Genomic DNA, 72089 nt, shown 5'->3' with positions numbered 1-72089 from the left:
GACATCGCATTCTTAGAAACTAAAAAAAGAATGCCATAGCAAAACAAAAAAACAGCCCTTTTCAGGGCTACCCAATACTCTAGAAAAGAAATAACGATCGATTTGCCAATGTGTGTAGGTAGAGTAGTGTGAAAATAAACACTAACTCTTTCTTAAAAAATGTGAGGGTATGTGTTTGTGTTTGTAAGTGATAAAGTAGGTTGGTGTGGATAGTGGATTAAAATGATGTTTTTTGGGTTTTTCAGGTGTATATTTGGAGTTAGATTGGACTGTTTTGCTTATGTGGATAGTCTATTGAAGTGATTTATAAAAATTTTACAATAGTGATGGGTAGCATAAAAAAGTGAGTGAGTGTTTCTTTTAGGTCCGCGCATTGTTTTTTTGGTCATGATCTAGGTAAGATCAATTTCATGTTATTAGGGGATGTTTTCCTTCACGTCCGCGCTTTCACTATAAATTGAAACTCGTTCGGCAGTCCAGCTACCCTTGTTGATTGATCAACACCAAAAATGAACACGAGACTTGAGAAACTGTTGGAGCTTCATGTGCATCTGGAATATGCCAGGCGCATCTTAAATGAACTGGCCGCGGAAGCCATTGTCGAGGAGGGAAGGATAAGAGAGGAGGAAAGAAGAAACAAAGAAGAGGAGGAGAGAAGATATAAAGAAGAAGAAGAAAGAAGATATAAAGAGGAAAGAAGAAACAAAGAAGAGGAGGAGGAAAAGGAGAGAAGAAATTTCAAAATCCCAGAGAGCGAAAATTGGGATTCTGAAGCGACATATCCTGCCTCTGCTCTCTCCCCCCAAAAGGTAAAAAGTAACTGGGGGATAAGATGCGTATGTGGCGCCAGGCCTGGAAGGTGCCACCATTAACCAGGTGCCCATGAAGTTCCAAACAAAACAGCCCTTTTCAGGGCTACCCAATACTCTAGAAAAGAAATAACGATCAATTTGCCAATGTATGTAGGTAGAGTAGTGTGAATATAAACACTAACTCTTTTTTATAAAAATGTGAGGGTATGTGTTTGTGTGATTGTGTGTTTGTGTTTGTAAGTGATAAAGTAGGTTGGTGTGGATAGTAGATTATGGGTTTCTTAGAGTATGTGAAGAGTATAGTTGGGGTTATATTATATGAAATGAAAAAGTAGGGGGATGTTTTCCTTCACGTACGCGCGTTGATGGGTCATGATCTAGGTAAGATTAATTTTATGTTTTTAGGGGATGTTTTCCATCACGTCCGCGCTTTCACTATAATAACCCACAGTATTCGTCGTTCAAACCATTCTGCAAAGAATAAAAAGAAGATGGCGTCAAACCAAATGGACAAAATACAAACCTTGCAAGACGTTTTAGACAACTTAGGAATAATGGAACAGATGCTATTAAGACTGGTTGAAGACCATTATTCCTATAGTCCCCATCGTGTGAAGATGGAAATTAATAACTTAAGGAAAGCAAAGGACAAGATTAGTGGTGTAATGAAAGAGATCAAGGAGGAGAAGGAGGATGAAGAGGAAAGAATAAGAATACGCAATTGGAACGAAAAAATTGAAAAAGAAGAAGAAAATGAAAAGAGGAAGAAAGAAGAGGAGGAAGAGAAGAAGAAAGAAGAGGAGGAGGAGAAGAAAAAAAAGAAAGAGAAGAAGAGTGTAGGAGATAAAATAAGAACTTGGTGGAGGAAAAGAAGAAATTAGAAGAAGAAAACCCAAAGGCCCTTTTCAGGGCCAGCCATATTTCTCGAAAAGAGATAGTCTTTGAATTGCCTACCCCTTTTTAAAAAAAATTTAAAAAAAAAAATCCCATGTTAAATTCCCCTTGTCCGTAGAGTGACCCACGATTTATCGCCATGTTAAATTCCCCTTGTCCGTAAAGTGGCCCACGATTTATTCCCATGTTAATTCCCCTTGTCCGTAGATTTGCCCACGATTTTTCTCCATGTTAAATTTCCATTGTCCGTAGATTTGCCCAAGGGGTTTTGTAATGCTAATTCCCATTGTCCGTAGGGTGCCCCCCTTCACTACTTTAGTGAAACAGATTTTATTCAGACGAACATGGCATAATATGGTTTACACATGAACTGCATACCACAGAGGATATTTTGACTTCATGATTATATATATATATATATATATATATATATATATATATATATATATATATATATATATATATATATATATAGGGAGACACACACACATACATACACACACATACATACATACATCTAAGTTTTTAACTGTTTTATTGTCTTTTTCTTTTCTTTTTTCAAACAGGCTGGATTTATATATTATATCCTGTAGATGCTATGCAATTGTACTTTGCACTGGACACATAATTTTTCCCATATGTTTTTCTTTATAGCAGTTTTTGTAATATCTAAGTGGGAGATTTCATGTTGTTTCCTTTATATTATGTAACATGATGTTCTCGAAACCTGTGCTTTTTGGCAAGCATTCCTGGCATCCTTCTTTTCAGTTCTTGAAGCAAATCCATTATTATGTAGAGCTGGGTACCACGAACATTGAAAGACATTGTACTGACATTAGTGAGCTTGTTGATAAAAGCAGGAGGTGTTGACACTGAAGCCTACATTTTACAAACTATACTAGCCAAGGAAACTTTGAGTGGGATGGCAGCACCCGGATAATCGTCAGAGGGTAATTAAACATAAAACACACTTACTAAGAAAATATTTAGTGCACTTCAGAAATTACGTAAAATTCAACACAGAAATTATCTGCTCTCCTGAAAATCTAAGGACGATTCGAAGTAATATAAATGAAGACATGTACCTAACATATTAACATATGCTTGTAAAAGGTCAACAATTTTTAAAAGGGTCTGTTAAAATTGCAATGAACAGTACGGTGTTCGGAAAGTCAAATGTTATATTTACTTACATCCGAACTTTTTCCAAAAGTTGGATTTTGCCCGAATATCTTTTACCACACTCAACTTGGTAACCACCTTGGCATACGTGACGCGTGTCAAATGTTTAATTAAATAATAATAATAATGTGTGTGTGTGTGTGTGTGTGTGTGTGTGTGATTTGGATTTTTAACGTAGCTTTAAAAACTGTCAGTCATATCGCTACGATGTCTGCAGTGTGGCAGTTTATAGTTATGTCTAGCACTGGGGCATCATGCCGCAGACATGTAGCATGATGTCCCACTCAGTCACATTATCCTGACACCAGATCGACCAGTCTTAACACTAACCTCTTAATGCTGAGCGCCAAGCGAGGCAGCTGTTAGTACCATTTTTGTAAGTCATTGGTATGACTCGGCCGGGGATCGAACCCACGACCTCCCGCATCCCAGGCAAACACTCCAATAATAATAATAATAATAATAATAATAATAATAACAATGATGATGGTAATAATAATAATAATAATAATTTTTTGAATTGTTTTATCATGAAAATTGAAACGTTCTTGTGATATCATTCTTTTTGTAATAAGGTTAATGTGGAATTTCCGTACATTCCTTGCTGATGGAAACTACCGATGTAGAGTACTTTAGAAAAGAAAGTAACGGTAACCAATATGCCAGTAATACCGCACCTTTTAGAACTAGTCAGTGCCGGATTTAGACACAGCGAGGCCCTAAGCTATGGGAACCTGTAGAGGCCCTAATTTGTATAAAATAAATTTGAGAGGCCCGTTCAGACTGAGAGGCCCTAAGCTGTAGCTTGTTTAGCTTATGCCTAAATCCCGCACTGGAACTAGTTAATATTTTTCATTCTTTTAATTCATTTGTCATGTATAATATCTCAATATAGCCATTTGCAAATGAATGATATTTATTTGCCAACTAATTATGAAAAATAATTTTTACTGATTAGCATATATTTAAGAATTTGCTTTACTAAATACTTCTTGTCTTAGCGTTGAAAGTCCCATGTTTGTAAGATGATTTGAAATCTAGCTAACTTTTCTTCACAATTAAACAATTTGCACAATCATTAAACTTGAATTCGTTAACAGCTGACTTCGTCACACTTCTAAAAAATATCTGCCTGAAATATTCACCGTAACACATACATATATCTTACTCCTAAGAGCTACAAATGCTTCGATAATTGCACCAGAGTTATGTTGTACAGAAAAATTTGATTGCACTTAATGTGCTTAGGATAGTCGGATGTATTGAAATTATTTATCATTGCATTCATGTCTTTCTAAAACTTATGTTATTTTTTCACACGGTGTAAAACGAGTGAATCCGTATCAGTGTACATCTGTTTCATATTATTCGTGTATTTAGGTTTTAAAACATCGTAATCAAATTGGTACAATAGAAGTTTGCTTAGTTTATAGGAGATTTAATTTATATGTTTATTTGGAAATACCAAAAGAGTTGTTTGGCTATTTCAAAGAATATACTCTTGTATTTAACTACAATAATCTTAAATCTACACTAACCTTAAATACTGTGTGAGAATAGGTGTAAAGAAAAATCAACAGAGGTATCTTATTCCTTCAAAAATATTGGATGGTTAAATAGTTGTAGTTGTTGTACGGTTTAACGCCATTTTTCAGCACACCATAGGCTATACATGGCGGCCAGTATTACTGGTGGAGGAAGAACCCTGGAAAGAACCACAGACCCACGAGAAGCTACTGGCAAGCTTTTTCACATACCCACATTAGCCGAATCCGAGACTCGAACCCACGCAGACAGAGGTGAGATGGCAGTGATCCGTAATGGAGAGCGCTTTAGACCACTCGTCCACTCGGGGCCCCGATGGAGAAATACATAGCCTTGAACATTCATGAGATTTAAAATAAATTATATATAAATAAAGACTAACGATTTTTAAAAAGATCTATTAAAACATCATGAACAATGCGGTAACATTATTTTTCTCTAATTTCTCGAATTATAAAATATTCTCAAGAAGCCTGACTTATCTTATTTTCGACATTGCCCATCTTCTTATCAACTTCGCATTGTTCATTAATTTTAATAGATCCTCTAAAAAACGTACACCTTACTGATACAGTATTTGAGATTCTTGTAGTTAATTACATAAATTGTCTTGTCATAAGAGAAACACATAGTTAGTTTACTTTTTTATAGCTTTCATTTTCCATCTTCATTTAGTTTCTTTTTAAGTTCTGATATTTTCAGGCTCAACTAGTCATACAACTCTTTTGGTATTTATAAATAAACATTTAAATTAAATCCCTATTTACAGTTATAAGTCCTTCTTTTAATGTTCGGATCAACTTATTTTTCTTTTCTTTTCTTTTCTTATGTTTTAGCCGTCGTATGCCTCCGTACCTGATATAGCCTTTTTATAAAGGTCATACAGCCTTTAATATTCAATTTTCTTTAGTCTGATCATAATTCTCCAATTACTGGTTACTAACTTTCAGTTTTTCAAGCACACCGTATTAATACCTCCTTGATTCCGCTTTCGATGGTCTCATCACATGTTTTTTACTCGTCATTTTTAAACAGGTGGACATAGAACACAATTAATTTTACTCTATGTTCTCTACATTTGTTTCTCAATACTGACCTTTCCACTTTGTGACAATACAAATCATATGTTAATCTAAAATACCTTCAAAGATGACTTCACGGTGAAGTTCTTGTCAAGGGTTGACCTGCATTTTTTTGAGAGGCTGGACTGTCAACAGAGCAGCATGTAAACATAACACATATTTCACTTCCAGATCATCACCAAGGCCTTATTACTCACTGTGCACTGTCGCCGAAATACACATGGAACACCACACCCTGAGCTCATATTATCAAGAATAAACAATTACCTTTAAATCCCTACAAAAAAATGCATAAATATATCTCTTCTATCACCACCAAAATGAGAGGAAAAAAGGTTCTAAAAATAGATTAGAACTACATTCGTGGGTACTGAACTGGAAGTACTAATTGTGGCCTAATTCCAGGTACGTTTAACCGGAGATTGCGCGATAATAGTGCGATGTAACTTGCATTTATCCATAGCTGATGACCTAAAGACATATCGCATACTAATAGAGTGTCCTTCATCACCTAGAAAATGTGAAGGTCATCTTTTATCTTTAGTACATTCTCACGTGCTGAAAATCTTCATCTGAGATATTGTTTATATTCAAAGACAAATAAATTTCTTCAACCATTGATAAGCTGGCTGGTTTCCTTAAGCTTGTCCAGCCTATATATATATACTCACATGGGTATATTTTTTCCTTTAGTACTTTTCTTTCATACCATTTAAATGTTTTAACATTTCATGAAACCTGCCAATAGCTAAGTTGGTTAATGCTTCTAGAAATAAGTTCAAAAATGTCCAGCTGTCTACATAAATCTCAATCTTGTTTCATCTGTAGCGGCTACAGTTATGTTTAGTGAAATGTATGCATCAGCTGATGATGGAATTATGCTAACCTCCACCTCTGGATCGACTTTGTTGTTTCTTTCTGAACATGGTTCTATCTATTTTTCGATAGGCTGGGAAAAAAAAAACATCAAGATAAATGCCTGGAAAAAAAACATCAAGATAAATGCCTGCTCTGCTTTCTATAGGCTTTGTCATTGCCATTTTGCTTTCGTAAAACTAAAGCTAATTGCACTTTTGGCTAATTCCTTACACCTCTCAAGGAAAACATGTATCCAGTCCTCGCCTCTATATACCACAGAACGACCAATAAACAGATCAGAACTATTGATAACTAATTTTACATGAAAACAATCCTGATGGAATATGTTTCCTTTTTGACAGTAAAACTTTTTATGTACGACTTGTTTGGTATGTAAAATGAATGCTTCATAATTAGTATAGACTACAAAATTTAATATTATCCTCTATAGATTTTGCACAAATTTAATCGTCTCTATTTTGTTAGTATGCTAATTGTATCCATCACAATGAACAATATTTAATCCGTTTTATATACGTCAAACTAAAGAAAATGTTTTAACATTTATCACAGATACGCTTTACCTCCTGTGTGAGATGCCACGTGATTACCTGTAAATTCTTGCATACATTTGAAACCAGCATAATAAGAGTTTGAAACTTCAAAATGATCAATATTTAAAATTCTTAGTATTTTCACATTCTGGTCCCTATATCTTTAAATGTTTTTTATTTTTCTGATCATGAGTTTAATATCCAGATCTTCAAAGTTCTCCACAGTTTCATAAATGTTAATCAATACTTCTTATTGATCTTCATGTTTTATTAAACTAGAATATTTACTTATTGGACACTTATCAAAGCAATAGTTATATTTCTCTCAATCGTATTTTGTTGGCATGTCCACATGAGCGCTAGGTGTATTTAACACGGATTCAGTTGCATAAAAAAGAAGATATCATTTTTATAAGTTTTACATTTATGCATGCCTCCTTTATATTTCAATCAACTTGTGAAGCTCGAAAAATTTACAAGAAATTCTTCGAACTTTAAACATGCTCATCCCTAACTATGAAATTCTACATGTCTGCAACCCTGTAGGCTTCCCTGTCCATGGTTCAACTTTACTGATTATTTCATTCAACATATCATCAAATTTGATCTCTATGTATCTCCTCTGTTATATCGAATCATTAGTATCAATATAAAATTTTGAAATCTCTAACACAATCACCGCAATAAAACACTTCCCTATGTATTATCTTTCTAGTGGTTCATCTTCTCTTCTCTGATAATCACAGAATCAGTCAATATAACCTTCAGCACAAATGATCTCAGATGTGTCAAACTTGAAACTGTCCTAGTGTTCGATTTTGTTATTCCGTCTTTTTTGCTCTCGAGACAAATGTATACGTCTATCTCATGTCCGTGAGCTGGAACTGGGTGCTTAAGTCCCCCCCCCCCACAAACGATTCACTTAAAAATGTTGACATTATCTATGAGAAATATCCTTTTCTGTCGTTTTCTCTCCTTTCTTCTATATGATGGTTACGCTTCGAAAAATTCCATGACCAATGTCTTTGTATCTGCAAAGGAGAGATGCAACATCAGTGCAACTTCGTTTGTTGTACGTTTGTCGAATATTCTCTGAAACCATGTTAATATCCTGACGTGAATGACTTTTGTGGTAGTAGGTAATGTTAACTTAACAAATGAGCATTTTAAACCTTTTTATGGTATTTTTCAAAATGTTTTGCTAACAAATTGTAATTTTCGACTGTTTTTAAAAAAAAATTATCTCTTCAACCTCAGAACTTTTTTTCCTTCTCACCTTCACATATCTTTCTAACACCACTCATGACTAATATTTGTGCTATCTTTCTTAAACAATGTAAAGTACAGGACCAGCTGTGATGTTCTGTTCTTTTTTTTTATGCTCTGTTAATCTATAGCTTCCTTATCTGGGTCTGTATTTACTGGATTTTTACACCCAGGTTTGGTACACTATTATACATTTACAGTTTTGATTTAATTGCTAAAATTCAATGATTTAAATATGTAAAAATTTTAAATGCAGAACTCACGACACTCTAGAAAACCTGTTGGATTTCGTGTTATATTCATCCATCCATTGATTATTTTTTTCAGACTTATGCGTCTTGTTTTACAGGAGGTATACTTTATTTTTAAAATGTCAACCATTTTTATGTGAACTTTGTTCACCTACGTCTCTGCGTTCTCTGACTGCATGGTTCTCATGGCAAAATCATAACAAAAAGTGTAGTTCGTTTCTGAGTACGCTATTTATTTAACATCCCTGGCATAGCGCATGTCTCTGACATGGTTACCGTTGTAAACTATTATTATTATTATTTATATATTTATTTCTAGTTTCAGAACATAATGATAGCGATGAAATTCAAAGAATTGAAGGCCAGTGAGGATTCTCATGTTCCATGCATCACCTGTACTAAGTGTACATTGTCAGCTACATGCACTAATTGGTCAAATACTAAACGGTAGAGATTACAAAATAAAAATTTAAGAGCAAAGAATTAATGGGGGGGGGGAACATTAGAGAAATGATGTACTGAGTATCCTCTAGCATAGCGGGTGTCTCACATTATTAACGTCGTTAACTATTAGTTTTTTCTTTCTTTTTTCCTTTGTCGTTTCAGAACATAACATAGATGAAGTGCACGTTTGCTACAACAGGCGATTCGTTCTGGACAACTTTTGCCATCCTTCCGCCTACTTCTGTCCTATCCGCCTATCCAGAAAATTTAAACGGGGGGGGGGGGGGGATGTATTTCCATCTAATTCCAGACAGCCCAGTGGGCCTAAGCCCCCCCCCCCACCCCCGCATGGTTTTTGGGCCTGTAAGTCCGGTCACATGGGGTTTATCAAAGAATTGAATGAGCTGTATCGTCTAACTGCACCTCAGTTTAATACTGTGCCAGTTACCGACAGTTCTATCCAGCCGTCCGGCTCACGATCCGTACCGTTCAGTGAGGGCATGGCTTCCAAGGAATACCGTACCACCCCTTATGAAGCAGAACCGCGCAACGTGGCATTTGTCTGGTTTCTTATTGATTGATCCGTCCGTTCATCTATTATTACTACTTCACCGGTTAAGCTGCTGTCTACACTATCGGCTGTACGACCGACTTCAGTACAGATTTTGATTTAGACAAACCGTCCATACCAGTCCGACTACATCCTACTGAATTAACGGCTAGAATATACAAATTAATTAATATGCAATATACAAAGCGAATGCTTTGACGGCTTACACTAACCTGGATCTTATGCGACGTGACACATGCATACGCTTGAACTCGCTCAAGCCTCATTACGCACCGATCATCCAAACCACTCACTTCGGATAGCATTTACTGATCGGAGACAGAAACTGCCCTCCAGCTCTCTATACAATGATCACATTGTAAATCATCTCCCACTAAGACGGGATGACAGGAAATTATAGGACATTCGCTTCTCAACACCAAAAAATACCATACAAAAAAACCCAATCCCAAACCCCTCCCCCTCACACACCCCCAAAAAACAAAACACCAACAAAACAAATAACAGCTGCAATCCCTACCCACGGAGATAATCTGCTGATCAGTCTCGGAGACATCATCAAGTGGGACTAGGAAACCAAGTTTCTCTACCCCAAAGCTTCTAATCTCTCGCTGCTGACTTTTGTGCCAGACAGCTTGCAGAAAACTGTCAGGTAGGTGCCAGACTCTAGTTTTTCCATATGTAATCCACATCGCCTCTGATTGTGCTGCCCACAATTGGCAGAGTAGGTTAACCTTCATATGGAGAATCCAGTATTCCTCCTTCAGAGATTGCCAGGAATATAGGTTGGATGCTCAACATTCCCTCCGCCGATTACCTATTCTCCTAATGTTAAAATATTTGGGGAACGTATTTGAAGGAGAAAGCAAAGTTTTTAGCAAATTATGTTTCTTCTAGAATACTTAACCAATCACATTAATTAGATACCCTCCCAGCCTCCCCACAATGCGAGCATCCTGCTTCATGCTGTTCCACTCAGCTTTAAACTAGCGCTACCCATAATCAGCAAGACGAGGTAATGGGCAAGAGTTATTACCCTTTGTCAATATAGACAAAAAGACGAATTTTCATCTTTGGCAGGATAGATTCAGGGGGTAGAAGGGCTTATATTCCAAATGTGAATGTGATCGGGTAAGTGCTCTAAAAGAAAATTGACCAAAACATTTGCTTTATCCATATTTACATTTTGCGAATTTATTTCCTCTAGGTATTTGAATATTTCTGTTCTATTCTGCTTTCTGTTTATTTGTACATGCATTCCACATCATCCAGTCATCATTTCTTTTCTTGAATTCATTTACAATTTCAAGTAATTGTACTCCTTGCAAATTGATTTAGGCATTTCACACAACGGCTTTTTTTCTCAACTACCATTTTAACTGATTGATGTTTAATTAGAAATTCTTCATATATGTATTTTTCTTACTAAATTTAGTGACTTTCAGTTAGTACTTATTAGTAACTTTTAGTATCAATTAGTGATAATGTATTAGTAACATTTATTTCCTCTTTGTGACTGCCTAAAAGTGCCCATTAGAGACTTTCTGTATCTATTAGTGACGTTAAGTGTCTACCTACCTTTATTACCTACCTAAATTACTTTCAGTGACTCCCTACTTGCCCCTTTGCACCTAAGTGACTTTTTGTATCTCCCAAAGTAACTTTTACTTTTCCCTACTTGAACATGGAGGCCAAGCAATGACCTTTTCATCAAGGGACATGTGGAATGTTAGCAAACATCCTAACAAGATAGATTCAAGGTACAAAAATCAAAGGAATTAAACAGAGGAAAGACAAAATATTCAGCTGGAGCTAATAAATATTGTATTGCTTACGCAAATAAGAAAATTTCAACAGAAGAGACCTTAAATTGTTTTTCAAATGAATTATAAAGTCAATGAGAAAATTAGAAAATTTTGTCAACAAACTAAAAGAAATTGAGGAAAATTTAAATAGTTTAAATATGTTACACCAAAAATGAATTAGAAGAGATAATGCAATAAATAAAATATGAATCCTTTGGCTTTGGATTAGGTCATATTCAAATCAGTTAAAATACTTAATTTACCTTTGCATGTCAGCATTAGCTGTATCATTTACAAAGTGGAGATATGGCCAAAGTTGAAGCTCTCAAACAGAGGATACAAACTACAACAGCCAACTGGACAAAGTGTAATTCAGTTAAATAAATCTGTACAGCCAACAGAATGCAGTCATTGCAACTATTATAAACATAAAGTGTTATAGAATGTCTTAGACAAAGAACATCATGACTTACTGAGCAATGTTAGAAGCAGGACTGATAGTCAGCAATAGTATAGTGTTTGAAAATTATTGTTCTCCCCTGTCTATCTAGGAGATACTAAAATTACTTTTATCAATCACTAAAGTTGTCAGTATTAATTATTAAATACATTTTAATACCTGGTATTATATTTTCCTAGACACATGCAGTGTAAGGGTTTTTGTTCCTGTATGCCATGTTACAAGGCCTACAGTGTTGATGCATAGCAAGACATCCATGATTTGTTGCATTTCCTTTTTCAGTCTACCTAAGTTTGAATTAAATTCTTCTATGAGTCATATAAATGGCTTTGTGAAATCTATCTAAAAAGTATCTTTTGCAATTTTTAGGTGTTATTTAAAACAGGAGAGTCAAATGCAAATGATTTCTATTTTGCTTTTGTTATTTTTAAATACATTTTAAAAATTGAAGATTTGTTGTTTTAAGAATTTATTTTCATATTTTACAGTATTCATTAAGTCCTGAAGCTTGCGAATCAATTACACAGTCCATGAACTGCCATACTGAAGTGAAGTCTGTTCATGTGTGCTGTGTGATTGATTTTCGAACTTCTAGCCTTCCAAAATCCTGTTAGATACAAAGTATAATGTTTTTATAATAACAATTAGTTGTAAAAGAACAAAACTAAAGAAAAAATGTTTAGCTATAGTTTAACCTGTGTTCTCAAATATTATCAACACACAAAAGAAGGGTTGTATGAAAATGTGGTTTCTTTCTGGTGTTATGAACCAACTAAATTGCATCAACACATGATGTGATTTTAACCTAAATACGTGTTTCAAAGGCTTTGGAAAAATATGACATTTTCCCCCCCAGTAGCAAATTATGTGCGAATGATTTATTAAATTTTTTCATAAACATTATTTGTACAATTTTTGTAAATGATTGTACTCTTGTTGTCATTTTGGTCTTAACTAGTTTGTTGAGGTGATTCTAAATTTTAGAAACATATTATTCTCTTTAAAATACATTATGGATTAATTCAGTTTACGAAATTAAACTTTTAATATTTGTTTTACTATTGTCCATAAAAGTCAAGTGACTTGGGAGGCTTTTTATTTTAATATTTACTTGTTTAGCAATGCCCATCCTCATAATGCTTCCATGGTAAATATCTTTGCTTAGTCATTTGTCCATTCAACCATGTAACAAAGTTTGACATATTTTATGAATGTTTTATTTTTTTTTACTTTATACATTTTGCAGAACATTAACATTTATATTTTATACTTTATTCTGCACTTTATGTATAAATTTATTTGCTTCCTAAATTATATGGCACTTCATGTATACACTTGTTTCCAATATTTCTGTGCAATCCATTTTTACACTTTTCAAACTTTACCTTAAGTTGGCATGCTACAGCAACTTTTGTGCTTAGGTGTTGTAGAATGCTGCCCCTCCCAACCCACACACATGTACTACCAGATCTAAAACATTTAATCATTAAACACACACTCTAAGTTTAATCATTTGCTCCTTATCCACTGAAGCATTGATCACCTGATGAATACAGAAGATATTGCCTTAAAATTTTGGAAAAGAAAACTTAACCAAATGTTGACAGAGGATGAAAGGACAACTGAATCAACAACTCACAATCTTAACACTTCTACTGTGGCAGCAAGGCAAAAACCTATATCTGACCGCTAACTATTTCAGGTGAGGCAAATATGCCATCAATTACATAACATCCATGTATAATGGCCATTCAGGGCACCCATCTTGAAGTGATTTTCATGAACATGGGGCAAGATAAAAGTTACTGAATGATGTATAAAGGGGCTTATGTAACCATGCCTTTATACACAGGCGACCCTTGTATGCAGGTGGTTGCTATTGCAGATTTATTTTAATTATGATGTTATGATGCATCAATAATTCAACAGTGTCAGTACAACATTACAATATGGCTAATACCTGCATTATATACATTACACTTTAAGTTCAGTAATCTGATTTTCATTCTTTATACAATGCCAAGACAGGTATTATTTAATGCAAGTCAAATAAAGTCATATCCATTTATCCCTTCAAGATAATCTTTTGTTTTTCATGGAAGCAATGTGGTAGGTAAACAAGACTAGGCTGTAAAAACTAGTACATATATAAAAATTTAAATGTTTTTTCTATCTCTGATACTAACACAGACAGCCCTGTTAAATGTACAGTATTAGTCATATTGCTTGTTACATGGCAAAAGGGTAGATTATAGTTAGTCAATAACCCATGACTAATCCAAAGGGTTAGCAGTGTACACCATGAACCAATTAAAAGTCTAAGTTTTATAACTTTTTACAATCATTTTAACACTTTTTGGTCAAAAGTACTTTTGGAAAAATGAGACAAAACAATAGCTCATGAATAAATCTTTAATGATGTTCTTAAGTGCAGAAATTCTAAAAATTATAATTCAGTAACGCCATTTTGGGGATTCTGAGAGGGAGATTTTCACATGCCTTAACATTCTGATTACTCTGTTTGATCTGTATTTCATGTCAATATTTAACAAGTGAAAATCCTTGTTATCAACTCTGACTTGGAAGGGATACCAAATAAAGACAAAACAAACTAAAAATACGTCAACAACTTCTGCTACTAGACAACCAAAATATATTTTGTGATTTACATATTTAATATTGTATTATTACTGAAACTCCAAATTATCATCTTTGTTGGATCTATTTTGTAAAATGAAAACAACACGTATGATGTAATGAAACATTTCATAATCTTCATTATGAACTGACAAGGTGCAGTATTCATTATGCGATATGTGTGTCAATAAAATGCAAGTTTCTGTTCTAGTTGTACTATTTATCAATTTACACCATAAAATACAAATATCAATGATGGACATGGAGACAGGCATAAAATATGTGACATCTGAGAAATAATAAGTGAAATTTAACAATCAAGATAATGAATGTAGAATAAAATAACTTCATTATAATGACATGAGCTTCCATGTTCATAGCAAAACAGTGCTCATAACAATGTCTTTAATTTTCACACATGTTTCATATCTTCATAATTCTGAACGAATGTAACAGTGGTTACTACATATTTTGCTACACTTAAAAGTCTAAACATGTTTTGTGTTTCAAACATGAAAGAAATTGATTACATTTTTAAATGTAAAAGAGCTTTTCACTACATGCATTTACAAAAAAGGAAACATATCCTTCAATGCTACACATTATTATTTGCAGCCATGTTTTTCTTTCATGTCATTAATAAAATGAACACTCTTCAAAGAAGGACTTTGTTGTTGTAGGTTTTAACGCCATTTTTCTGCACAAGATAGGCTATACATGGCAGCCAGTATAACTGGTGGAGGAAGAACCCCAGAAACCCCTTGGGAAGAACCACTGACCCACAAGAAGCTACTGGCAAGCTTTCTCACATACCCACGTTAGCTGAGCCTGAGACTCTAACACATGCAGAGAGAGGTGAGATGGCAGTCATCTGGAGCGGTCATTGCTTTAGACCACTCAACTACTCTGGGCCCCTTCAAAGGAGGAAGAAATTTTGAGAAAGTAAACTTATCAACTGGAGGAAAAATATATCTTTTAAGATTTATATTTAAAACTAAAAGCCTACAGCAAGACAGCGTTTCTCCCTACTTTTCTAAGTTACATTATTCATTCACTTTCCCCCCTCCCTTCCCCTTCCATACTATAACCATCTTACATGATCTGGAGGGGTGGTTAAGAATTCTGAAAATATGCATACATCAAAGAATAATTCCAGTGAATGCTGTATCTTGCCTTTTCCAGTGTGGCAGAATCCAAGAACAGACAAGTTATTCGAATATGAATTATGGGTTACTTTGATATCCTTTTAACAATGGTGATATAAGTTATGGAAAACATCATCAATGGAGCATGCAATGTAGGTCATAGAGACTTCCTTTTAGGCATGATATAAGTAGTGCCCTCCAAGACAAACAGAATCAATTTCATGACTACATACAACAGTATCAATGAAATTTAGCTAATTGCAAAAACCCTCAAAGATGAAAAAATCAAGTTCCAGGACTACATACATGTCTGAAGAAAGGAACTAAACTCTGAATACACAACTTTAACTCACAATCATAACACAGCTGCTGCTATCACAGCTGGCTGCAAAACAAAATCTGCCTCACCATTAATAAATGCAGGTGAAACAAAAATGCCAGTTTCCAAACATGGATCATATATTTTTCAATTTAGAACCGATATCAAATTATGTTAGGTAAATGTGCTATATGCAAGATATCAAATTATGTCATGCACATAAATATGCTATATACAAGATATCAAATTATGTCAGACAGGTCAATTTGATATATGCAAGATATCAAATTGTGCTGTCATGCATATAAATGTGATATATGCAAGATAACAAATTATGTCAGACAGGTCAATGTGCTATATGCAAGATATCAAATTATGATGTCATGCAGATAAATGTGCTATATGCAAGATATCCAAATACGTTCTAAAGCAGAGTACACTTTATTCATGACATCATATTGTGTAACGTGATCAGCTTATTTTAAATTTTAGTTCATTTTCTGTAAAATGTATAAAGATTATGGAATTACAATTTTGCTCCTCATTGCTTGCAAAGTACATAATTTATTCCACCTGTTTTACATAGTTGTTATAAAAGGAACACCAATATATAAATATATTTTAACTTTAAATTTAAGGGTGGTTTTGACTTGACAGTATGTTACTGTATCAAATTTCCAATTGCATTCTAAGAACATAACACTTGGGTCACATAACCTGATCAAAAACATGAGTTTTTCAAGGCTGTACCCTTGTGCCTTTTAGCATGGTAACATTTATAAGTGTACATTGAGATCACTGCAACACATCATAAAAGGTGCACAGAAAATAACTATATCATTTGCAAGCTTGTGCACTACATGCAGACTATTAGGCAAGTCCACTATATCATCAAGAGGCTTGACTATAAGACTTGTACCATACAGCAAGGTTCTCATTATCAACTTGCCTCTAGTTTTAGGTCTCCTGAGTGAATCAAAAGGAAATAAAAGCATTACACTTTGTCATGTAAAATACTTAGATTAATGAAGGTGACAATGACTGATGGTCTACAATGGAGGGCATTGCTTCAGCATCTGATAACTATACTGGGAGTGATAACTTTGCCATTCAAAAAATAAAGAATGCATAAGAAAACACTGCTAACAGTCCCAAATAAATAAGGTTGGCTAAAAAACAATTTTAAAAAAATGACACACACCAATTCCATTTATTTCTAACAGTACAGCAAGCTGAACAATCCACAATAGAGTTATGTGTAGGCACTAAGTTATTTCAATTCTTATCTGTAAACATTTTTATCTTGAATATGAGAAAATGCTCGAATTTAGCATGCAAGAAAAAGGCTAGTACGAAATAATGCAGTACTTAAATGGAATATAATATTAATATAGAATTGTGAAGTAAGAATCAATATTCTCAGTAAATACAGACAGGGTACCCTGAAAATGAAAATGATCCCATGAATTCAGTGGGGAGGGGGGGGGGGCGGATGGGGAAGACGTAAGGGCCCCTTTTCTTGGAAAGTGGAGAAAACAATGGAACATGGTTCCCATTTGCTTGCAAAACTGCCAAGCATGTGATATGAACAAGATTCCTAGATTTTAGAAAAATTCAGACCAATCTTCAACCAACTTTTTTCCAATCTTTTTTTATATCATTAACAAAAATGTACCATTTGTGTTTTTAAAAGAAACTGATGACATTCAATGGCAAAGTGGATATTAAAGAATTATGTATTTGGGGTTTTGTATTCAACTGTATGGTTGTTTTGCAATACTCATGCACTTGACAATAATACAGTCCATGAATCCGAAGCAGCCTAAATAATTATGCCAATCTACCAAACTGATTTTTATTTACTCCAGACCTGCCAACCCTAAGAACAGCTTCCTGATAAGATAATCAATATTTTTCAATAAGTTAGATCAATTTTCAGTAAAGTGCAACAACAAATCAAGTACTGGCAACAAGTTTTAACAATTGTTACAGTTCATCTCTTTACTTTATCTTTTAACAATCGTAACAGTTCATTTCCTTATTTTATCTTTTAACAATCGTTACAGTTCGTTTCCTTATTTTATCTTTTTACAATCGCTACAGTTCATCTCCATATTTTATCTTTTAACAATCATTACAGTTCATTCGTTTCATTATTTTATCTTTTAACAATCGTTAATGTTCATCTCCTTATTTTATCTTTTAACAATCATAACAGTTCGTTTCCTTATTTTATCTTTCAACAATAGTTACAGTTCATTTTACTTATTTTATCTTACACAATAAAGCTACAGTATGTGACACTCTTGCACTTTCTGAGAAACTTCTAGCAAACTTCGTTAAAGTAGTCCAATCTCTACATTCACTTTTTGTCACTAAGATTGCATCCATGGGATCAACTGACATGGTTGATCTAGGTTCTGAGTGTTTTTATTTATTTTTTGGAACAAATGGGATCACACTATAATCTGCATCTGAGTGGAATAACAAGGACAACAATTTGCTGTTCAAATGGCCAATTGGTTTCTTGACTTTAATGATAAGATCAAATTGTTTGTGAACTCCTTCAATGTCAAGATCTATGGATTCAGTTCAACCACTTGGTAATTCCAAAAACTGTTTCCATGTTATCTTGCCATTTGGTTTCCATGCATGCAAATCTTTGGGAAGTACATTCATTAACTCAAATCACTCATCATTCGGTTGACACATTAGCCACTTCACTGTTTGAGAAATTCATTATTGAAGGGAAACCTCTTCACTGCATCGTTATAGGATTCACCCAGGCTACTGCATATAACTTACTTTTGGCTACGTATTTTCTTATTTCTTAACATACCTTATGTGTATCATCTGACTTGTATTTTAACAATCAAGATAATCAAGTAAAATACATGGCTTCTGAAATTTATGTGGTTTTACAAATCTGACCAGTAATAACCTGAATAATTTAAGCATGTTTTATCTAAGTTTACAGATCATAGGCCCTTCCTGTTGCAGAATTAGGTTATGTTTGTTAAAAAATGGAATAATGTGGTCTAGAAATAAGCAATACAGCTTCACCCTCTGAGACTCTGCAACTGATTACTAAGGGGTTAGTCTTGTCATTTTCAACAAATAATTTCTTACATGAATTCTTGACAATCTCTACTGATTTCTGGGATTTCACTCTCAAAGCATCTTCTTTGGGTTTTATTTTCTATGTCTTACCTGCTGTAACATACTTGGGGATAGTACTACTGGTAGTTTGATTGTCAGAACTCCCAAAATGTTAGTGGAAGTACTTGCATTATCACAATCTTTTTTCTTCTTGTTACTGGACACATGATAATGTTTTTCCTTTTTACTAGACCATGCAGTTTTACACTTCCTTGCAGACTTGTTACTTTGTTCCTGGTTTATGGGCTCTGTCTGAAAATACATCTGTAGAGGTCACCATTGTACCAGCAGTCTCCATATATGTTCACCAAGAGACAACCATTTTGTTACACTGTTTTCATATTTATTTCTGTTCTTTTCCACACAGACTCTGAATATCTTTCAGCTTCACTTGTCTGTTCACTTTAATCCAAAATAATTTGTCTACTGGCAAGTCATCAGTACTCACAGGCAGTTTAATCACCCCCATGTGTATCATCAAATGGTATATGCAGTCACAGAACACCAAGGGATTTTCCCTAATTGTATTTGCAAACACATTTTAACTGCAACCCGTCATCACTGAATAAACATTAAGATTCAAATGTAATGCAGTTATCCTAGTTCATTCCTCTTTTTCAAACCATTATGTAATAATCAGAAAATATTTTCTGCAGTAGAGGTTCCATCACATGTTGGAGTTGATTTATAAGCTTCAGTTTTCGGAATCATTGCTATCATCAGCTGCTATACGTCTTCCTGAATTGACTTATATTGTTATAATACAATCAGAAAAATATTTGTTCTATCACACTGATAGTTCTTTGCTACTGCTGAATTGCAAAACATGCATCTGAAAATGTCAGAAGCCTGGTCTGATACTGTCAAAGCATCAATGTGTCCAAGTTTAAAATGGGCACGTTGGCCTTAATGTCCTCCAGTTTACACTTTGAAAACTGCAGTTCCAAACCCCCTACAGGTTAACATTAACCTAGATCTCAATGCAATTGAATCTTTTTGTCTTTTTAAATTCACATCACGGTGTCAATCATCTGCCACCATGGGTAGTACTAAAACTGATATGACATAATATGCAAAAAATGTAATTGTTGTGTTTCTAGCTTTTTATTCCCAAGTATCTGAATATTCTTTGTTCATACATTTCTTCCAATTATTTGGACTTCTTACAAGACTGATTGTCCATTTCACCTTCAATGAGCTTTTGTTTTGACAATGATAAAATATGAAAACAAAATCTGAATCATGTGGGCATTCTGCATGAACACCATGGGTAGATTAGTGTCCAAGGTACCCTCTACATTGTCCTAACCATCTCCACTGAGTCTGATGTGAAAGTCTGTATGTGGACCGTACAATTCAGTTTCTAGATTTGACCATAACTATCATATTTAAAAAATTTTTTACTCATGTAACAAACAGATACATAAAACAGAAATTTCTAGGTCGAAATAATTGGCTATTCTGAACAAATTTTTAAAAATCAAGATGTATCCATCACAGAGCATTTAAAATATTCTTCAAGTTGATTACTGATGGCTCAATGGCTCTCAAGAAGAAAATACATGTTAATGTGAACGAATAATTTTCTAAGACACTGTAAGTAAATGTTATTTATTTCAATTTATGTCACATCAAATTAACAAGAATAAACAATGCCTCTGAACACCTGCTAGTGACATAAACAAGGATTACAAACAGCACAGTAAGAATGTTTTACATTTCAACATCCATTCTTCTAATAAAAACAACCATTAGCAATTCTATTCTGGCACAAAAAAATTCTCTCACACACTGCATTACATGTAAGTTCAAAGTTTTACATAGACTAAATTTTCTGTAGATGTAGAAAGGGAAGTCTAAGAACACATTTCTTAAAAAAACTGAGAATCTCGTATCAAGAAAACTATAGACCCAATGTTGAACATTGCAAGTTCAGGACCAGAAATTGGAAGCACAGACATTTTCCTACTAAGAGCAGCCTATCAAATAAATTTGTTGGCGAGGGTTCCTACACAATGAAAATTTAATATCACATGCTCTTGCCTACAACTTGAGTCCAACTGCAAACAAAATAAACACTGATGTGCCATCACATAATTGTACCAGCAGATCTGGGTCTATATGCTTTATTCTACTTACTGTTAATAAAAAATTGCATAGACCCATATTTGTTGGCACATTATGGAATGGCAGATCTGGGTCTGTACAGTTTGCAGTTGGAATTGACTTACAAGCGATTATATACAGTCAGCTCAAAAAGAGTGTGAAATACAAAGACCTTACTATTTAAATAAACCCCAACCAAAAAAGGATTCACAATATTTCACAGACTTGATGGTGCATCATGCCAACTTGAAAAATTAAAAGAATACTGTCTTGTCTTAAAGATGCTAAAGACAGAGAGCCAATGCAAAAATAAACTGATTACAGAAGGCTTTTGATAATTTCAATCATAAGCACTAATCAAATATGAACATACATTAACATTTAAAAGCCTAAACAATCCACTGTTTACACAGATGTAAAATGTATACATAAAGTAGATCTATGTAAATACAATATAAATTTAAAGCAACTAGATAACTATGGTGATACACAAGCAGGATATTTTCAAATTACAACATTCAAATTTTTTTGACAAAGTGTTTTTTTCCCTAGTTATTATTTTAATGAAGCAAGCTTTCAATGATTTTTTTAAATTAATCTCTGACATACTGTTGGTAAAGGTTTGTTATTTTTAGAACAAGGATCATTTAGATTCAGAGGCATTATGACCTGCATGGGATACGGGAAAAGCATTTGCTTGGCATGTCTTTTGTTTTAGTTACAATCCCTTATATAATTATGCATGATTATGTCTGTCTATCTACTAATCTAATGTTTTAAAATGCAATCTAAACAATTAGTCAATGCACCAACTTTGCCTTTGAAGACATCTAGCATAGGACATGTGTATACCCGTTATGCACAATTAAAGAAATAAGGTAAACTTTTAGCAAAAGACATTGAAGAACAGAAAATGATTCTGTTGTCACTTTAGCAGCTCTCAAATTCTAATGTCAGTCTTGATTAGTACTTGTCTGAAAGCATTTTCTGCAAACTGGATCTTCATGTTTTAAACCTTTCAAAGTGTAAATGACTGGTCATGAACAAGCAAAAAATCTAGCTTCAGTGATATCTGAAGCATAAATCCAATCATGCTACATACCCATTTGTTAGATTTGCCTCTTAATATCACAAGTCTATATATGCGCATTTCGAATCTCCCTCACTCACAATGACATCTGCACAATGCCATGGAAGATGATGAATTCAATCTAATTGTAAATGTCCAATCAAATTACATATTTATGAATGCTCACAAAATCAGTCATGCCTTCAAACTTCCCTCTGTTGACAATCATAAAATATCATATTTTCTTCATTATTTTTATGCACTGTACTAGTTATCATGATTTTCTAGTTTATGTACTGTGCCAGCCATCGGAAGCCTTCTCCATACCCCTGACGTTTCAGCACACTACACATGAAGAGTTCCATTGGCCTGCCAGGTAGTTCACTTCTAGGTACATTACCCTGAATAGAAAATAACAAGACAAATACATTTTTTAATACCAGCGTGAGGAAATTAATTACATATAGACTCGAGTAAACCACCAAGTACAAAACTGCAGAAAATAAATACAAATAAAGGATCAGACAAATGCAAGTGTAAAGACGCACAGAACAAGAACAGATCTGTCAGAAGATATGAAGACAAAAACACCCCCCCCAAAAAAAACAAAAAAACCCCCCAAAAAACAGATCAGTCAGAAGTTGTCAAGAATAGAGAACAAGAACAGATCTGTCCAAAGATGTTAAGACATACAGAACAAAAACAGATCTGTCAAAAGATGTGAAGATGCACACTATGAGAATATGTCAGAGGACATCAAAGCTTGCCAGCAATTTTGTGTGTCAATACTCATAATAATAATAGATGACAGAAGGAGGGGCTTCTCATCAAATTGCTATTTTTTCTAACTTACCATATACCTAACATCTCTGAATCATCCTGACATGTTTGTCTGCTTCAGTAGCGGTTTCCCCTTTTCCCCCATCCCATTTTAAGATTAACCCGAGCATTTCTATATGGTGCTTTTACACCAAAAGTCAACATAATTGGGAGAAATATACCTCCAACCATCTATATTCTGCTGGTAAAAAAAAACAACCGTAGGTTATCGACAGCATTTAGTTAATTTTAACCCCTGATATGTGCAAAGTACCGCAACAGCCAGCGTAACTCGGCTATGTGGAAACAATTTCAATAACCTTCAAGGCATAATTATATATGCATGCATATTAACCAATTTCACATGATGTGAGTTGTTGTTGTTGTTGTGGAGGTTAACGCCAGTTTTCAGCACACAATAGGCTATACATGGCGACCAGTATTATTGGTGGAGGAAGAACCCGGGAAAACCACGGAAAGAACCACCGACCCTCGAGAAGCTACTGGCAAGCTTTCTCACATACCCACATTGGCCGAATCCGAGACTTGAACCTACACAGACAGAGGTGAGATGGCAGTGATCCGTAATGGAGAGCGCTTTAGACCACTCGGCCACTCGGGGCCCCTCACATGATGTGAGATGCAGTTTACAACATCTGGACTTTATACCTTCAAATATGGCAAACAATCTAGGTTTTAAAATTTGTAGCCAAGACAAGAGGCCCAAGTGGGTCTAATACTGCTCGCGTGGATTACATAACAGATGACCATTTTATCAGGCAAACTGATGTAGTAAGAACATACCCAAGACAAACATTCTCCAAAACTTTATATAAAGCTAATTTTAATATACCCCGACAAAGCTTTGTTCTAAAAATAATAGTATAACTAATAAAAAAATTCTCTGCTCATAATCTTTATGATATAAACCCATTTATAAAGTTTTATAGAAATCAGATGAGAAATATAGTTTCTAGCTCTGGCAAGGAAGCAAGCTTTGTAGATAGATGCCAGGTATCTCATTAATATAGCCCTCATCTGAAGTCTGACCAAAATCAGAAAAAAAATTACTTTTAGAGTTACAAGCTCACCCAATCAGACGCAAAATCACTCCCTTGACATACATGAACGCTGTTCAATTTCTATATTTTCCAAACTCATGATAATATACACCATTATTCTGATGTAATAAACTCTGGATCACATTTATGGCGTATAGAGTGGAAATAAGCTCAGCTAATCAGATACAATATCACCTCATTAATATGCATGGATCTCGCATATTACTGAGATTTTGATGATACAGTCTTACCTACTAAATTGACTTCACTTATGTTGACAAACCAGAGTTGGAAGTGGCAGAACAGTCTAAAGTACTTGCTTTTACTGATCACTGCCACCTCTCCTCTGTCTGCATGGGTTTGAGTCTTGGGCTCGACCAATGAGGGTATGTGAGAAAGCCTTCCAGTAGCTTCCCATGGGTTGGTGGTTCTTCCTCCACCAGTTATACTGGCCACCATGTATAGCCTATCATGCAGTAAAATATGGTGGTAAGCCTACAACAACAATATGCTGACAAATCACCTGTCACCCCCCCCAAAAAAAACAAAGTCCTAGGCCCATGGTCTTTGGTTACTACCAAATTTGTCTTGCTCAAGTCAATGTCGAGATAAAAAAAAAATGTATTTGTTAACAGAAGTCCTAGGTCCCTACTTAAACAAATCCTTTGTTTTCTAATCACTTATGTCGTCAAGCTGCCAATTTTGATCCAAATTTTATTTCATAATAATCTGATGTTGCTACCAGGCTTTAATGTTGCCATCACAATAACAAATGGGTATCTGTTTGGTCTTCCGTAATTTGTTTTTCTTGGCGACTTAACTAACACGTGCATCTTTCATCAAAGCCAGCTGGCTACCATCTTCTATAAAAACAATGTACCCTTCATCAAAGGAAGTCATCACCAAATTTTCATAAAAGCAATGTAATCTGCACTACTGAAAGTGATCGGTGATTGGAACATATTTACTGCACCATGAACATTTCCTATTCTGCAGGAAGAATGGCAGCTACATTTATGATGACTACCATTGGTGGCATAATTAAATATCTAGCCATTAAGGAAGTTGAAGATGTTGATGTTTAGTTAAGATTTTTATTTAAAAAATGTCGTTCAATTGTTTGCAATGATTTGTCATTAAATATTTTAAATTTTTTTTAAAGAATTCATAACTTGATGACAGGTCATTATTTCCCCATGATTAGCTTCATCCCCTCGAAAACCTTATTATGGTTCCATATGGTAGACTGAAATTTTGGTCAGTTTAATCAGCAAGTAAATAACAACTATACAACAGCCACATGCTAAAATGAATATCATAGTGAACTGTTTAGTCAAAACGGCTGGTTGACAATGGGAAAGAAAATCAAACTATTTTTTTATACATCTGGTTTCTAACAGATGTGACTGATAAACGAGTTTTCTAACATGTAACCAATACTTGAATTCATTGATTTTTCATGTACATGTGCTTCATGCACTATAGATTTCATTATACAAAGGTAACAAACATGTAAGTTGTCAATATACAAGTGTATTTTATACTGGCAGTGTCTTCATGAAATCAAATTTATTTTGGTTTATTTTCTTAAAGTGCAAATCCTACTCATTGACAACAGGTCATCCCTTACAAAATGAATTTCATCTGCATGTTGGTCCAAAAGAAATTTGCTTTTAGATTTAGCTGCCATTACTTTTATTTTAAGATATGCTTATGTCAACATTACCTTGAGCCTAAGGATGTCAAGATAAATGGATACGACTGTATAAACATATTTATGAATTTTATTCAAAATCAGAAATACCACCTCCAGTGTGGTCACAAGCTGACAATCTCATGAAAAATTACCTCATTAATGTGTGGATCTTGTTAATTATTGATCCCATCCAAGATCTTGATGATGTAAGCAAATTCATCCATGGATGAATAATTGATTTTTTTTATGCCCCAGCACAAAAGTTGTTGTAGGTTGTTGTAGGGTTTAACGCCATTTTTCAGCACAAGATAGGCTATACCTGGCGTCCAGTATAAATGGTAGAGGAAGAACCTGGGAAAACCCTGGAAAGAACCACCAGCCATCGAGAAGCTACAGGTAGGCTTTCTCACGTATCATTTACCAAACCCGAGACTCGAACCCATGCAGACAGGGGTGAGATGACAGTGATCCGTAACAGTGAGCGCTTTAGGTCACCCAAGGCCTTCACAAAAGTTGTAGAGGATATAGCATTACCTTACCCCATCCATCTGTTCATCCATCAGACCTTGCATTGTATCCCCTTGTGATGCAAAACTGAGAGTAAAAAATCTCCCTTGGCATGAGAACTAGGATTCAGATAGAGTCAAAAATGAAATGTTGGTGTCAAAACTGTGGGGGGAATGGGTCAATTAAAAAATTTGGGGGTCTCTGATGCACAAATAAGGGTAAAGGGAAACAATGCCTTGGTTAAAGCTGTGCATTTAAGTCAGTTTCTTGGGTGTTGTTTGGGGACATTTATGTTCTGTGTTTATTTTATTCACTTGTGAAGAAAAGGGTATTTTTTGTTTCTTGTCATGAACATATGTACATTGGGTCATCCACGTGTCAGTTTTCATTTAAATCCAAAATAGTTTTTACCATTCATGATACAGTAGTCAAACATGGCCTGTGACTTCCCTATAGCATATAAATATGCAGTTAGGTTTTCAAAATTTCCTGCAACCCAGGGATTCCAGTGCAGGGTTAAAGATAATTAAAAAAAAGCTCATAGAATATTCTTTCTTATTTGCTCTTCATGCTTTTCATTTTCATACCTTCATAAATTATAAAATATATATCTTGTATGTAACATGTTATTAGCAGTTTGCCTTTGTTGCCCAGGAGTGGGTGGGTGGGTTGGTCAGTGTTTACATGTGGAATGAATTTTGGTCCTGTCATTTGCACCTAAGGCCCAAGGGCAAGAGTCAAAGGATCAAAATATCGCACTGAATGATATTGTTTTTCGCATAAATTGAAGGCTTTTGTTAATGCAAAAACTTGTGTACTGTCCATGACAGAGCTTTTAAGCTCTGTGACTTCTTAATAGGATGTAGGTTTGCAATAAGTTTTTCAAATCATTTTTCTTTTGGCATATTTCTTAAATAGCTCAATACATATCCAGGGCTTGAAATTCATGCTGATCTGCAAATCTAACATCAGCAGATTTGGCAGTGGATCACTTTTTTAACTCCACATGAAACGAACAAACAAATCTTACCCACGATTTATTGATAGATATTTTTAGCATATTTAATAAGGACACACACCTTTCCTGTGGTCTGACCATGAAGCCCAAACACATGTCGTATTTCATCCTCACTAGCAGCATTGGGTTTGTCTATTTTGTTACCAAGGACCAGAACTGGAGCATTGGCTACCTGTTCATCTGTCAGCAAACTCTGGAAAAGAGTAAACAGGCCTCTCTTAGAAAGAGATTAATAATAGAATTACTGCACTAAAACCAGTTTTAAAAATCTACCTGTCAAACGACAGCAAAGCTGCTGGAATACATCTAAATAGCTTTGAATTTACAGATTTTATGTAAAGCAGTGTAGTTCAGCTCAGTATGCATACACATGCATGGTTTCTTGACAGTACACGCAAGAATATGCTAAATAAGAACCTGAAATAAATTCTCATCATTGCCATTCCAATGATGTACGCAGGTAATAGCGAGTTACTTTTGGTTTAATGGTTTAGTAACAGGGTGTATAGAGGTATCAAGTATCATAACAAAAACTGAATCGAACGGCAAACACTTTGGTATTTACAAAATAAGGCCAGGATCAACTGTAATAACAATCTGGACTACTATGCCAGGCATGTGAAATAAAGTGTGGTTTGTTTTGCAGGCAAGATGTTTCTTAGATTTAAAGTTTTTGCCTGCAAATACTTCCATGACCTTGTCCTTTGAAAACCATTATGAATCTTCCAAGCCATCGTTTTAGGATCTAGTGATTCAGACTGGAAATACATATCAGCCACAATTCTATTAATTTATTGTCTTTTTTAAAACTCAAACCTGCCAGTGGCCAGCTCAATATTGCAACCATACCCTTTACAAAGGTTTGGTTCAAAAAGTCCCTTTGGTTTTTTAAGTTTGTGATATATTTTGTATAGTATTTTATGCCTAAAAAGACACTTTCTACAAGTCCCTTTATGATATTTAAAGACAGGTTTGACAAAAATTGTTTGAACTGTCAAGAGTAGATAATGTGTGTTGTTAGAACTTATTATATAATCAGCACTGGAAGTAAATAACTTGTCATTTATGCAATGGTCCAGCTAAGAATACTTTCAATCATATAAGAATATATATCTTAGAAACTCTAACCTTATGTACAAATTGTAAATAAGAATGGCCTTCAGAATCCACTATGGTCAAAGCACAAAAAACAAATTTGAATTCAACTTTTGATGGTCTTTGTCAAGTAATAATTCCAAAGCCTCAAACATAATTATTTCAGAAATGTTTTAGTATTTTGGTCCATTAAGTTGGAATATTTTTACATAATGATGCAAAAGAAGCCCCTTCACTAACTGATTTTCATCAAAGATAATGAAATGACTATATGATTAATAAGGATAATTTTTTCATACTGTCATATTTCCTTACCATTTTTTTTATTTTCTTTAGAATATTTTCAAGTCATGTTTTCTTTTAACTCTTTTTCAATTTCTATTTTTATGAAATAATATTCAAATAACTGCAGTATAATGAATCTTAATAACATTTACTTGTAAATATTTGTATATAACAGCAGTCCTCAAGAGAGATTAGTTTTGTAAACTAATTAGGTTGCTCTCTGAAAATAAAGACTTTATAATTCTAAGTATTATTAGAAATACTACAGAAAAATAGGAAACTTTAGTATGCTTTTATTTTCAACATTTCTGCATAATTGAGACTATTTAACATGCAAATTTCATTTCTTTATTTTAAATCAGAAATTTCTGAAATTTTCCCTACTAACAGTAAGTGACTTACATCTAACTCTGCCTTTGCCTCCATGAACCTTTCCCTGTCCCAGACATCTATTAGAAAGACAATGCCATCAACAGCTGGAAAGTAATCCTTCCAAACTCTTCTGGCTGCAAGGAAAAAATAACAACAATCATAATGGTATTTTATATCCTTTTACTGGAGTTTGGTGTGAATCATAATATTTTAGCACTGTCTAATTTCCATGAATTCAGTCCATTCATAATACCCAGAAGGAATAAAGAATGATGTTGCTATTACTAATGTATGTACATGAAACCAGTCAGACAAACTATAAAAGTAATTAACACTCAATTTTACAAAAATTGAGACAAAAGAAAAAGATACCAAGATACAAAACAAGAGTCCTTTAAAAGAACTGACACTCTACTGGGCTAAAAGAATTTCCTGGAATTCTAGATCATTTCTTTTAACTATAGAGTGCTGAAACCATCTCTGATACTTTTCAGTGGTCAGATTTTCAAACTGACTGCTGTATTACAAACAACAGATGTCAGACTGGCAAAATTTCATCTAGGATAAAACAGACATCATTAGACGTCTGATGAAAACCGTATGTCATAATGACCATTCATCATGGGGGTGTGAATTACTACATGATTTTTAAGACATCCACCGTGGCAGTCATACTGGATAGGTGACTGGCACCATTTTATGTTAGGACCAAACAGGAATCATGAAAAGTCTAGCGGTGAGTGTTGACATGAGCATCCTTTCATAACTGATTTTTATTTTCTATTAGGTTGTGACAAGGATGATTAATTTTAATTTTACAGTGAAAATATTGTTATTACCTTGTTCATGACCACCTAAGTCAAATGTTGTGAATTTCATTCCACCCATTGTCAGCTCTTCTGATGCTGTAACATACAAAAATGAGGTCAGAAATAAAATGTAAGTAAATGCAATGTCATGACTCATAAACATAGACTCCTTTACCAACAGAAGCACATTTAAATATACTAGAATAGAGGAAAATATCAGAGAAACTCAAGCCTGAAAATGAGGTCAATAGAACCTATTTTTGGTATGGCTGAATTATGGTCCTTCTGACGTATCCACGTATCACTATTCTTGCATAGGTATAGTAATGTCCAAGATAAAGGCAGTAATATACAACAGAACTGAAAATACCAGTCACCTGAGCAAGAAATTAGGCAATAGAAACTTAGTTTGGGTACCCTCCTTGTGATGCACATTCATGCCAAGTTTCACAAGTGCAGATGAAAATGGCTCCAAGATATTGACTGCTTAACAAACGAATAGCTTAAAATAAAATAGTTAATCAATCATGAAAATTGGGTCAAAATGACCTCTAAAGCCATACTGATGTGACTTTTTGTCGATTATGCTGATAGAGTGTATAGCCTATTATTAAAATTGCCAATACCAATTATTTCATTATTATTTGTTTTATAGCAACGACTGGATCAGAAACATAAACTTATTAGTGCAATGCAAGCAGGTATTTGCCGTGTCAGTTTTAACAAGGTTGTTTAAGCAGCAAGTGAATTTGGACTTCTATACAAAAACAAACAGAAACCAGATAAGAAGTACATTGCTATTTATAGAAAACAACGATCACACAAACATAAAACTTGAAAAACTTTAAAACTAACACTGATAAAACTTATGGTTTGCCAATTCAAGATATAAATGAATGAAAATGTATTAAGCTAGTCTTTTAACTTATGTTGAATGATGCAGGTCGCCATTACTAGATTTCAATAAACGACTAAAAAATGTTAATAACAATAGCCCAATAATAATTAAAATTAATAATATGAATGCTATAGAGCTAAAGTTAGACATCAATGTATGCTGGCTGCAACTAATACTGAAAGCCTAGTTGAGGTAGGTTGTATTTAAGCAACAGTAACATTTCTCCCTTCTTGCCAAGTAACAATCCATGACGAGCCTAAAAAATCTGACCTGTGCCACTAAACAGCTGCTTACTTTGAACGCTTGAAGCTGGTGCATACAAATAGCATCTAGCTAATTTTGCCAAGATGGGGAACTTAAACCTGTGAGCATTCCACCAGCTGTATATGTCTTCTTGTGGCAACAGAGGGCTGTCCAGATACAATTCAAGCATCGCGTCAACGACGTCATCCATGTGGGTTGTTTCATTTACGGTATGGAAAGGTTCATCACAGACACCTGACCTGACGCAACTATGATGCATTCTGCTCTAAACCATTCTTTGGATCTGGTCACAAGTAATTCTTCGCTGAATAGGCAATGTTTGAATCATGGATCTAAGATGGTGGCCAAGATATGCCTCTTGATGCTGGCAGTGTGCAGTGATGTCAACATATCATGGTGCATTGTCTGAATACCTTGATTCGCTTCTTGCCCTCCAGCCAGTAACATTCAGAGCATTTTCAGCATAGGAAGAATGATGGATACAGATGTTTGGCTATAAATTACTTCCTTGGTAATGTCTGCGAATGGGCCTAACGTGTCCACAATATTGTTAATCAAGACCCACTGTTGGGCTGTTAGACTAGGCGTCATAGAGAGTAGCGTAAGCCCCCAAGACTTGTTTTGTTATATAACAAAACCAACATATTGCATGCAGAATTTCAGCATATCTAGACATCCTGGACGAGTTCTTACGGGCAACGCCAAATTTTTCTTGCTGCTCTTAAAGCTGCTGTTGTGCCAGAACTTGCTGACTATGTATCGCGAGATCGCCAAAACATCTTTTACAGCTTGTTTCGACAGAATGCCATCACTGACAATGAGCTGCAGCATGTGCAAAACAGCTGATGCTGTCGATGTTCAGCCAGAAGAATTGCTTTTACCATGTTCGCACCTCCGTCACGCAGAAAAATATGGATACAAGTTTTGGGAATGTTGTATTCATTGCATAATTTGTCCAGGTTTATTCGCTAAATATCCTCCTGTGTGTGATTCATTGAGAGGTGTTGCTGCTAAAATCACGTTTCCGCTGAAAGTCTTCCATCAACCAGTGTGCTGTAAGACTCGACAAGGCTATAACGATGGGCGGGTCTGACCATGCATCTGAGGTCAAACTAAGGTCAGATTGGGCAGAATGTAAATCACGCATCTTATGCATGTCAGGTATCAAAGATGTGGAAAAGTACTTCCAACTTAGAATTTTATAGAGCGGTCCTGCCTTGGCCATCAAACATTGAAATCCAATGTCATCAACAATGGAAAATGGTTGCACATCTACTGCCATGAACTCTGCAATAGCTTTGTGCCAACTAATAGCTCTTGGGTCGTCAAATCCAAATGGCTGCATCCGGTCGAGCATGGCATCAACAGTCAGAGTAAGAGGAGTTGCTGAAGCTGCTGAGGTTAACTGCACAGCATTCTTTTCTTTTTTATCTGCCAGAAACAGGCCATGTTCAACGATGTGCTTGCAGTACACGTGCTGGACAAGATTTGATGTCATATAGTTTTTAGAATCCTTTCCACCTCTGGAAATGCATGGTTTGCAAAGTGTGCAATTTGCTTTGGACTCATCAATTGCATTTACTTTGAAGTATTTCCAGTATAAACTTGAGTGTTTCAAGGTCGACATTATGCATAGGCTTGGTAGTATATTTAATAGTGTACAATAGCTAGTCAGTATTAATAATCCAATCAATTCACGCTCTTGAAATAATGTTTTAAATCAAGTAAGATACTACAAAAATGTCCACGTGGCTGGATGGAAGCACGAACCACGCTGCGAGTTGCATGCTGAAGCATCTGAGGTTATGTCGCTGGCGCTGACATGCCAATATCAATGCTGCATAATATTTGTATGTCACTGTTCAGATGCTTCTGTGTGTGACTGCTATTCATTGATTAGCAGCATAGAAGGACTGGCTAAAGAAAAGATTACCTATAGTGAGTCATAGTTTCAGTGTAGTTGGAAATTTCGCTAGCTATCTGCTAATGAGCATGCTGGAAGTTCAACAGCCACGCAAGGCCTCATTGGATGGTTTGATTGGGATGAGTGCATGAATGGCATTGAAAATTTGATGTGTGCAGACAATCAGTGGTAGTTTACAGCAAGTGTGTTATAAAGTATTTACTTTTAAGAATATATCGTCTTTCAATTAACCCCCAAATCAAATTTTTATTCCTTAATTTTCACTATTTAATTCTGATTTAAAATTCAAGCCATGTCAAGATGAATGTTATGAGTGAATTTATATTTTGGAAATTTGTTTACATCGTCACCAATTATTTCTGCCAATACCAATTATTCTAATCGGCCAATTAATCGGTACAGCTTTAATGACCTCATTTTGATATGGTTGGATTACTCATCTTGCTATGCATTAACATTGCAATTTGTATACATTTAGGCAAAACAGTGTCTAAGATACTGAAGATGTACTGAACTGATAGCTAAAAATGAGAAGTGACCAAGTGTAGGTAGGGTTGAGTTAGTCTTGTTAAGATGCATAAACATACCAAATTTCATGAATGTAGGTGAAAATATGGTCTAAGATAGTTAGGGCGTAATGAATGAATTGCTGAAAATTCAAATGTTACCCAAACATGAAAATTATATCAAAATGATCTAGTTTTTATAAGGTTATGTTCTTTAAGCTACAAACACTTACAAAACTTTGTGAGTACTGGTGAAATATGATCCAAGATACTGAAGATGTAACAGAGCTGCAAATTCAAAAGTCACTCACCTCAAGTATGACAAGTGAGTGAAACTGACCTACTTTTTGGTATGGCTGAATTACTTTCCTACACATGTAACTACTATAGGAAAACCTGTCTTGAAAGACCACTGTTATGTGAGACCACCTGTCTTGAGAGACCATATTCTCAATAAACAAATTTAATGATTATATAGTCTTATGACCTGTTATGAGAGACCACCTGTCTTGAGAGACCATAATTTTATGGCAGAAGGGGTGGTCTTTCAAGACAGGCTCTACTGTAGTATCAATTTCAAGACATGGAGGGTATACATGGTACAGAAAAGATACGCAAATAAGAATAGTTTTTCCTTCAAAAATTCCAATCAAAATCTGGTACTACATATTTGTGTATCATTTATATATGAACATGTCCACTTTCAAAGCACCTCCTGAGTTACATAAACACTGAGACATCTGCTGTGATATGTAGTGTCATTCTGCAAACATACTATGCATTATACAAATTCTAAAATTGTAAAGATTATCATGGTCAAACACACCTTCTGAATTTTAAGAGCAGCACCTATTCAGAACACTCACCTGAACAAGCACAGCTTTCCACAAAAACTTTTAACAGTAAGTATGTACTCGACTGGAAATTACGAAACAAATTACTATGAAGAACCTGGTTATCAAATCTGCAGATGTTATGATTCTGTGGTCTTGAAAAAATATAACAAGTATTTCAACAAATAATTTACTTCCCTAAGTTAAAACGTAAAAGGAACTTGCAGTACTACGAATTAAATCCCAAACAATCCTAAAAAGTTTTATCATGTGTCCAAAAGTATAGTGTGTTCTGAATTTAATCTTGTGGTGTTTTGAATGTATTCCAGTCTACAATGTGCCGATATACCAACAGTCTTGAAAGTGCTGATGTACCAATAGTCTTGCTATCATAATGATATAATCCAGAATGTCTTTAAATGAATTCACAATAATTCCAAAGTAGTGTTTTAGTCCAAAATGTCAATGAGCACTTTGTAATTCCAATGAATAATTTGAATACGGTAAACAATTCCTCTAAATTTTAACTGAACACAACAAAAAATGATTCCATCACAGACTTATAGATAGGAATGAATAATTTTGACTATTAGAACATTATATATAAACCTAAGATGCAATAAGATGACAAGGACGTGGGTTATTAGTATGGTTCCAGAACTTCCTAAGGTCAAAAAGCCACGTCAACATGTTTACAAATATTATCTTCAAGTACAACCAACAGCCATGGACAAAAGTTGGCTAATTTTTTTTTACAAATGAATGTTAACTTAAACAAAACCTACAATCATGGACAAAATTTTAGCACACAATAGAGATATAAAAAAACACTGGTCATAAAATGTTACAGACATGAAAATTTGAGCAGAGCAGAAGAGCATGTGCTTGTATTGAGATGCTTTATGAAAGCAAGGCCAATCTTAGGCTATATGTGTTTCACCAGTGTTACTTGGGAAACAGTTTTGAGAATAATCCCCCTACACACACACACAATAGTTCCTCTTTGTTTCTAATTATGCAGATACAACAATGATGGTTTCTAGGAAAATAAATGGGTCAGTATTTTTGCAAAAGACTATTTTTTAAAGTGCTTTATTTTACTGTCACCTACTTTTTTATATATCACAGAATGGTTACAATAATATAGCAATATGAATGACAAGACTAATCTAAAGACAAGTCAGATGGGTGCTAATGTTGACATGATTTGATTAAAATTCTGCCTTTTGGCTTCTAATTTAACCCAAGTCAGTGGTGACAATGGGGATGAAGGTGTGTGTGGAGGATTAGCATTTACAAACCTGTACTAATGGACAATTGAAAACAGACCATCCCATAAACTCTTCTAGTATATAACCAGTAGAGCTAAAAATATGAACAAAAAGTTTCTTACTGGTGATATTTGAAACTGTTCATGAATCTGTATTGAATAATATGAAATGTGCTATTGGTCAATAAAAATAGCCAGATTTCTGCAGGCTGAAATCTTACAAATATCAAATACTGTATTTGCTGAAAAAGTTCTCTTGAGCCCTGCAATGGCTATGGCATGCATTACTTTTCAAGTCAATAAAACAGACACACCATAGTAACAATAAAGGTAAAATTACCCAACATCCAGTTAACCCCATGGTGACCTTGCTAAGAAGATCAGCTGCAGAGTTTACGGATTTATATTTAGATAGTGGGTATCTCCCCATCAATGAAAGAAATGTTCTAAGAAATGAAGAAAACAATGAATGAAGATTTCCTGTCTTTGCTAAAATAGGTGAAATAAAATGTAATTCTTGTTAAGTCTTCCTTACGACAATAGATGTACAATCCTGATTGCTACCTTTTGGTTTAGATCTACTTAGCAAGTGGCGGAATGGTGTCAGTAGACGGGATTATGTACAATTCCTAGGCACTATTATAAACTGCCAATTTGGATTTTATTGTTGTGTTAGATGTTATTGTGGATAATTTCTGCAGCAGTCATTTCACCAGTAAAATTTTATAACTGAAAATTGCATCCCATCCAAGTTGAATAGTATACTCTAAGCCAAAGAAAGAAAAGTCTGGTCATCCGATCCCCACCACAAAATCTTACTTATTTGAGTGGTGGCCTAGGAATTTTAATTTATGTCTACACAAGAAAGAAATAAAAAAATTTGAATTATCGATTTTTATCTGTATTTGAAAAAAGTCAAGAAAAAGATTTGGAATATTCCTTCATTCATACAGTATTTTAAATGTTTCAACAACAATAAGCATCTAGTGCTAACTGTGTCCACAGCAAGTACATAACACAAGATAAAGTTCTGAAAGACATTTCAGCTCCCCGACACTAAAGGAATTAAACCATAACAAACTTACTGACATATCATTTTCCTTGAAGAAAGTGTTACACTGGTTATTGTCATTATCATTTAAAAACACTTACTGACATATCATTTTCTTTGAAGAAAGTGTTACATTGGTTATTGTCATTATCATTTAAAAACACTCACATCATTTTCTTTGAAGAAAGTGTTACACTGGTTATTGTCATTATCATTTAAAAACACTTACTGACATATCATTTTCTTTCAAGAAAGTGTTACACTGGTTATTGTCATTATCATTTAAAAACACTTACTGACATATCATTTTCTTTGAAGAAAGTGTTACACTGGTTATTGTCATTATCATTTAAAAACACTTACTGACATCATTTTCTTTGAAGAAAGTGTTACACTGGTTATTGTCATTATCATTTAAAAACACTTACTGACATATCATTTTCTTTGAAGAAAGTGTTACACTGGTTATTGTCATTATCATTTAAAAACACTTACTGACATATCATTTTCTTTGAAGAATGTGTTACATTGGTTATTATCATTATCATTTAAAAACACTTACTGACGTATCATTTTCTTTGAAGAATGTGTTACATTGGTTATTGTCATTATCATTTAAAAACACTTACTGACATATCATTTTCTTTGAAGAATGTGTTACATTGGTTATTGTCATTATCATTTAAAAACACTTACTGACATATCATTTTCTTTGAAGAAAGTGTTACACTGGTTATTGTCATTATCATTTAAAAACACTCACATCATTTTCTTTGAAGAAAGTGTTACACTGGTTATTGTCATTATCATTGAAAAACACTTACTGACATATCATTTTCTTTGAAGAATGTGTTACACTGGTTATTGTTATTATCATTTAAAAACACTTACTGACATATCATTTTCTTTGAAGAATGTGTTACACTGGTTATTGTCATTATCATTTAAAAACACTTACTGACATATCATTTTCTTTGAAGAATGTGTTACACTGGTTATTGTCATTATCATTTAAAAACACTTACTGACATATCATTTTCTTTGAAGAAAGTGTTACACTGGTTATTGTCATTATCATTTAAAAACACTTACTGACATATCATTTTCTTTGAAGAATGTGTTACACTGGTTATTGTCATTATCATTTAAAAACACTTACTGACATATCATTTTCTTTGAATAAAGTGTTACACTGGTTATTGTCATTATCATTTAAAAACACTTACTGACATATCATTTTCTTTGAAGAAAGTGTTACACTGGTTATTGTCATTATCATTTAAAAACACTTACTGACATATCATTTTCTTTGAAGAAAGTGTTACATTGGTTATTGTCATTATCATTTAAAAACACTTACTGACATATCATTTTCTTTGAAGAATGTGTTACGCTGGTTATTGTCATTATCATTTAAAAACACTTACTGACGTATCATTTTCTTTGAAGAAAGTGTTACACTGGTTATTGTCATTATCATTTAAAAACACTTACTGACATATCATTTTCTTTGAAGAATGTGTTACGCTGGTTATTGTCATTATCATTTAAAAACACTTACTGATTATCATTTTCTTTGAAGAAAGTGTTACATTGGTTATTGTCATTATCATTTAAAAACACTTACTGACGTATCATTTTCTTTGAAGAAAGTGTTACATTGGTTATTGTCATTATCATTTAAAAACACTTACTGACATATCATTTTCTTTGAAGAATGTGTTACACTGGTTATTGTCATTATCATTTAAAAACACTTCATAGTCTTGACCCTTGAAGAATTTCCCATTGGAAATTCACTTAGTCTTAGCTTTATGTCTTATCTTACACCAATTAATAAACATTCTGTTTCATTTTTGTTCTAGCCGTGAATGATCCTTTTAAACAATTAACAGGATCAAGATCTGATGAACAGGCTGTCACAGAGGGTGCTCAATTACACCACTTCCTCGATAAATTGTGCCCGGATAACTCACAAATCCACTTATAATGTGGAGACAGGTATGGATCCCATTTTCTAAAAATAATGCCAAAATTTACCCTTGCTAAACATGAAGAAAATCAATAGCAAAATTAATAAATGAAACCCTGATATACCAGTACTGTTCATTTTTTATTGTCACAGACAGTACAGTTAGTGTCTGGAAATCTGAAACATGAAATTCTCAACTTATAATAAGAAAGTCCTATATTCTGTTAAATTTTCTATATAAAAAAACCCAATTCTCAGTACATAACAATCTTTGAGAGAATTCTGATCAGTGAAAATGTCACTAATGTCTACCCCTGGCTACAATTTATAAAATAATAATTAAATATGTTTTATTAAGGAAAATTTGTGTTTTAGTTGTTTATTTTAATTTGATTTTAGTGCAATCATCACAAAAGCATGATGTCCTCTGGTATTCAAATGTTAAAAATATAAATCTATTGTGACAACAATGGCCATTTCAAATGAGAACCTAATGAACTGACGACCGTGTTCTGATTTCTGATTTGGGGATATATTTGTGGTACTGTTACACTCAATTACAAGCAGACATGCTTTGTATTATAACATTATTACATTTTTTGTGTCAAATCATATAATGGGAATGGAGTAAATAGTAAATAAAAATACATGGCATGCAAATCCTACCTGTGTTTGAACTAGCAGTCATTGTCGTGTGTCAGGTCAACCCATTTCAATTAATCACTTGAACACTGTTATAAATATGATTGTGTAAGTAACAGTTTAATCTACCTTAATTATACTAGTAGTTCACAAATATGATAAAAGAAAGCAAGGTAACCAAATGAAAAGAGTACCCAGTGAATTAAAAGCCTTGTTTGATAGATATGTTTCATTATGGAGAAGTGAGTTCTAGATTTTGTAGTAAACTTAAAATGACTGTTTTGTTTTGTGCAAATTACCAAGGGGTGGTATATCTTGTAACCATCAGCATATAATGACTTTGCCATAAAGATTTTGACTTCAACAGTCCAGAGATATGGTGAATTGAAGAAAAGATAGATATTATTTAAATTCAAAGAATGTAATGAGCTTTGGCAAGAAGACTTTATATAATGTAGGAAGAAATTGTAATATGTAAATATATATACTTTCATCTATTTTTTACCCAGCTGTTATGATGATAATGCACTTTTCTGAAAACATTATGTGACAATATCATGCACATACTAAGATAAATAAAAAAAAAAATGCTGGGGAAAAATCTGAAACATACTGATGACTTTTTTTCATGGGGAAATGCCCAAAATTAATAAATAAAAGTGATACTATCCAACTTAAAATTTTCAAGAGGCCTGGCTTCCCTACCTTCATCCTATCCTCAATAAAATGAACTTTTGAAAAGAAACTTGAGTAGAAATAAAGTCAGCATAATTGGCATCATAGCTTGCGATAAAAATGATATGGTAAGTTATGCTGTCAAAGTCAAAATTTCAATATTATATGACTACAGTTAGATACACATGCAGTGCTGACTTTGTGCAACAGATTTGGGTTGCTATTTAAAACACTATCAGAAAATAACAAATCAGCAGTGCATTGTGATGGTGGTTGACTCGCAATGGAGTAAATCACCAATAGTTAAAAATGAGTCAATAAAAACTGGCGAGAAATTCGGACTTTTGTAAATCAGGTCCAAGTATTCGTGCACAGGAAATCCATCAAAAAACCTATGATTATTTTGTGAAATAAAGACAGATAAGAATGTTATTAAATGTGGAAAGAATGCTGTTGACATCAAACCAAGACTGGACTCAAATTAAGGTTTTGGTTTTGGTCTTTGTTGGCTTTAATGGCACTTTAACAATTTGGCTATATCATGCAAAGAACTGTTAAGTCAAGTGCATTTCTAAAGGACATGCCAAGGCAGTCAACCTGGCCTGGCTTGGGTGGGGTATTGAACCATGACCCTTGGATCACAAATCCTATGTTCTACCAACTGATCTACAATGGATCTCCTCAAATGATGGGAAAAGAATTAACTTACCTGATTAACATTTATCTTGAGTCATCAATATAGGGTACACATGCAATACAAAAGACTGTTTTCTTGTCTCAAGATGATAAATACAATCCCATTTGGAGTAGTAATTTGCTATGTAAATAGAATCAGTATGTGTATTTATCTGAACAGCTGTTTACCCAACTGTTAATAGACTGTTTAAGCCAACATAGTACACTGCTTAACCTGATTAGGGATTAGGAATCTGAATCATAAAGGGTTCATTACCTGGTCATGCATGTTGAACAAACAAAGCTAGTCCATGGATAAAGTTCACCCCTTAGTGCAAGCATCTCAAAAATTTCATCATTAAAACAATAATTATTTTTAAAAATAATTTATGATGTCCCAACTACTATAACGACATACACTATTATACATTCCAATGTGAAATCAGAAAAAGAAAAACCAACAAAAACAACATAAAGCATGCATATACAATGTAATAATAATAATTGTTTTAAAAAAATTGAAATGACACAAAATATTGGCCAATCAAATATTACCAGCTGTATATACAAATATTTAGATGGGCATCAGCCCTGTATCTCCACAGCATCTGACTTGTAAAATTTCAACATGAAAACTTTTGTTACAGATTCTTACAATAACATGTGGCCAATGCAGCATGAAAAGTGATACATCACCATTTGCTAAAATAGGTGAAACAAAATCTAATTCTTGTGAGCCTGCATTCCTCTCTTTGTGATGTTAAAATGGATGCATGCGCAGACAGAAGATCAACATTAATAACGTATTCTTACTTGGATGTAGTGTTGGGACATGCTGTGCCATTCTGTCATCTTTGAGCATGTGCAGTAGTGTTGTCTTACCAGCATTGTCTAGGCCAAGAAACACCAGCTTACCTGACTTTTTATACAGACCTACAACAGACAAGCAAAACATGCAGCAGCCTTTTGTCAAAAGTACAAATCATGCATTGTTAATCTGTGTTGTGGTGGGGGGGCGGGATGTTCTCAATATGCTAAAATTGAAAATTATACATTATGGGCCGAATTTTTGTTTCTAGAACATAGGATGCACTAAATCTCCCATTTCTGATGAACATTATGATCAACAAAGTGCATCAAATGCTGTTGTCTTTGTATGATTGATCTTACAAGAAAAAACAACAACTTTGAATTATAAAATTGGTATGTCAATCCAAACATACAAAAATACACTCAACAATGGTGGCATGCCTGAATTCCAAACCAATAATACTGTAATTTCATTTGTATACACATACATATGGTAATAATCAATGCAGACTTTTTTGGTCCTTTGAAAAACAGACTGATGCATTTCAACACCAACTTTTATGAACAGACTGGTATCAGAGTCTGAGAAAATAACCAAAGCACAAACATTATTCTAGAAAAAACTGAGATAATAAGTTAAATATAATTAGTTGACTGTAAAATACAGGTCACAGACAGCCACTTTTCATAATGGCTTAAGTACTCTTTATGATCTTTCCTGTTTTCTGGTGTTTAATGCTATGTTTCAGCTTATGATAGGTTATACATGGCAGCCAGTATATATTTGGTGGTGGAAGACACCAGGATGAACCACAGACTCAGGATGCTATTGGCAACCATTCTCACATACTCATGCTGGTCAAGCCGAACTCACTCAGACTGAAGTGAGATGTGTTTGTGATCTGTAAAGGTGAGCACCTTGGACCACTTGACCACTTACTTATGATGGAATTATATTATAGCAAGTGATGAGAATCCACAGAGAAAAATGGTGCCTCAGACAAATGTGATAATAGTAAAGGCTGACCAAAATAACAAATGTGAAATATAGATCACAGTGACCCAATTTTAACAGAACCATAAAGTACTATACATGACACAGCTAAATACCAAATGAAGTTACTCTGTAAGTAATAGTTTCTGAGCAAATTATCTAAATTCAAATTCTAACCTAGTGAAATCAGGCTAAATGCAATAGTTAACCAAAATCACCTTGAAAAAAGGTTTAATGACTTAATATGGCTGATGGCTGCAATACTCCCCATGACACAATGTAACTTCATAGGAAACAGTGCCTGAATAAAACAGCTTAATGAAAAGGTTAACCAGAATCACTGGACTATGAAATGTTGGTCACAGTGAACTTTGTAACCGAATGTTGCAACTTATCACAACACAAATAAGTATCAATGCTTGTCACACTACAAAGGTCAGAGAAAATGACTTACATGCAAACATAACCAAAACCTTGAGAAACTGCAATAAATTTAAAGGTTAACCAAATATCACTGAACTAAAATATAGATCACATTGATATAGTTTTCAGTGAAGGCCATAGTACTACCATGAGACAATTACATAACTAGTTTTGTGACTCCATAGGTAACATTAACTAAGAATCCAGTCAAATGAAAAGGTTAACAACAAAAAAAGCATTGGAATGTGAAATATAGATCAGTGAGCTAGTCTGCTTATTAATGTAGGACTCCTCATGATGTAATAACATTATAAATATATGATTCTACTGGCAATACACCTAGAACTGGGGACAAGAGCTAACCACAAAGGTAAACCAGAACATGAAATATAGGTCACTTTTCACATGTACCATCTTAGCTCTACAGTGTCCAGAAAATGACCTGAACACAAACCCTAATCCAGAGGAACTAAGCTAAAGCCAACAAGACACAATGGTGGACCTATTATTACCCTGAAAGCTTACATACATAATTTCACTAAACAGGCTCAGATCTTGCTCATTACTTGAAAATGATCCAAGAAATTGATGACTGAAGCAAAAATTCCAAGTTAGATTAAAATCAAATCACAAATATGGCTTCCAAAGTGGTAACATGATCAGCCAATTATATGTAAGATCAAGCATTTAAAATTCATGCATCTCTATCATTACAGAACTTTTACAAGATCCTGACAAAAGCATATCCTCCAAGTATGATAAAAATAGGATCAGAAATATGGCATCCAGAGTGATACAAGCAGAGTCAATTAGATGCAAGATCACCTCTTTATATGCGTAGATCTTGTTCATCATCAAATGCATCCAAGATTTTGATGATGTACCTAAGCCTACACTTCAAGTTTGATCAAAGTCAGATCAGAAATCTGTCATCTAGAGTGGTAAAAATGTCAGCCACTCAGATGCGAAATAATCTGATTAGTACGCATAGATTTTGTACATTTGAAGATCTTGAATATAATATAAGCATACACTTGAAGTTAGTTCAAAATCAGAACTGAAATAGGACTTCCAGGTAAGTAATAAGTTCAGCAAGATCACCTCATTCACGTGTTGATCTCACTCATTACTGAACCAATCTATGATCTTGATTTATGCAAGTCGATATTACAAGTCTGAACAAAAATTGATCTGAAACACAGCCTCAATTGATGTAACAAGCTTATTCAATATGCCAAAATTACCTCATTAATATGTGTGTATCCTGCTCATTACTAAAACCATCTATGATCTATATGACACAAGCTCATAATACAAGCTTGATCAAAATCAGATCAGAAACATGGCTTCCAGTGGAGTAACAGTACCAGTCAATCAGATGCAGGATCACATTATTAGTATGCTTGGATCTCACTCAATATCAGAGTTCTTAATGATATAAACATATATGTAAGGTATATTCCAAGTTTTATCAAAATCAGATCATAAATATGGTTCCCAGCATGTTAAAAAAGACCAATCAGATGAAACATCACCTCATTAGTATGCATGGATCTCACTCATTAATGAGTTTGTCCAAGATTTTGATGCCATAGTCACATTTTGAAAGAAACAAGCAACATACTGCAAAGAGCATGTATAGAACAATAAAATTAGCTCACTTTGCTTTATGGCCTGGTGTTTTAAAAATCAAAAGAAATTGAAATATAGGTCATACTGTCATAATAATCACTGATGCATGTATTATTCTTGATTATTCAATTATGCGACTCCAAAGCATAGTGACCTTATTGTAACTGACTGCTGTAGTACTCCTTGAATTGCATACCAGGTTTTGTGATTCTAAAGGCAATATGGTATATATACCTGAAAAAATGAGCAAAACCCAAAGGTAAGCCTAAAATCAATTGACCAACAGACATCACAGTAACCTAATTGTCTCTAAAAGATTTACAACCCAATATGATGCGAGTGAACACCAACTTATGTGACTCTACTAGTAAAAGCATCTGAGAAAATCACCAAAATTCAAATCCTACAAAGTGAAGCTTAGCTAAATGCAAAGGTTGAACCAAAATCACTAGACCGTGAAATATATAGAGTTCCACTGACCTAGTTACATTGAGGGCTGTAGTATTTCTCATGACACATTTACATACTATGTGACTCCATAACCAATAGAACTTGAAAAAAATCCGGTCAACAAGAAGGTTAACCAATAGCAAAAATACAAGTCACAATCACCTAGTTTTGCCGAATTTGTTTGGTCTGGTGTTATACAGAATATCACCACAGTAACACAAGTAGGCTATGTAGTGCTGAGGCATCTGGAGACAAGTGCCATGTCCAACGTCACACTGTGGCAGCCAACCCAGGCTGATGTTATGTTAGGGATATAATCCACTGCCTTTCTGTTGCATAATAACTAATGCTCATGTTATAGTCTCACTAAAAGGTATAGTACTCCTTGTGATGCAAATACCAAACATTGTAACCTGATGCACAATAGGTGTGAGAGAAAATCACACTAAGTACAAACCATAACCGAGGGTAACCAAGCTAAATATAAAGGTTTTTATAAAATCATAAGAATATGAAATATAACTATGAGTTTTTTTAACAGTCTGTCTCAGAGTCAAGACCAACAATGGATGGGAAATGTAACTCAATGATACCCATTCAACTGATAAACCAAAAAAATTCAATCTGAATTTATTCTCTCAATTTCGTGGATTCTGCAAGGACTGTAGACATGAAATTCTGATGGATAAATACAGTTAACTTCAACATTCAATACAGGCATGTGATACAATAAATGGTATTAGTAAAGGCCTGCAGCAAGCAAGGGTTCATGCCGTGGGACTGCACAAATGACTGCCCCAGTTGATTTTACTTACTGGGGTGCAGTGTTGGTACCGGCTGAAGCATGTGACCTTCCTTCAATACGCTCAAAAGGGTAGTTTTACCTGCATTGTCAAGTCCCAAGAAAAGCAGTTTACCTGATTTCTTGCGTAAACCTAGGAAAACATTGTACCATTATGTCACTAATTATCAATTTAGGATGTGCAAGCTCCAACATGAAATAATATGTCAACAATGAAGATTAATTTTAATATGAGAAACTACCAGTGATGATGTGGCCAGATTGATAAACTTAAGATTAACATACACGTAAAAAAAAATACTCCATGTAAATAAACATTTAGTTACATAACTATGTTGGCAACATTGTAGGTAAAAGGAGTTATAAACAAAATCAAAAAAAAGAAGCATCAAATATATTCCATCCTGACCAAGTGTTCTATGAAGTGTGTATTAATCCTTATAAAGTATGTATATACAGTGAAACCCAACTATAATACACTTCGTTATAGCATGAATTTGGATATAACACAATCTTGGTATGTTTCCTTAAATTTCATATATTATTTTTATACATGAAAAAATAAATAATTTGTTTCAAAAAATGAGAAAAATAATATGAAAAAATGCAATATCATTTTGGTAAGAGATCGTGTACGAATTAAAATATATTATGATTGTAATTTTACAATAATGACACCAACTTCTTCAAGTTTTGTGCCAAAATATAAGGAGTCTTATGATCACATCTTTCTTTATATGAATAAAGTTGTTAAACATTTCTATTTGTGAATGCTCATTCAAATGTGTCAGTAGTCAATCAATACACTGAATTCAGTCAGATACATAATGATCTGTGACAAAATTACTATTGTACTTCTGTGTCCGTGTCATTCTCACACATGCCATGAGATAGTTGGTGAGTAGATGGTTGTTGATATATATATATATACCAATTGAATAAATTTGTTGTTGTGGGGTTCAATACCATTTTTCAGCATACGATAGGCTATACATGGCAGCCAGTATTAATGGTGGAGGAAGAAACCGGGAAAACCTCAGAAAGAACCACCGACTCACAAGAAGCTACTGGCAAGCTTTCTCACATACCCACATTGGCTGAATCTGAGACTCGAACCGGCACAGACAGAGGTGAGATGGCAGTGATCCATAATGGAGAGTGCTTTAGACCACCTGGGGCCCCCCTTGAATAAAGTAATATATTATATATACCATCTCTATATTTTCACTACATGTGTATTTCTCATTTAATATGCCATGATTTAAGATGGTAACTGTGACAATGAAGAATGTAGTTTTGCACCCACTTATTTAACCCCTCCCCTTTTTTGGTGCATGCATCATTTTCTAGCACGATAATGTTTTGTGCACCCTGAACATTGTGTTATAGGGAGGTTACACTGTATTACGTTATATGACTGCTTGCATATGGAGCTGAGAAGTGAGAAGCTGAATGAACTTGTGTGAAATGCTGCAGTTACCTCATATCATGATAGGATAAAATAATTATACACACAAAGTTTCATCAATGCAGGCAAAAGTCTGAGAAACATTGCTGAAAATGTACAATTAATGGAGTTAATCACAAACATTAATCAATATTTTCACACTGTCTGGACACAAATTCATTGGTTGCAGTTGCTTTACAGTCTGGAGAAATATAAAGAAATGTCATAGATTGCACTGTGTTTTGACAGGCTGTACAGTAAAACCTAAATTAGCAACCACTGTTATGGTAGACCATCTGTCACAGAGATGCCAATCCTACCAATATCAAACAGGAATGTGATTATTAAAAAGATGCTCAATGGGACCTGATATCACTCACCTACCTAATACAACAATTGACCCTTTAAGCAGGATGAAATAGTGTTGTAAAAGCACACACTAGGTAAGCTAAACTGTGTATCATGTTGATTTTACCTATTTTACAATATCCTGATAATGTTGTCGTTGTTGTAGGGTTTAACGCCATTTTTCAGCACATGATAGGCTATGCATGGCGACCAGTATTAATGGTGGAGGAAGAACCCTAGAAAACCCAGGGAAGAACCAATGACCCACGAGAAGCTACCGGCAAGCCTTCTCACATACCCACATTGGCTGAATCCTAGACTCGAACCCACACAGAGGTGAGATGGCAGTGATCCGTAACGGAAAGCGCTTTAGACCACTCGGCCACTCGGGGCCCCAATATCCTGATAAATAGAAATTCTAAAGATGATGGCATAATTACATAATTGTATGTACAAATTCTCACTCATAATTTAGTCATCAAATAACTGATATAAACCCATTTAGAGACATTTTTATTTCATAGAAACTGGATGAGAAATAGTCTTTTAATCCAAAGAGGTAACAAGTTCAGTCAATCATGTATGCATGTGATTTGGTTTTTTAATGTAACTTTAACAATTTTCAGACATATTGATATTGGTATTTATAGTGATGTCTAGCACTGGGGCATCATGCCACAGACATTTAGCATCCAATCGAGTCAGATTATCTTGACACCAGGCTGACCAGTCATAACACTGACCTCTACATGCTGAGTGACAAGTGAGGCAGCTGTTACTATCATTTTTTAAAGTCTTTGGCATGACATGTCCAGGGTTCAAACTAGACCTCCACGTCCGAGGTGGACATACTAACCACTTACGCAATTGGAGCAGTCAAGTTCAGCCAAGTAGAAAGCAGGTATCTTATTAATAAACATACATCTGACAGAACAAAAACGTCAACTTAAAGACAGATCAGGATAGTTGTAAACTTTGGTCAGGAGTTTGGATTTGAAACAACATAGGATTTTAACTGAGCCACCAATTTTTAGCTTACACATGGACGAAAATTACAACTAATGAACAAATCCCATTTTCGTAAATATTAAAATATAAACATCAACTCATTACATCGGTCCTTTCACAGTAACTTTTTGCCATTCATATTCTTCTTAAATGCACCACAATCATGTTTAGCATCTCTTTATCTGGATTATATTATTGGCAGTCCTCATCATTGTTTTTTAACGCATGTATTATTACTGGATCCAAGTTTCCTTTGGAGACAACATGAAGTTTCCTCAAAATGGAAGCTTTCCTTTCAGTTCCTGCACTGGAGTGTGGCAATGCTAATTCAAGTCTACTGGGTACAAATTTGTTTCCTGCCTGTGGGTAGATTCAGGTTGCCAACTGCCTATTAGATGTTATCAAGGCTGGTACTATCTCAGTCAAATTAGGGATCTTCCCCTAATAGGAATGGCAGAATGTGTATTCATATCTCTTTGAACTTGATTCAAACCAATATAAGTCCTTTTTCCATCCATTATTATATTTTGTGATATTTTGGTTTTGATTTTAGCATTGGGAGATACCAAACCGACATGTTTTATGCCACTCAAGATGTTTGATAATGTCATAATCCATTACTGTCCTTTCCAAATTACTGTTGATCACACAAAGTAAAATCCAATGATTAATGTAAGATTATTGTCAGTCAAATCAGAAATTAAAGTGCAATGCCACCAGTCATGTGATCACTTAAGTCTTTAGTGGAAATATACTACACTGGGATCAAAATGTGAAGAAAAGAAAAACCTGCAAAAATGTCTGTTCTGGAATTTTTACTAACAATTTTTAATATGTGACGGAATTTAATGAGTGATGGGATAGATGGTAGACACACCCACCACCTCTTGCCCCATAAGATAATCTTATCAACTTGCTAGATCTTGGTCATTATTGAATTCGTTCAAGATTGTGACAATATAAACCCATATTCCATGACAGATTGAAATCAGATCAAAAATATGTACTCCAGACTGGGAACAAACAATTGCTGACAACACATAATGTGTGCAGGACCATACCACCTGCTGCCAGGTATGCAAAAAATTTGAAATTTAAACTTAATTAAGTGATGACATGAAAATAAGATGCTTTTAAAGTAATCATGCAGTGCAAAAACAAAAGGTATGGTTACCAACATCAGCCCTGCATCTGATCACATGGAGTAGCCTGAAATGGCCTAAAAGACTGAATAAAAATCACTGACAACTGATTGTCTGTTTGAAAGTTTTGTTTATCTTGTCAAAAATGAGACAGAGAGAAACAAATGTTAAGTCTATGTCTGTCTGTAACCTGCATACTGGAAATAAAACCAAGATGTCAACACATAATACTGCACCATCCTACTACTGACAGACCTTAAGAAGAAAAGACCATCAAGTTCATATGTGTATTGAGAATATATCATATTGAAGGCTGTCAATGAATTGTACTGATATGCTGCAAAGATGAATCGTTTCATCCCAAGTTGACAGTAGTGTCATTTTCCTCAAGTTAGTTTCCCGAAAAAATGAAAACATTTGCCATTTCATTTTTACTAGATGCCATAGTTTTCTGCATTCTTTTAAAAAGTCTCAGCTCATACTGCACTGCCCTGGTATAAATGACAACATGAATAGCAGTTATTATTTTGGTATAATGACGACTTGACAATATTGTCCAAAATAAAACTCTGACAATAAGTTATTACTTTCATGTTATATTTCTGCATTGTCATCAATTGAAACAAACTTGATTTATTTGCCAAAGAATTGCAGGTGCTTAAAAAAATACTTGCTTAACTGAATATGGTTTCTTTGCAGTACATGGGAGAAGCATTCAGAGGGGTAATCCTTTCACAGGATAATTACAGTGATAAGGATTAACTATTAATTAGTCACTCTGGCTTAATACCTGTTTACTAAAGTATAGCCTTTAGCTGTTCTGTGGACTGGCCATGGCTGACCAAAATATAAAATGGGTGAGCATCATGGTGATAAGATACAGGGAGAAAGAGTGTCTTCATTGAGAATTTCATGCACATTTACCTGGAAGCTTGGGTCCCTGAAAGCCCTGTCAGTCCAGAAACTCTTGACTTATGCACTAAATATAAACTAAGACAACAGGAAAATTTAACAAACTAATGTACTTTCTTTTATGTTTCATTTAATTTCTCTCTGTTATGACAATATTTTTTAAAACAATTTGATGCTAGTGTGCTCACCCAGATGCCATCAAAACTTTATGGGGAGATCAATGTAGAACTGGGGGAAAAACCATCTCAAGCATTATACCATGGTTGATTTTCCCAGTTTAGGTGACTGCAAGTGTCTTATTAGTTTTGTTTTATACCCTGTAGTAGTATGCAAAGTACTGTTTCCACAAGTCAGCATAAATCAAATTAGGAGTTTGATCCACTTACCTAAAAAACTTAGAAGGTTTGTAAACCAGTCGAGCAGAAACATTTTTTGGAATCTGCAAAAATAAAATAATATATATATATCATAACAAGTATACCTGTATCCTGGGAAAGGACAAAATACCAGATTTTTTTAAAATACACATAACTTATGATTTAAAATTTTTTTTTACCTAGATTGCACACTCTGAAAATTACAGAGAAAAAACAAACAAATTGTGTTAAATTTGCATCCTCCCCACCAGACACTACTATCTGGAAAAACAAAAATACATCAATAACATGCATATCTGATAAGACTCTAAATGAAACTAACCTTGTACTGTTCTCAGTTATTCTTTTTTTTTTCATATGTATTAAAAGACAAATGTATCCACTATCTAACTCCACATGGTCCTATCATGTAGGATTTACATCCATAGTATTAACGGTATCATGCAAAAACACTAGCACACTGTTCATTGATGTGACTACAGATGAATGAATCATGTTTGGATGTTCTCATAACTTTGCCTATTATATCAAACTGTGCATACCAATATACACAAACAAAAAAGAAAGGGAGGGTGGGAGAACTATCAATCAACTGCTTAAATGAGCCAGCAATTTGTGCATGAGACGGTATATGGTGCAAAATAACCATAGTGTATTATTGCCAGATTAACAATATAGTTATAACAAAATTTTGCAAATAAAAATTAATGTAGGTAGGAAATACATTCACTGTGAGCACACCTTACAATATTTTCTTAAGTCTGGGTTACCAAAAGTATTCTTTTAGGTGTGCAGATTTCTTTTTACATAAATTTGTTGCAGGCAAGCTCAAGTTAGCATGGCACCTGCACACAGGAAAGGTTAAAACAAATTGTCGAAGTCAGGTTGAGTCTGAAATGCTTCAGTTGTGCAAGTTTTAAACTATGCTATCTTGCCATAGTACATACATGTATATCAGCATCTTTATTTAGCATTTATGTCCAATTTCTTTCACATAAATGTCTGCATTCCATATTTCAAACGATATACTGTCAAAGTCTATATTTTCAATTTTGTAGTCAATGTCAAGGTGACTGGTCTGTCCAGTTTTTTGTCACAGACATGTGAATATTTAGTATTTAAAGCAAGTTTTGACAAACAAGAATTAAATATTTACATTTTAATTAAAACAGCTATACATATAAAGGATGTGCTGAATTTTTTGTCCTAGTCTCCAGGGGTCTTTTGTAAGTGCCAATATGTACTGATCTTGTGAAAGATTGTTTTAATGCATGCTGTCATTTTCAAGGTAACTAAATGATCAGATGATAATTGTTAATAATAAAACTCAAGCAATTTCTGACAGATGTGTTTGGAAATAAAAGGCACTAATCAATAATGATTAATAAGATCAATATCATCTGAAAGGTCAAGTATCAACACACATAACCAAATCAACCAAAATGTTCAAATGAGTGAATGTGTGTGTGTGATTTGGATTTTTAACGTAGCTTTAAAAAAAATTCAGTCATATCGCTAAGATGTCTGCAGTGTGGCAGTTTATAGTGATGTCTAGCACTGGGGCATCATGCTGCAGACAGTCACATTATCCTGACACCAGGCCGACCAGTCCTAACACTAACGTCTTAATGCTGAGCGCCAATGTTAGTACCATTTTTGTAAGTCTTTGGTATGACTCGGCTGAGGATCGAACCAACAATCTCCCACATCTGAGACGGACGCTCTAACCACTATGCCACCGAAGCGGCTCAAATGAGTGAATGAGCAAAGGACACAAATGACTGGTTGCTGGATCCAATGGAACAGACAGATATAGCCATGATATTGAAAATTGCAACAGGATATAAGGTTTGAGTTATAACACATGTACCTACAGGTTATCAGACAGAGGATTTGATCTGAAAATGTTCTGTATGTATTGCCAAACAGTCCATTCGACCGGTAATAACACAAACGCCTTGAAAAATACTGGTGTCAAAAATGTATGCTGAATTGTCAGGGATAGAACTGTTTGCACCAATTTCACACTTTTAAATAAACTGGTTAGAGCAGACCCAAAACATCCATCAGAAAGGGGGCTACTATAGTGAAAGTTACACAAGTCATGCATGTGCATTTATTCAAACTGAAATAAATTTTAATTACCAAAAGTATGTTCAATCATGAATGTTGATTGTTCTGCAACTTAAATGCCATAAAAAAAACTTCCATCACAGTGCATGACATTCAATCTGGATGATTTAACATTGATTTTGATGTATTTATCTGGGCATGTAAATAATGACCTTTCAAAGGAATATGGACACATGAGGATCCAAATAAAGTGAATAATTGCCATTTAAAGATGTGCAAGCAAATTCCAACAAATGACACACGTTCCTGAAATAGTTAGTTACGAATGCCTACATGACCTGTATGACTTTTGCTATAAGTCCAATACTGGTCCATGTAGTTACCATGAACACAGCAAACCACCACAAACTACCAATAAAACACATTATAATGCTAACTGATCTGTGAAAATATGTTTTATGTGAACAAAATGTGAAACTTATCATATAATACATGAAGAAATTTTGAAATAAGACTGTTGTGTGCGTGATTTGGATTTTTAATGTAGCTTTAACAAGTTTTCAGTCATATTGCTATGGTATCTGCAGTGTGACAGTTTATAGTGATGTCTAGCACTGGGGCATCAAGCCATAGACATGTGGCATCAGGTCCCATCCGGGTTATATTATCCTGAAACCAGGCCAACCATTCCTAACGCTAACCTTTTAACATTGAGCACCAAGTGTGGCAACTGCTAGTATCATATATATGTCTTTGGTATGACTCAGCCGGGGCTCAAACCCACGACCTAGTGCATCCAAGACGGATGCTCTAACCACTAGGCCACCGAAGTGGTATTATGTATATATATTTAATCCCTCTACCCCCACTGTGAGATATATATACCACATCGACCAATTCTGCACAACGATCAAAAATTCCTGTAAACACTGGATAATGTGTTGTTTTTGGTCAAAAATCCAATCTGTAATAAGAAAAAACGGTCTTCCTTTAATTAAGGAAAGTTATTTTCATAAAGTGTGCACAAATATCCCACATTTCTACCCTAATTGCATATCAAAATGTGATTTCTAAATGTCACCATTAAGACACACTCCATGACCTTGAACTTTTAACCTAGAAAATCCTATTTACTATGTATATTTAAGAGTCATAAATAAAATACAGTACACAGGGTTCATAAAGAATTCTGAATGATAAATTCAAAGACTTTTCCCAAACTGTCAAAGACCACAAACATAGATTTCCAAGACCTATTTTCACTAACATTTTGTATACAAGTCGGAGATCTCAGAAACGCTTAATTACACGTATTTGGACACCAATTTTTGATCTGGGATGCAGAAAATCACTGAGGTGGGAGTCCACCGTACGCATGTAATAGGTGTGCGGCAAAATTCAAAGACTTGCCAGTCCTGCTTCAGCCAACTGCATTGTGGGAAAATGTGTTAATCAATTAACTGTGCTGATATTTACAGTGACAGAATTCAGTGACTGAAAGACCCCTTGATGTACATACATGTTGCCATTATAACAGTACATCAAAAAGAACATGATGCAATAGCTGGGCGGCTAGTTCAAAGGCTCTGACTGGCGACCAGGTGGGGAAATGTACTTATATTTACAGTGATTGAATTCAGAGTCAGAAAGACCCAGAGATGTACATGCGGTCATTTATAATAGTACATCAAATAAACAACTTCAGTTTGCGTTATTGTGTTCATTTCCGAATGTATCGGAATAAGTAGTGCACATAACCTTAGAATCAAGACATGTTGAGACTTAAACAAAATGCCATTCATAAATCTGTATAAGTATTCCGGGGTTAAACAGCAAACTTACAAAAATTCTAACGAGATTCAGAAGAGTGCCAAAGCTGCTAGAATTGATAGTTCGGATAGGACAGTAGTTAAATGTAAGAAAGTGTGTGATGCCTAGCTTAGTGTTTGGAATAAGTCCTTACTTGGACTGACAAAATTCAGTATCACTCTGATGGACGAACAAGAGCTATTTAAGAGGAACACTGACTGACCATACTTTTTTTTAAAATGCCTCTTGCCTTAGCCTGGTTAGTTCTAGTGTTGTAGTGAAATGTATTCATTAAGACATCAGTAGCTAGGCCTAGTTTTGATATCAATTATGCTGACAAACTCTTGCCCATTCACAAGCATATGTTTTGACAGCTGATTGATCATTAACCCTTTTCCGAGTAAGGTAACAACTATCAATTTCCTGCATCATATCCTTTGATGATAAAACATACAAACATGTGTTTTAAGATCAGAATCAGTGATCTGGATATATATTAACTGCCTCTTGTACACTATTTTGTACATTCCACAATACACATCTTTCTTTCTTCAGAACCAGGATGTAAACCTTAGTCTCTACCACAGAGACAAAATTCATTTAAGCAGAAAAGGAACCTCTCAACTACTGAGAAATATTAACATGTATGCCCCCATTTTCAGGCACTTTAATGAAGAGTGCTGTCTCAAATGTGGAGAAACTGGGCACATGGCACAGGTATGCCATCATGGCAAACAGATTGAGCGTTTCAGGTGCCATAAATATGGACACAAAGACTTTGTCCATCAATGTATACATATTAGGAAGCTGGCAAAGATGAGAATACCAATGTTTCAATTACAAAAAATCTAAATGTACCCAGTGGGACTCTTGATTCTAACTATTCAATGGACACTATTGTAGATGCAAATGTAAATGGATTTTCAGGATTTGTATGTGACTTTGAAGATGCTAATATATATATGAACATTTAAATATAGAAATAGGATGCAAGAAAGATAATAGTATGGAGATAATCTCAGCGAGTACCCCATTGCATGATGACATACATATATTGATATGGAACTAAATACAAAAGGTTTTAACATAGGTCACTTAAATGTACAAGTTATAGTGGGAAAGATAGACCAGATTAAGTTAATGTTGTCTTCCAAGGAAAATAATATACATGTTTTAGGACTCACTGAAACCAAATTAAATGCTAACCACAATGATGATCTATTTCACTGTCAAGGCTACAATAAACCATTATGTAGGGACAGAGAGACAGCAGGGGTGTGTGTGTGTCTTGTTGTATACATTAGGGAAGAAGTAAATGTAAAAAGGCGACTTGAGTCACATGAAGCTGAAAGTATCTGGGTGGAAATTTTTTAAAATAATGCAAAAGCATTCCTAATTGGTTTCATTTATAGACCACCTTCCTCCAAAGCATTTTGAAATGATAACTTTTTGAAACAAATGGAAAATGTTCCAGCACAGTAGAAAGAAACATATTATACTCAGAGATATAAATAAGGACCTTTTCAATACTCAAATAAGGAACAACTGGATGGAATTTATTGAATCATTAGGCCTAGACCAGCTGGTAAATAAGCCTACAAGGGTAACAGAAAAATCGAGCACTCTCATTGACCACATTTATACCAACCTACCAGACAATGTGGCTTGTGTTAATGTACCGACTGTTGGTCTTAGTGACCACTATCCTACTTTTTTGACAAGAAAGGTTAAATGCAAGAAAAATACACATAAAACGATCACTTACAGATTGTTCAAAAACTTTAATGAAGAACAATTTCTTAATGACCTATATAAAGGTCCGTGGAATATGATCCAAAATTTGGAAGACACAGATGAAGCCATAAGGGTGGAGACCGACTTATTCATGGATGTAGTATCTAAGCATGCACCACTGAAAGTACATCGAGTAAAGGCTGAAATTCAACCTAATTGGCTTACACTACTGAAATCCTAGATGCTATGAAAACATGAGACCAATTCAAGGCTATGGGAAACCATGCACAATATAAACTATGGAGAAATAAAATAACAAGTATGATTAAAAAAGCTAAAAAATACTTATTATCAATCATTGCTTGGAAACAAAAATAGCAACACAAACTCCATTTGGAAAGTCTTCAATGAACTCAATGGAGGAACGCCCAAAAAACAGACAAATAAAATTCACTCACTTCTGGTAAATGACACCATAGTCACTGATGAAAATGACATTGCAAAAGTTTTCAATGATTTTTTCCCCAACATTACCACAAAGTTAAAAGAACCAGTGACAGAAAACAACTTTAATGAACTGAAAAAGTTCTGCAGCAGCAAAATCTCTAAGGAGGTATGTTTCTCTATCCCACCAGTATCAACAAACTTTGTTAAAAAATGTCTCAGTGAACTTGATACCAAGAAAGCTACAGGACTTGATCAGATTGGTCCACGACTCATTAAATCTGCTGCCTCTGCTACTGTAGATAGCATAACATTCATAATTAATTTAAGTATTGCAACTTCATCTGTCCCTAAAATATGGAAAACTGCAAAAGTAACTCCTATTCACAAATCTGGTTCTAAGGATGATGCTGATAACTACCGACCAATCTCAATACTACCAAACTTGTCAAAATTGATTGAAAAACATGTCCATGGCTCATTCGTCTCATATTTAACCAAACACTTGCTGTTACACCCTAATCAATCAGGCTTTAGACAGAACCATTTCTGTGAGACTGCCGTGATCTCCCTAACTGATAAATGGCTTCAAGCACTTGACCATGGTAGAATAATAGGAACTGTATTTGTAGATTTCAGGAAAGCTTTTGACATGGTGGATCATAAAATACTTTTGAAGAAATTGAAAATCTACCAGTGTGATGAAAGAACAATTAGATGGTTTACTTCTTACTTAAGTGAGAGAACACAACATGTTTACATAAATAATGTTCTGTCTGAACCTGAAACAATTAGATATGGAGTACCACAAGGCTCAATTCTAGATCCATTACTATTCATTTTATTTATTAATGACCTACCACTTTTACTAAGAGACTCAATATCATCTACAGATCTCTATGCAGATGATACAACATTGTCAGTCATCCAAAACACAAAGCAAACTTGAAATTTCTTTACAGAATGCCCTAAACAAACTGGAAAACTGGTGCACATGTAATGGCATAGTGGTAAATACTGGTAAAACTAAAATATTACTTATCTCAACATGGCAAAGAAAGACAAATCTTGATAGTGACGAACTATGTCTGACATGGAAGGATACAAATTTGCAAATGGCCTGTCATGATAGACTAATTGGTGTTCTGGTAGATTAATAACCTATCATGGACTGAACATATCAAATGTATCAGTAAAAAAGTCAATTCAAGTTTATGGCTTCTCAGTAGGATAAGACATTTTCTCCTTGAAAGGCACAGAAAACTATTTTATAACAGTTACATACAACCATATTTGGACTACTGTAGTACAGTATGGGGTAATTCAAATGATAAAAAACATAGCAAAGCTGGCACATCTTCAAAAAAGAGCATTTGGGCTAATATCAATTCAGAAAGAAAGCAAGGAAAATTTAGCTGGTAGGTTAAAAATATTACCTATTAAAAACCGAATCTGTTTGAGACAAGCCAAATTAATGTACAGGATATCTCAAAATAGTGCTCCTGAATATTTACAATCACTATTCCAGTATAGGCTACCTGGTAATACTCCCCACCTGCGATCCATGTCTACCAAACAGTATAAAATTCCCAAACCAAATAAGGAGTTGTTTAAAAAAAGTTTCCAATACTCTGGAACTCTGCTCTGGAATAGTATTCCAGTTGAGATTAGAAATGCCCACTCTATTTCCTTCTTCCAAACCCAATATATCCAGTGGCTTCAGAGATGCAGCTTAAATAAATAAATTCCTTTGTATGAGGGCCTCAAGGTAGATTAGTTTTTAGCTAATTATGTTAACCTCTTTAAATAAGGTCATTATTATTATTATTATTATATTATTATTTTGTCATAAAATTAGTTTGAAACTGTAAGTGAACCAGTAGGTCTAACGGGAAATAATGGCGGACTTCACTAAGTCTGGGATGTACCAGTTTATTACATTGTCTGTTTTCGTAAATCATAGGGCGAATATTTTCAGAAAAATATACAAATCATTGAAGGCAAAACCAAGGTATTATTTTAGTAAAGATTTAACTTTAAAATGCAAATTATGTAGGTCAGAAACATATAAACAATGCTATGTTGTGGAATTCGCGAGATGCGCTTTAAGGTCTAAGCTATTTTCCGACTTGACACGTATATGCGAAAATACGGGGGAAAAAAAAGAAGCAAATCAGGTACTATTTAACCATTGCCTAAAATTACTACAAGGATGTAGACAAATAAATAAACCATGCATTTGCAATCCTGTCAATGGACTGTTGTAATGAAGCTCTATTATAGTGAGTGATTACATTACGAAAAACCTCTCCATGTAAAAATAGTTGCACTCACATTTGTGTTGATTCTGTAGGAAAGAAGGGACTGCAACTTTTGATGGTGGGACTCCCATTTTTACCAAAATGGGAGTCCTGGACTCCTAGTTTTAAAATCCTAGCAAGACCTCTGCAAGCTATATTATATGAGAAAACAATTAATGCAAAATACTACAATATTGTTTAATGGTGAAATTAAACTGAATGGGTCATCAAAAGAAAGAAACCATGACAACTCAACTACATCCAAATCAAACAACATTGGACAATTTTATTTGTGACTATGGAAAGAAATTAAAATGTTTGGGTTTATTTCAATTTTCAAAGACTTTTAAAGACCTCAGGGTAATCCACTCAAGGCCTTGAAAATGCTACCTCATTTTTCCCAAAATGTCAAAGACATTCAAAGACAGTATGAACCCTGTCATATAAAAGATGGAAATGTATACATTAAAACAATACTGCATTTTAATCCAAGTTTCCAATTTTGCAAGCTGTCCCACACATACAAAATCATCTGCTATCCAAAATGTGAACTTGCCGCTAGAACAGGATTCTCAAGAAATTCCCTGGCATATAGCTGTTTCTAAATTCGTTAAGTAGTTTTTTTCCCATAAATGAGACATTGTAAACACATTACATCCTATTCATTGTTGGTTCTCTTCAACATAATAGCTTTTTTTCTTCATAAAATATTTAACTTTACTTTCTACATGATCAGTTTAGTTTGCTTAATATCTCTTACCATTTATTGGCATTGTTGTTGTTGATGTGGGGTTTAACGCCATTTTTCAGCACACAATAGGCTATACATAGCGGCCAGTATTAATGGTGGAGGAAGAACCCGGAAAAACACCGGAAAAGAACCACCGACTCACAAGAAGCTACTGGCAAGCTTTCTCACACACACGTAAGCTGAATCTGACTCTCGAACTGGTGCAAACTGAGGTGAGATGGCAGTGATCCATAATCAAGATCGTTTGAGTCCACTCGGAGCCCCTATTGGCATTGTTGTTTATTTTTGTAAAACCAGCTATAAACCTGACCTAATTACTCTAACGAAATGCTGACAGAAACAGTCTAAAGTAATATATTTCATTTCCATAGCCCGATTAATCAGCATTACATCTTTTCAAAGCTATGCGCAGAATAGGCCGACATATCCGATATATCGCGAGTAACAAAAACAAAGGGGTGGTATCCGGTGTTTCCAAAATTAATATTTTGAACAGAATATTCTGGTGACAACTGTCTCTTTTCAAATGGTAAGCATTGCAGTATTTTATTTTCGTCAATCGGTTGAATTCATTATGCGTTTTGCTTCAACACTGGTGACGGAAACATTAGGTGCGCAGAAGTGGACGATAGCATTGTATATACAAAGGTGGTTTGCATAAATACATGGATCCTTTCAGATACTCTTCATTTCACTGGTCACGAGCTGTGCTCAAACAATGTACGAATCCGCTTCAGTAAAGATTTATTTAATTCCGCGTGTCTCGGATAAATCTCAATCTAAATATCTTTCATTAAGTCCATTTACAAAAACATTCTGAGATGTAAAGACGTGATGTACTTAAGGAAGCACCCACGTTAATTCCATCGACGATCCCCCCCCCCTTTGAGAATGTACATCTTGCTATAGAGATTCTGAATTTTCAAGCTTAAAACACAACACTGATAACGATTTAACATAAGTCCAATCGTTTAAACTTATAATTTATAAAGGAAGTGATTTTTCCACAATCCCACATAAATATAAAACTAAAACAGACCTAACTATGATTCCTCTTCGTATGACACGAATCAACTGAAGAGAATGACGTAGAGCATATGATACAAGTAGTCCGTTCATTGGTTTATCTGTAATAATGGACCAATCAAATCATATTTCACAAATCCTATTCGGTGCAAGGGCAAGGCTAAAATATGGCGGCTTACTGCCGAAGTTGCAGCGTTATTATCCAGAAGGTGAATTTTCTAGGGGTGTGACATTTTCCTACATATTTGGTGACATTAAGCAATACTTTTACGTTAGCGTTTCAATTATGCCTTGTTAACCGATCAGTTTCATATGAGCTGATCATTCTGCGACTTTGACAAGATGGTAATGTTCCTTACAGAATTTCCCTCTCCTCAGCGAAGAAAATTTGAGACACTTTATTGTCTCGGGTATGCATTGCTTCAGCCAAAACAAAAACAAAAAAAAAAACATTCGGCCTAGGATACGGGCTGGTTGTAGATGAAAAAGTATCAGATATAACGTCTTGGTGTGTGGGTGTTGTCTTATAATGTAATACGCCGCCCCGGATCATGTTCTACATGTAAGACCTTGACGCTGATATTTATGTTTTGGACGTCGGGTCTTACTTCCTAACGAACAGCGCTGTGTAGCGTGTTTTGATGTCAACTAACATCGTAACGAAAGTCAGATTTCCAGAAATATCTCCTACAACTGGCAACTAAAATAACGGCGGTTTTTTTACAAAGTATAATGTTTTTATCTGACTTTACTTACCCTGACGTCTTTTCTCTATTACTAATTATTAGTACCCATACTCCTACCTCGTGGACATGAGCAGATACGTGCCACTGGAGCAAGCTGGGTGTGATTCACACATATTCTTTGCATATAATCCAATAAATTGAGTACTCTTATTTAATACTGGAAGTATCGAAAATCATTGTAGAAATAGTTGTATAATCTTGTTTACCTTTTTTATCTGATATTTTCGTTTAGATTGTCCGTCATGTTAGTGCAAATAATGATTACTTCCATTCTCAGCCTCGTTTGTTTGTGTGCCATATAAGGACATTGAGGCCTTATTTGGAAACATAAACAAACCGTAGTAAAAATTTGGTGCGGTTTGCATATGAAATTTTGCGCCACTTAATAATAATTAGCAATAATTATGCTTATACCTCTCTTGGGGTTGGCATATATGAGCCATACAACAAAGCACTTCAGGTTCACATTTAATACAGTTTCCCTTTGATTGGGTAACTGATCGCTAGGATCGACAGGTACCCAGTAGAAATTTCCCAAAATGTTGACATCTCAAATGAAGGGTATGACATCATCCATCATCCATTAATATTTTTCGTTTGCAGAAACCCCTCAAAACATTTGTCAGTGGATGCTGATCCATAATGGGGCAGATTATGGTTATGTGCCTGTGAAGCTAAGTGTCATGACTTAATGCCTAAAAATAGTCTCACCTGGTCAGTGTTGTATACCCCATGCACAAACTTTGTAACATGGTTGCAAAGTTTCAGTAGGTAGGGTTACATGAAGACGATTGAAGCAAAGTTACATTACATCTTAATAGTAAGTGCCATTTTGCACACATTGATATGAATAGAACAGCATAGTTCAGCATAAGCATCACATTGTGTGCACTCTAAGTTTTGTTCTTGTTGTCTGTAAACAATATGGCAGTGCGTATCAAGTCTGTTGGGTAATTGCTGTGTATAGCAACAAGGCAGAATCATAACTTTCCATGTTCTATATGGCTGCCATTACTAAAAATAGACAAACCCTAAGACAGCTTTTTAAAATCCATTCAACAGAATTTGACAAAGTTTGACAGCATTCTAGCCAGAGTATCTTTCAAGTTTGTTTAGGTATTATATATTCATTGTCAAAGACAGTTTATGTTATAAAAAGTAAAAAAATTTTAAACGACTCCATTCTCATACTCCAGAGAATTAGACCAAATTTCACACAACATATTCTGGCATAGAGGTTTTGAAAGTTATACAGATGATGCTGATCAGCCATCAGATATGGCCACTATTACTAAAATTAGAAAAGCCTTGAAATGACTTGAAATCTGTTCAGTAGAATGTTATCAAATTTGACAAAAATGATCCTAAAATAGATGGCTTTGGATTTGTGCTGTTGATGCCAATCAGCCGTCAAATATGGCCACCATTGCTAAAATGTCCTTGTACTACTCAGTAGAATCTAAGTTTTATAGAAAGCCTTCTGGTTTGGAGACAAATGATACTTATCCACCATCAACTATGGTAACCATTAAAATGGATAAATAATGTATGCAGCTTGCAGAATTTACTAAAATTGATTGAAAGCATTCTAGTTTTAAGGACCTTTGAATTTACTCAAATAATACTAATTTGCCATTAGATTTAGCCAATAATTGAAAATATTTTTAATTCTTAAAAGCTACTCTACATAAGTTAAATAAATTTGACAGAAATTGTCTTGATCTGATGGACATTTCAAGTTTAACTGCCATGAAATATGGCTGCTATTACTGAAAGGAGAAAAATCTTTAATAACTTATTACAAAACAGTTGTTGACAGACTATGATTAAATTATACAGAAAGTGGTTTAGCTTGAAGGCCTTTCATATTTGTACAGATGATTCCATTCCACTATCAACTGTTTTCATTAATTAAAGTATGAAAACATTTATACAAGTTTATCTTTAAACAAATTCAGAACAGGATTTGAGTATCCTATTGAGGAATATCAGTAATATACAGACAATAATGTTATATATAAATGAAGATACAAAACTGTAGAAACCTTGAAACGGGTATTTTCATGACGTGTAGTCAATAGCATTAGCATAAATTTAAACAATCATTCAGCTGACCCCAATTTTTTGGCCAACTGCTCTTGCATTTGGCTGTTATGCGCATGTCAGTCACATGAGTGATCTCAGGTCCATTTGGGCCTTTTCAAGTTGTGTTCTATTTATGATACCAACATGCCCTTGAGCAAGTATTGTGTCAGAGGAAGAGGGGTCAGTGTAAGATTCTGTGTCATTTGGATTATTCTTGCTCCTCATGGTTGTAAAAGATTGGAATACTTTACTGAAAAATATTCAACAAATAGAAACAGATTTAAAACTGCAGAAAGTCTCACATAACCAAACAATCCTAAATTAGTGGAGAGAAATTTTTCATTAGTGATTTGAAGTAATTGTTCTGTTAATTAAATAATGAGTTCATTACACTTTTTATTCTTATCCACCTTTTTTTCATTAATTTTTCACTTTATAGTTCTTTCTGTCAGGTTAAAATGTATGTTTTATTTGATTGTCATTGAATGTTGTGTCTTGGTTGTGTGGTAGTAATCTGTTCAGGATGCTACAATTGTGACTTTTTTTACTGTGCTTATTTTTATATATGACATTCTTTAGGTTTCTGCCTCTTAAATCTTGAACTACAGCTAGGGCCTGATTTGAAATATGCCTCATTCCAAGTTAAGGATTATCCTATGTTTAATCAGTGCATGGTCTTGTTTTTCTTCTGTATTGTGTACTTTTTGTATTATGTGCAAGCATGTATTATTGTGTATACAATTATCTCAAATGTTAGATGTGCCTTTTATACTGTTTTATGTTGCTTACTGTATATTTTATGGCTAGTCTCAAACTTTTATGTATTACATGTCAGTTTTACCAAAAAAAGACAAATACTACTACTATAACAGACACAGAGCATGGTGTTATCCTGTTTGTATTTGGAGCAGGTAATGCAGAGACGAGTTAGATAGGGGAAGTAACTCCTGGTATGTTGAATCTTCACTTTAACATATTGGAAAGAAATATTCAGTATAGTTAAACTTACCCCAAATTAAGTCACATACTGTATATGATTTCACTCAAATGAAATTAGTGTTGTTAAGTATAAGACAGTACATGTGGGCCTTACTTCCATTGTACTTTTTATTTTTGAGCTGGTCCTTTCACCATTTATTAAATATGTTTAATACAGAAGGAGTTCAGTTTCCATACTGTCAAATTCAGTATATTTATTTATGTAATGTACAAAAGTCTTTTTAGTTTTTCAGGAACTTTTTATTTCTATTACATACAAAACATGCTGAAGTGGCTTAACAGAATTATGTCTGCTGACAGTTACTTCCAAACAGAAAGTGATTGACATAATTATGTGTCCTCCCTTGATATAATTTGATAGTTTCTATATAGGACCTCAAACGGTACAACTTTTAGCAGAAAATCTCAATAAAGGTAAATGCTTAAATATTTTATGAATTTTTTAATCAGTTTTCCATGAAGGGAGAGAAGACAGTATTAAAATATTTATAATGAAGATTATGTATATTTAGAGGCATATTGATGCTTGCTTATCATAAAAAAGGAACACAGTTAATAATATATTTAATATCTGAACAGTTTTGTTCCTCCATTTGATACAGTTTAATGTAGCATTACCTGAACCTTCCAAACCAATACTTATGTTGTGTAATTTCAAGTATAATATATAGTTTGCTGACTATGGCTGTGTAGTAGTCACTGAGTTAATTCATCTTTACATAAATCTTAGGTGTCAAATGTGTCTCTTAGTTGACAACCAGGTGAGTGAAAATGGATGTGCTTGAGAGAAAGTAGTTAGCGCAGAACCCACATTAATCTCCACTTTAAATGTACGCTGTATACAAAACTTGGCAAATGGTTACTGAAACACAATGACACCCGAGACAGTTTAATAAAGAGTTGGTAACTGATCCTTTGAAGAAGATGGAGTTGTTGGCAGCACTGATATGAGAAAGCATTTTGACCGTGTCAAGGAGTGGATCTGTTGTATGACAAATATTTGCTGGTATATATCTTTGTTGGGTTTAGAGTGGGGTGTAGCAGGTGATGGTCTCCATAATTTTAAGAAGAATAGGGAAGAAAATGTCTAGACCTCTGTTCTGATTTTATTTTTTATGGTCATTTCTAACTGCTCTTTAAATACATTATTGCTGTTATCATGCAGAGTTAAGTACCCTTCCCAATAACACCAAGGTGCCTGACCCAGGTTGGCCTGGATGGGTATTTTACCCATGACCATTGGTTTATTAGTACAATGTTCTACCAGTTGAATTACTGCACTACCCTTACAGGGTGAAAATATTTGCTTTGATCTCATGCCAAGCGTGCCCTAAAATCCTCTGTGTTATCATAGAATTTCTCAACATTAATCTTGGAAATTAATGAAAACTTGCTATTTGTAATAAATGTTCTGTGATAAAACCAAATGTGGGTTTTAAAGAATGTTATTCATCGGCAAAGGCAAAGATCAAAATGGATAAAAACAAACAAGTCACCACTATGAATGACCAAATAGCACATTTTGATTGGTTGAATGCCAGCGAAGACAGTATATTGTGTGTGTGTGAGACTTCATGCTGACAGTTTTTGCCAGGCCAGCTTTAGAGCCTTATGTTATGCGCTCTGAACATTGCATGATGATCCAATTTCAAGCCTTAGTGGCAGATAGAAGTATATCTTTGTCCTTAAAATGCTTTTCCATTTTGCCTCCAGATTTTGTACCTCTTGTTTTAGTCTTAAGATTATTGTTGTTTTTTTTAAAATAGTTGCAGAGTAACAGAAAAATAATGATCTTGATTTACCACTACTACTACTACCACTACTACTATTATTATGCTACTTATTGTTTTTATTATTATTATAGGCCGGCCAGCCTATGAAATGCCAGTCATTACTATTGCACTACATCAGGAGAAACTTTGGGACAAGTACTGTATGCAGGGGCTATAGTCCTGTTCAGAACAAGAATCTGCGAGCAGGAAAACAGAAAGTCTCCATCAATCATGACAAACCTCTTACATATGAGCAGACTCAGCCACCAAATCTGATTGGAGTTACAAAGGCATGGAATTCCTGGAACTCTGGTAATCTTGGCCTTTCTGGTTATTCTGATATTTTGGGATCAAGACTCATTTGCAAAGGTGAAATCTGGGTCATTATCGTCAGAGCATTGGGAAAATTAAGACCCTAAAGCATGGTTAGAAATTCATTCATACTCTATACTGCCCTTCCCATTCCAACACCAAATGACAATGAAATAACAAAGGTTTTATTGGTAAATATGGGCTACCAGCCCATATAATTGATAAATACAGATGTTAATGTCACTGAGTATCAAACAAGACTTTAAAAAAAAATAGTATTATGTTACTGATCATCTGGGAGACCCATGGTTTGCATGTGGTCTAAGGTACTTGCCTTTATGGTTCACTCTCATCTCAACTCTGTCCACATGGTTCTAGTTTTGGCTTAGCCAATGTAGGTATGTGCGAAAGCTTGCCAGTAGCTTCCGTTGGGGACAGTGATTCTTAATGGGGGTGTTCTGAGTTCTTCTGACTGTACACTTCTGCAATTGATTATGGTGGGAAACATGTTGGAAAGAATACACCTTCATATGAGATTCTGCATGAAAGATACAATGAACAGTTGTTAACTAAATTGTGTCAGAACTGAGGATGTGAATATGTATATATATAAAACTGGATCTAACAAATCTTGTGCCCAGAGCCCAAGGGCTACAAGAATTATGCCTCTGGGTAACTGTTAAAATCAGTTACTATTTAACACATGAACCCCTAGCGACGACTTAACAGGGCAGGAGGTAGTAGCCTACTGCCGAGCTCTGTAGTGTCATGGTCATACATTAATGCAATGATACCAAATGGTCTGGAATATCTAGTTGCACTTCAAAATACAGAGTGGGGCCCCGAGTGGTCTAAAGCACTCTCCGTTATGGATGACTGCCGTCTCACTTCTGTCTGCATGGGTTTGAATCTCGGATTCGGCCAATGTGGGTATGTGAGAAAGCTTGCCAGTAGCTTCCCAAGGGTCGGTGGTTCTTTCAGGACATTTCCCAGGTTCTTCCTCCACCATTAATACTGGCCGCCATGTATAGCCTATCGTGTGCTGAAAAATGTCGTTAAACCCTACAACAACAACAAAATACAAAAAAAAATATATTCATTTTTTGGACCCAACTTTTTCTACCCAAAATTCGCCTGTGGTTGGAATCCCATTTTGTGTCTGGATTTGAGACTTTTTGGTCTTAGATCTAAGGCAAACCGGTATGAACTGCAAACAGACAGATGAGCCTTTGCAAAAAGTAGGATAAGATGGGCATTTGGAATAAAGAGTGGTCTCGATACAAAATAATGGCTCAGTTTAGCACCAAAAAAGAAAAGAACTCCAACTTTTACTCTTCTGCTCATGCACGAGTCAAATAGCCAAGAAAAACAATGTTTCTAAAACAACTAGGCAGTATGTTATTGAAAGATCACCGGGGATTTGGTGTTTTCGGATCTCTTCAGAAATAGCTTTCTAAATGTGTTTCCTACTCGATTTTCAGGCAAAAATGACAAAAACCTCCAGAAATTAATGTGTTAAACTCTCTTATTGGCCAAGTCAGCCTGCAAACAACAAAGACCCTGATCATATAGCATAATGATCCTGCAGATCAAGATTTTTGTTCTTTTTTCTACTGATTACTCCTATAGTCTGAATATACCTCCCCGTTTGTTTGTAAACCCCGCCCACCCACCAATTTCCACAACGAAAATCTTTAATGTGATAAAAAGTGCACAGAACTTAGTCAATTGATTCACTGATTTATAATTTCTAACCTGAATATGACCAAAGTAGCCCTAATACTGGCATTCTTTGCGCCTTTCATGCTTAATGGACTTTCCATACTAACACAGTGTCATGTTTGTGTCCACTATGAGCGAGTTGATTCCCTTTGACAACATTGTGACATAGTTCATCCTATTCAGTAACTGTTGGATAATTCTGTAAATTGCCATAATGTTGAGAATTTACAGTTATATCCCTTTGCACACATGTACATAGAAATTACACCACTTGTTAAATCCACATGAAAGGCAGATTTGTAATTGTCATTCTTTCCCTTAGCTTGATTTGACATTGTAAATATCGGAAACAGACAACATAGAATTTCCTTCTATGTACATACATGTGTAGTCCTCCAAACACCCCTTCATGTAAAAAGGACTTGTCCATGAACTGGAAAGAACTGGCAAACAGGGTCGTCTTTTACACTGAAAACTTACGTTTGAATTGAAACATGCAGACGATAATGGTGTTAGGGTCCCACCTGGACATAACCAGGTTTGAAATTATAAATCAATAAATGAACCAAGAAAGTTTTGTGCATCTTTTATCTCATTTGTGCTTTTCATTTTTTAAATCAGTACAAGGAGGTATACTCAGACTATAACAAACTGCACAGACCCAGATCTGCTGGCGCATTATGCAACAGCATACACCAGTGGATTACTGTAGGAGTTCATAAATCGTTTTGTATGTCTTCAGAACATGGCTATAAACCAACTTGAGCAAAATATGAAAGGTTTGTTTTGTATGATTGGCAATGAGGTAAATGTTTTTACTGAAGAGACCATACTTTACCTCCAGCTTACTCCTTTGTTATTTACAATGGTGTCAAGAATTCACACATGCACCATTCTTTTACAATTTTTATTTGCAACTTTCTTTTCAAAAACCACCTGACCAATTTGCAAATGATTTTACAGGAAGCATTCTGGCATCAAAGAATGGGGCAGGCATGGTCATTGATCATACTTTTGGTCCAAGAATGGTTCTCATCAACTAAAACCAATGATTAAGTGAAATCAGTCAAACACCAATTTTAGTGCCAAATTTAATTTTGTGACATAGATAACCATTTCAGTCTGGCATAAGGGCCATAGTATGCAGACAGGCTGTGTAGTGGTGGATCACTGTATTTTGATTCTTCATATTAGCTTGTATATGATGCTCACCTATTAAGATCAGCAGACCTGGTGATCATATAACTCAGGAGCCTGAGATTGAGGTTTCATTTTCAGCCATGTAGTTACAAACGTAAATTTCTTTGGCATTGGCAGACATAATCTCAAGATCAGACTCAAAAGTTGCATGATTTCCAGAAGGAGTTTTAGCTTGTGTTTTCATTATCAGCCATAGCAGTCTTTCAAATGTAAGTGTGATTTGTTGAAACAATGTTTCAAGTTCAGACTCAAGAGTTTTATGATTTCCAGGCCATGGCAGAATTTTTCTTTTCTTCCTTGAAACTATTCTGACCATTCAGAATGCTGTATTTGTACACATGGAGAAAGATTTCCAAGTCTGGAGTAAAATTTATTACTGGAAATGTTAAGTGAGTTTCAGGACAGATGGGCCAGATCTGCAGTCACATAAGGTGCATTCTGCCTCAGATTTCAAATGGGAAAAGGATGCTCTGATTTAGAGTAAACCATGATCTGCTAGCACCTTGTTTGCTGTCAGATCTGGGCCTGTGCTGTTTTAATTTGTAGTACATTACACATGGGGGGGGGGGAAGTGTTATCTCCATATTTTAAATATTGATCCCTTGTGTATTTTTAGTTTATTTTTGGAGAAGAATAACATTGTAACTTCCAAACATCTTTAGAGTCCATTCATAAATGACTTGCTTGGGACAATGTAAGAGTAGTTAACATCAGCGACTGTATATTGTCTCTTTTAGATGATTCTGACTCTGACTGTCCAAACCTAATTGTTTTGTTAGGGTTTGTGAAGAACCCTTATTAATTATTATTACATCACTTCCTCATTGTAAGGACCTTCATTATAACACCATTCCTGTTAGTAGTCGGGTATGTGCATGAATCCTAGTTATGTAGTAGTGAAATTATATGTATAATGTACTTTATTATAAGGTGAACTCACTATAAGGTGGAAAGGTGTATGGCTTCTATGGACACTGTTATAATGAGGGAGTACTATTCATGCTATATTTCTGTTTCAGGAAGCTTAGAAGGAGAGAGGGAGAAAAATGCTGCTCAGATTGTATTTGAAGACATTTTTATCAGAAAATTCATGTATGGTACCTGGCACAATCTCTTTGCTAATGAGGTGATTATTAAAAGACGGTACAATCAGATTATAATAGCAGGATTAATTGTACAAAGCAATCATAATAACATCTATTTCCTTATTGGGTATACTGAAGAACTCCTATCCTTTCTGTTGAAGTGTCCAGTCAAAATAGAAATACAGACAGTGGCTGACAAGAAGGACATGATATTTCGATATATATAATGATCTACATTCTTGTATTTTTATGACGTTGAAACTTATTGTAACAGGTGTAAATGTGTATAGCTATAAAATGTTAACAAAACTTCATCTTGCTTTTTGTTTCATTTGCTAAATTCTCATCCTGTGTTTTTATCTCAGCCCTAATTACAATGAATTTGTTTTTTTTATTCACAAGTTACCATCTGTCTTTGTTGTATTCCAAAAATTGAGACCCAAGAATGATTCTTTAGTGAAGGCAAGAAGAACCCCTTTCTCCAGCTACACAATTTTGATAATGGTAAAAATGCCACACTGTGCAAACACTATAGCACAAATTTATATGAACAGAAATTGCACAAAATTCATTGTAGATTTAGAAGATATCACAAGAGCTACCTGGCCTTTTGACTTGAAGTATATTTTGGTTTGATCTACTAGATTCAACATTTTCTAGATATATTTCATATCTGTATGTGGGACCAATTAATAATTAGTGCTCTCCTTTTTATGTAGACATTGTGTTGATGGATGAGGAGTATAGATTGGAAATGTCAGGTGACATTTAATCAAGCAATAAATTGGCCCTGTATAAATCTAAAAAGTACATTTTAAAGGACTATACTGAATCTTGTCAGTCTATTGTCTACCTCCAAGATTATCTCTAAAATTCATGACCAGTGAAACTTATGTGATAGTCTTTCAGCCATCCATTAACACAAATTTGTTATCTCTACTTCTAAATAATGATAATTATCCAAGATCTTATTGGTCCTAAATGAAAATGCTGCCTCTCACAGATCCAATATAGCCAATATGGCAGCCATCTTGACAATTTGATCACTACTACTCCAAACAGATGGTCAGATCAATATGAAAGTTTCACTTAAGGGCTTTATATCGTGTCTAGTTGGTCCTAAATGGTACCAGTCTCCCATCCAGTATGGCAGTT

The 72089-nt window shown here is 34.6% G+C and overlaps 2 protein-coding genes across 6 annotated transcripts; one reads left to right on the top strand and one right to left on the bottom strand.

Moving 5' to 3' along the window:
- Positions 1-14122: 14122 nt before the first annotated feature.
- LOC149803500 (small COPII coat GTPase SAR1B-like) lies at positions 14123-61090 on the bottom strand. 3 transcript variants are annotated; one of them, XM_089953235.1, is made up of 8 exons: positions 61027-61071; positions 50886-50938; positions 45656-45775; positions 41345-41464; positions 29852-29917; positions 29043-29146; positions 27322-27453; positions 14123-22560 (listed from the first exon to the last, which is right to left on the bottom strand). In XM_089953235.1, exons 2-8 carry the CDS (start codon positions 50926-50928, stop codon positions 22444-22446), a joined length of 702 nt encoding a protein of 233 aa, XP_089809361.1. In that variant the 5' UTR covers positions 50929-50938; positions 61027-61071; the 3' UTR covers positions 14123-22443. The 3 variants fall into 3 exon arrangements, with proteins under 3 accessions (XP_089809361.1, XP_089809360.1, XP_089809359.1); XM_089953234.1 differs by lacking the exon at positions 41345-41464 and having other exon boundaries at positions 61027-61090; XM_089953233.1 differs by lacking the exon at positions 45656-45775 and having other exon boundaries at positions 61027-61090.
- Positions 61091-61149: 59 nt separating this feature from the next.
- On the top strand, positions 61150-71248 carry LOC149803499 (small ribosomal subunit protein uS3m-like). Of its 3 annotated transcripts, none has more exons than XM_089953231.1 (3): positions 61150-61222; positions 66708-66927; positions 70869-71248. In XM_089953231.1, exons 1-3 carry the CDS (start codon positions 61181-61183, stop codon positions 71159-71161), a joined length of 555 nt encoding a protein of 184 aa, XP_089809357.1. In that variant the 5' UTR covers positions 61150-61180; the 3' UTR covers positions 71162-71248. The 3 variants fall into 3 exon arrangements, with proteins under 3 accessions (XP_089809357.1, XP_089809356.1, XP_089809358.1); XM_089953230.1 differs by having other exon boundaries at positions 61165-61237; XM_089953232.1 differs by lacking the exon at positions 61150-61222 and adding an exon at positions 61268-61423.
- The last annotated feature ends 841 nt before the right edge of the window (positions 71249-72089 follow it).

This window comes from Sinohyriopsis cumingii, chromosome 3, assembly GCF_028554795.1.
Source record: "Sinohyriopsis cumingii isolate HCF-2022 chromosome 3, ASM2855479v2, whole genome shotgun sequence".
Classification (NCBI taxonomy): Eukaryota; Metazoa; Mollusca; class Bivalvia; order Unionida; family Unionidae; genus Sinohyriopsis; species Sinohyriopsis cumingii.
Note: the sequence above shows the minus strand (reverse complement) of the source record. Positions and strands in the feature narration are given on the sequence as shown.

Bases quoted from the DNA above. Each gene is read 5' to 3' on its own strand.
- LOC149803500 (XM_089953235.1), bottom strand. From the start codon at position 50,928: ATGTTTCTGCTCGACTGGTTTACAAACCTTCTAAGTTTTTTAG. The intron at 29,918-41,344 runs GTAAGAATACGT...TGTATGTTACAG, and splicing joins TGTCCCAACACTACATCCAA to CATCAGAAGAGCTGACAATG. The intron at 27,454-29,042 runs GTAAGTCACTTA...ACTCTTTTCCAG, and splicing joins AGGCAAAGGCAGAGTTAGAT to AGTTTGCTGACAGATGAACA.
- LOC149803499 (XM_089953230.1), top strand. From the start codon at position 61,181: ATGGCGGCTTACTGCCGAAGTTGCAGCGTTATTATCCAGAAGGTGAAT. The intron at 61,238-66,707 runs GTGTGACATTTT...TTATTATTATAG, and splicing joins AGAAGGTGAATTTTCTAGGG to GCCGGCCAGCCTATGAAATG. The intron at 66,928-70,868 runs GTAATCTTGGCC...TTTCTGTTTCAG, and splicing joins ATGGAATTCCTGGAACTCTG to GAAGCTTAGAAGGAGAGAGG.